The 72,089-nt window shown below is 38.9% G+C and overlaps 1 protein-coding gene across 2 annotated transcripts; it reads left to right on the top strand.

The window, feature by feature from the left end:
- The first annotated feature begins 19,873 nt into the window (after nucleotides 1-19,873).
- On the top strand, nucleotides 19,874-54,352 carry BCL2L11 (BCL2 like 11). 2 transcript variants are annotated; one of them, XM_081313336.1, is made up of 4 exons: nucleotides 19,874-20,046; nucleotides 21,465-21,894; nucleotides 37,923-38,035; nucleotides 47,426-54,352. In XM_081313336.1, exons 2-4 carry the CDS (start codon nucleotides 21,489-21,491, stop codon nucleotides 47,513-47,515), a joined length of 609 nt encoding a protein of 202 aa, XP_081169462.1. In that variant the 5' UTR covers nucleotides 19,874-20,046; nucleotides 21,465-21,488; the 3' UTR covers nucleotides 47,516-54,352. The 2 variants fall into 2 exon arrangements, with proteins under 2 accessions (XP_081169462.1, XP_081169463.1); XM_081313337.1 differs by lacking the exon at nucleotides 19,874-20,046 and adding an exon at nucleotides 20,330-20,555.
- The last annotated feature ends 17,737 nt before the right edge of the window (nucleotides 54,353-72,089 follow it).

Here is a 72,089-nt window from a genome sequence, read left to right as displayed (position 1 = left end):
CATGGGAAAATCTCCATGGCAATGAAAATTAAACTATGGTTAGGGTTAGGGTTAGGGTTAGGTCTCCTTGGAGTCAGCGCACAAAACTGATGTCAAGGATACACCCTGAGAGGTTTTGTAAGGAAAGTAAGGAGGACAACTTTTCGTTCAGACCTGTTTGAGGACTACAGTAGAATACATGGGAAAATCCTATTACTAATGAAAATTGGATAAGGATAAGAGTTAGAGTTAGGGTTAGGTCTCCTTGGAGTCTGTGCTGAATACTGATGTCAGGGAGAGATTCTTAGAGGTTTTCTAATGAAAGTAGATGTGGCAGCTTTTTGTTTGGACTTGCCAATGAAAATTAAACTAGGGTTAGTGTTAGGGTTAGGGCTAGATCTCCTTGTAATCTGGACTGAAAACTGACATCAGGGATATTTTTTTTGTTTGGACTTGTTAAGGTTAGGTCTCCTTGGAGTCCGGGCTGAAAGCAGGTGTCAGGGATAGATTCAAAGAGGTTCTCTAAGGAAAGTGAGGGTGAAATCCATGGGTTCAGACTTGTCTGTGAACCACAGTAAAATATATGGGAAAATCCCTTTGGCAATGAAAATTAAATTAGATTCGGGTTAGTGTTAGGATTACATCTCCTTGGAGTATGAGCTGAAAACTGTGTCAGGAATCAATTCTTAGAGGTTTTCTAAACAAAGTGAGGGTGAAATGTATTTCTTCAGACTTGTTTTTGGACCCCAGTAAAATACTTGTGAAAATCCAATTGTCAATGAAAATAAAACTAGGGTTGAGTTTAGGGTTAGGGTTACATCTCAGTCTCGATGGAGTACTGGCTGAAAACTGGTGTCAGGAAGAGATTCTTAGAGATTTTCTTAGGAAATTGAGGATGACAGCTCTCTAACTAGGTTTAGGGTTAGGTCTTCTTGGAGTCAGCACATTCAATACCAATGGGATTTTCCCATGTATTTACTCTGGTCCACAAACCCATCTCATTGAATAGCTATCATACTCACTTTCACAGGACCTTTAAGAGTGTATCCCTGACACAAGTTTGGGCACTGACTCCAAAGAGACCTAACCCAAACCTTGTGGTTCAGAAACAGATGCAAATGAAAAGCTGTCATCCTTACACATTCTTAGAGGGTCTGAGTAAGAAAGTGAGAATGACAGGTTTTTTGTTAGGTCTTGTTTTTTGATCACAGTAAAATACATGGGAAAATCCCCTTGGCAGCTTTTCTTTGGGACATGTTTGTGTATCATTGTAAAATACATGGGAAAATCCCATTAACAACAAAAAGTAAACTAGGATTAGGGTTAAGGTTAGGGTTAGGGTTAGGTCTCCTTGTAGTCAGCACCCTAAATTGTTATCAGGAGTATACTATTAGAGGCCCTGAAAAAAAAAGTAAAATATAGGGGGAAATTGCAGTGCCAAAAAAATTGAATTAGGGTTAAGGTTAGGTCACCTTGGAGTCTGGTCTGAAACCTGATATCAGTGATATATGCTTAGAGATTCTCCAAGGAAAATGTAGGTGACAATATTTCTTTTGGGCTTATATTTCAACTGCAGTTAAATACACAAGAGAATCCCATTGCCAATGAAAATTAAACCAGGGTTACAGTTAGAGTTAGGGTTAGGTATCCTTAAAGTCAGCACACAAAACTAATGTCAGGGATACACTCTTAAAGCTCCTGAAAGGAAAGAGAGGATGACAGATTTTCATTTGGGCTTCTTTGTGGACAACAGTATAATACATGGGAAAATCCAACTGGTAATGAAAATTAACATAGGGGTAGGATTACATCTCCTTGGAGTCCAGGAGGAAAACTGGTATTAGGAACCAATTCTTAAAAGTTCTCTAAACAAAGTGAGGTTGAAATCTATTCCTTATCCCTAACATAAGTTTTTGGCCATGACTCTAGATGGACCTAACCCTAACCTAACCCTAGATTCATTTTCATTGGCAATGGGATTTTTCCATGCATTTTACTCCAGTCTACAAGCAACACTGAATGAACAGCTGTCAATGTTTCTTTTCTTAGAAAACCACTAAGAATCTATCCCCAGCATTAGGTTTTAGCCATAACTCAAAGTAGATCTACCCTAACCCTAACCTTAACCCTAGATTCATTTTCATTGACAATGGGATTTTCCAATGTATTTCACTGGGGTCTACAGATAACTCAGAATGAAAAGCTGTCAAGGCCTCTTTGCTTAGAAAACTACTAAGAATCTATACCTAGCATTAGTTTTTGACCATAACTCCAAGTAGGCTTAACCCTAACCCTAACCTACTAACCCCATATTCATTTTCATTGGCATTAAATTTTTCCAATGTATATTACTATGTTCCACAAACAACTACAAATAAAAAGCTGTTGACGTTGCTTTCCTGTAAAAACAGCTAAAAATCTGTCCCTAGTGTTAGTTTTGGCCATGATTCCAAGTCACCCTAACCAAAACCCTAACCTTAACCCTAGATTCATTTTCATTGGCAATGGGATTTTCCAATGTATTTTACAGTCATCTGCAAAGGACTTTGAACCAAGAGATATCAATGTAACTTTCTTTAGAAAGCCTTTAATAATCTTTGCCAAGCATTAGTTTTTGGCTATGATTCCATGTAGACCTAACCCTAATCCTACACCTAACCCTAAATTCATTTTCATTTGCAATGGAATTTTCCAATGTATTTCACTGTGGTCCACACACTATTCTGAATGAAAAGCTGTCAATGTCTCTTTTCTTAGAAAACTGCTAAGAATCTATCCCTAGCATTAGTTTTTGACCATTCCAAGTAGACATGGGAAAATCCCATTGCCAATGAAAATTAAACTAGGTTAATTATATTAGGTCTCCTTGGAGTCAGGTCCAAAAATTGATGAAGGTGACAGATTCTTAGAGTTTCTTTCAAAATGTAGGTGACAGTTATTCTTTTTTACTTGTTTTTGGACCACAATGAAATATATGATAAAATCCCATTGACAATAAAAATTAAACTATAGATTGAGTTAGTGTGAGAGTAAGGTTCAGGGTTAGGTCTCTTTAGTGTCAGGGCTGAAAACTGATATCAGGGAAAGATAGCAAAGAAAGCAACAGTGAAATCCATTGCTTCAGACTTGTTTGTGAACCACAGCAAAATACATTGTAAAATCCCAATTGCCAATGAAAATTAAACTAGGGTTAGAGTTAGGGGTAGGTCTCCTTGGAATGATAGCCAAAAACTGATGTCAGGGACATATGCTAGGAAGTTCTCTAAGGAAAGCAGAGGTGACAGCTTTTTGTTTGGAATTGTTTTTGACTACAGTAAAATACATTAGGTTTAGCGTGTGACCTTAAAAGATATGGAGATAGAAGTAGAACAACTGTTGCAAAAGAAAGCAAAGACAGTACCTACAGTAATAGGCACTTTGGGTCCAGTTGGGTCTATTTTGGGTCAAGAAAGTCCAGTTGCCTCATGAAAAAGCACTTTTGGGATAACTTATGACCTGGATGACTGAGAATCTCCATAGACAGGCACTTTGAGTGCAATCCCAAAACTTCTGGAGCACCACTTGATCACCATGAGCATAGCTTTTCAACCAGTGGTACGGGTACAACCTGTGGTACATTGGCACCTGGCAGGTGGTACGCGACCATCCTAGAAAAGTGGTAGCAGGGGAGGGGAATGAGCTGAACGGGGGCAGCACCGCACAAGCCTGAGTGAGAGATGGCTGGAGGTGCAGGGCTGTCAGGGCTCAGCAAAAGCGCCAGGATCAGTGTTGCTTTCCAGCTGATTGGCACTTCTTTGGGGCTGTCAGGGCTCAGTGGAAGTGCCAGGATCAGCGCCAGGCTCCAGCTGGAGCTCAGTGCTGATCCTGTTGCTTCTGCTGAGCCTGAGGAAGCACCAATCAGCTGGAAAGCAGCACTGATCCTGGCACTTCTGCTGAGCCCAGAAGAAGCACCGATTAGCTGGAATGTTGCAGCATCTCCAGGGTCTTGTGATTTACATTCAGATGCTTGGCAACTGATTCATATTTATGACAGTCACAGTGTCCCAGAATCATGTGAAGTGACCAAAACCTGCTGCAACCACCCAGCAGATGGGGGGAATAAAAACCAAACATCCCCACCCCACCCCTGCTGCCAATCCTCAACTGAAATGCTCACAACAATGAAAACCTCGGACAGGGGGAAGAGCGCCACCGGGTGGGCAGGCAGGTGTCTTACTCGGCTGTGGCTTGGGGGGCACTTTTTTCAGTGCCATTATGACTTCTAACAGTCACTAAGTGAACTGTTGTAAGTCGAGGACTACCTGTACTTCATCACTTTTTTCCTTTTTTTTGTCATCAAGTTTTTGACACCTTGCTAGGCAACTGGTGGTACTCGGATGTTGCCATATCCTAAAAGTGGTACAATGGGTGAAAAGGTTGAAAAGCCCTGACCGTGAGCATTGACAAAATCATCGGTCAATTTCAAAAGGCAGCTTTACTTGGAACAGCTTACATCATGCAATAATATCTTTAATACCATCAAACAATATCTGCCTATCTCAGGTCCTTGGGAAGAAACTACATGTTTGTATCCTTATGCTCACTGGGGGTCAAACTTTACATGGAATCTTAAGGGCATACTAAACACGACACTTAACATGTTTAAGTACTAACAGCACTTTTTAAAATGCAAATAGTATCAGCAGCAAGAGGCCCCACACTGATAGAGCAGATCTAGAAAGAGAACTGAATTCTTTCCACCCCTGCTGTGCTCCTGAAAGGAATAGTATTGGCCTTGGTAGGAAATCCCCCATGGCACAAAAAGATTAGACAGGCATGGCCAGGAAAGGAATCTTCTCTGTGCCATGCACTAGAGAAATGAGAAGGCTTTAGTCCTTTCTTCCCAAGATGATCAAATTGAGAACAAAGTGTCCTTCTGAATGATTAAAGTGTTCTGTAGCAGCCTGCTACCGGCCCTGCAGAAAAGGCAGGGACAACCCCTTTTACAAGAAGGCAAGAGGCTGGAACTAAGCCTGCCAAATTTATGGATACAAAAGCAAACAGAACAAGACACGAACCATGAAACAGGAGCTATTCAAACGGTTGCCTTCAGCAAATCAGCCCTCCCACGCATTCCCCTTTTATACAGTTCAGGGTGTGGCTTCTCTCTGCCTCCTTCCGAGGTGCCCCATTGCCTTCCTCTGTTTACTCCTGATTGACTGCCTCCTGCGTTGGGCGTCCTTGAACAGGGCCAGCTGTGGGTCATCTTCATCCACGCTGTCAGGCTCACACAGCTGGGTCTGCATCGTGACCAGGTGGGAGGGGCCTGGCTGAGGGCTCTCATCAGCAATCTCTCCAACCCCCTCAGCAACCTCTCCAACACCCCCCTCCTCCTCCTCTGAGTCGTCCGACCCAAATGCCGAACCCACAGGCTGACCCTGAATCACAACATAAAGCTAGCTGGATAGGTGAATCAAACTTTCATTTGATTTGATATACATCTACTGTATATCTGAAAATACCATCTGAGATGGAACCTGGGTCCAAAGGGAAAACAAAAGCTTGGATTAATGTATGATCCGGATGGTTTCTCACACATATGCAAAAAACCTTAAGCTAGCAAGTATCCCTTAGCAGTTGTTATTACTTCTGTTGGCAATGGGCAAAGTTACATCCACAATCAATTTCATTTCACTATTACTTATGCCATGTCAAAGAGCAAACCATTTCACGTCACTATTACTTATGCCACAACTGACTTTTCCAGTTATGTTTTTTGGTTTTAATGGTTGAATACACCTAAATGACTGTTTCAATATAAGACCCTCAGATTAAACACTATGTTAAAAATGAAGCAGGTTCTTGCCAAATGTTTGCAACGCTTCGAATCAAGTTTGACTTCCTCCCTCCAGAAACAATCTTACATGGCATTAATCAGATTTATCAAGTAATTGAAGTGATATTTCTTCTCTCAGCACAGACGTAACTGGATTTTAAAGTTCCTGAAATGCAGAAATTGTTGCATTTTTAAGCCAGACCAGTTTCTAAAGAAAGGAAATAGCAGACTTGAATTTTGAGTTTTGAATTAAAAATATTACATTAGTATATTTCATTAGTTATGATGGTCCTCTGAACTGCCTTTTTAAAATTAAAACAAATGATTGTGCTAAGAGGATAAAATGTTTCTTTTCTGGATCATCATATGTATTCCACAAGACAAATTCTGTACATTAGAATTGTTGTGGAGAAGAAGAAATGCAGTTATATGTGATTTCATTGGCAAGTTTGTGTTTGTCTGGGGGAAGGAAATAATCAGCAGCTATATTACTATAAAGAAGGTTTTTATGACTTTAGAACTGTTTGCCAGTCCCAAATGAAGATTAAACAGAGGCCCTCCCCGACTTTAGAATTAACTCTGTTAATCTACAACAAACTTCCCACTATAGAAAACATTGCAATACAACTAACATTGTAGGCCACTCAGAGTCTGTTGGTTGAGTTGGGCTGCTATAGAAAATGAATGAATGAATGAATGAATGAATGAATGAATGAATGAATGAATGAATGAATGTTCCAGGAAAGAAACTACCACTCCTGCATAGGCATTGATGGCTTTACATAAAAAAAGATATAGATATCTTAAAGACAATAATATAGTTAACATGCTATTCTTGGCTTATCTTAAAAACAGTTTGTTGAATAAGACCTTCACATATCACACTAAATCATAAACCATGTTTCACACAATGGATTATGCCACAGTCCACATGATTGCATAGTCCCTATTTTGGCTTACAGTTTTCCTTGAAAAAGAAATGTTAATCTAACTTTCTCAGTCTTAGAGAAAATAACCTTTGACATAATATTGGTCAGGATATAGAGTAATTGTGGGGGATTATAATGGCAGGATGGTAGATAGAGCACTGTGATATGATGTGCACTTTCAAAGAACAGTGCCATCTTGTCTGTTTTGATATATATACCACCACAATTTGTTCTCAAAATTACAAATTTTCACTGGTACCAGTGGGATCTATGCTCCCTTAATCACACAGTTTCATAACCTTTGGGTGCCTTTGAAGTGATCTCTGTATCCTCAGCAGATAACTGGTAGTCAGTTATACATTTCTCTAGATCTATTTGGCCTCCAAATGACATGGGTGGTACATAAATCCGATAGATAGATAGATAGATAGATAGATAGATAGATAGATAGATAGATAGATAGATAGACAGACAGACAGACAGACAGACAGACAGACAGACAGACAGACAGACAGACAGACAGACTTAGCCTTGCCAGGATTTATCCATGTGACATCATAACTTTTGTTATCTATTTTATGTGGAACAACCACAGATCAGCTAAACTTCATTTCCAAGAATAGGCAATTTTGCTTCAACTTTTCTAGTTACTACAATATCTAATTGTGTCTGAAACACCACTGTTTCTTTATTCTGTTTTTCATTTATGCAAACTTAAGTTTATGCACTGTGAAGAATCTACTGGTTTCAGAGCTTACTCTCACCCTGAATATTAAACAAATACATAAATCATTGGAGAAGAGTGCATGATATATAATTCCATTACTTTTTTTAATAAATTCAAGGACTTGGAATTAACAGCTAGTGAAACATCATTTCAAAAGCCAAACTAAGTAGTCAGGTATTAGAAGGCACTACCTTAGGTTATATGATTAATATTCTTCCCACTGATCTGGATCTATAGTGCTTTTCAATTGGGCAAACATTACCAGACCACTTTTTAGAAATAAAGCATTAACAAAAATGTTCAACATCTGCATTTTTATTGGAATATTTGCCTATATTAGAGTCAGCGGTAGAGACAAAAAAGGAAGGGACAATAAGTCAGAATTGCCGTTGTATTTCATGCACCAGTCCACATGTACACAATATGGTGAACCTGCAAATATAGTGCTGAAAAGTAAGTTACTAGCCAGCGATAAGAATTCTACAAATAGTAGTCATCTTTTTTTATGGTTAGTTTTATTTCATAACCATTTATTTGAATTTCTGCAAAAAGGATAAAAACTGTGTAGCTGTATAATCAGTTTACTATATAGCAAGAAAAATAGCTTCTAATCAAAGATTCTGTAGTACCAGTATTTGATGAAACACAGTTTATATTACTAACTGTGATTATCAGATTATAAGTTGGATCTTATTATGGGTCCAATTAGTTAGAATTTGGCTCAAAATAATATTCTACATTCTGATATAGCAGAGAAACTGATAGTAATCAGGTATCTTGGAATTGTTCCTTACAGGTCACAAACCATGTGTTGTATACTGTCACCATCCATGACTTTTTAAGATTCTGAGAGATCAGCTAGGTCACATGCTCATTTGAGTCAGATCTAAGATGCAAAAACCTAGATAACAATTAAATGGGAGAAAAGAGACACAAAACATTCCACAGCATCTTTTTAGCGATGTAACTTTTTCCCCTAGTAGCTTCTCTATTGAAATCAATAACCTAGAAAATTAGGTAAAGAGAGAAGGGACAACAGCAAGGCTGATATCAATGTTAGTACTTTTAAATAAGTAGTCTTCAATTGAAATGTTTTCAGCTAGCTGATAATTGCAGATACTAAATCATGCTTTGGACCTGTCCCCATTTTTGTGGAGCCTAGAGCCTTGCTGCATCCCATTTACCATCTTTTATATTTGCATCTTCAATCTCTCTTTGAGATAAGCCTGCAATACTATTCTTTTCAGCCAACAGTTGTTATTTAATGCAGTGTTTTATAGCATGGTCTTTTTTTCTCTCCAGCTGACTATTCTAATTTATCTGTTAATTTGTACTCACTGGTAAGAAGCAACTCTTAAATCAGGGTGCACAACTTCTGTCTTCACAAGAACTATAGCAGGTATTGTGTGACATGTTAAAAGCTTTAGACATCTCTTTGTCCATTAATCTCCTCAAATCACCAGAAATGCACTCTAAAGAGTTTTGAGGCTACCAAAAAAAAAGCTAAGGTCTGCAGGTGGCCTACTCTCTATACTTTTTGCACTCTGCAGTCATAAAATACTTTTCTGTAAATAAAACAGAAGTCCGTGCAGCTTATTTTTGTATAAATCAGTCCAGTCCCTTTTTTAAATCTTTATGTTAATCAGCTTCACTCTTATTGTTGCATTGCCAATGACAATGCTTATTGCTATCTGTAGGATTAATCTCTAGCTAAAATAAAAGGTGATCGGTTTGTTTATTAGAACATTGATGTCATCCCAAAGGCCCCAAAGGAAAGCTGCAAATGGAGCAGAGTTTGTGTCTTGATATTTGGGGCCCAAATCTCTTGGTTAGTAAATTCCCAACTCTCTTGGGAGCAGAAAAGACAAAGCAGTATGGCTAACTCTGTGTGAATTTTCTCAGTGTACCTAGAATCCATTGCAGTCATGTGAGTTTTGTTCACTGCCCTCTTCTCTTTTCAGTTGACAGTATTAACACCAGAAGTGACTTTTGACTTCATGGGAACCAGGAGGAGAGCTGGTGAGTCATTGGTCTTTTGAGCCATGTAAGCTCTCTCTCTCTCTCATGGCAGGGCTTGAAAAGAAAACACACACACACAAATGGATCTATAGGGCCTCATCCCAGCCAGATACTGAACATCTTAACAGAGGAAGCTGACTATGCTTATTCTCACAGATATCAGCCAGCACTTGCCCTAGGCTTCATAATTCAAGCTCTGAGAAAAATATTCAACATATATTTTCTAAATCAGCAAAAATAAAATGAATTAATTCAACCTAGTAAGATACAACTTATTCAAGAACTACTACAGTATAGCATTAGGACAATATATTAGTACAACATTCAAAGTAGGTGTTTCGAATTGCAACATATAAGGGCATAGACAAAGCATGGGTGTTTTAGTTCATGATTTTTTGCAAAGCTCACACAGCTGCTTTGGGACATCTTTCTGGTGTGCAAAGAGGTGAAAGTAACTCATGAAGAAGCCATGTTAACTTGAAGAAAAAAAAAGGCAGAACAGCTTCTCATACATTGCAAATCACCTCCTTTGAATGTTTTGCCCAGCCCTAATTAATATTTTGTTAATAACATCATTAAATTATCCCTGGTCTAATTTCACTTCCACTGAATAGGAAACAGCATTAGGAGACAAGAGTTTTAAACTTTATCATTTTAGTATTTGGTTTGTTCACAAAAAACACTATTCTAAGAGTACTGTTATCATACTCTTTACCTTCCATCAAACCTATTGCAGAAGCTCAGCAATCAGCTGATAATGACAAACATTAAAAAGGGGGTTCCCACCTGATTATTCTTATTTAGGCACTTATAAGATTGAATTGTTCTCCATTCATGCTCCCCTAGTATCATGCTATGGATACTAGTTGATCATTATGTGTGGTAGAATCTACAAACAGTAGAAGAAAGATGCAGACAAAACATTGATCAAAATATTTTTTTTGTGCTGGCACTATTTTCTACTTCTATATAAGAATTACAATCTTGTTGACAATTATTTTGGAATAAATCTCATTAAAAACAGTTGGATTTACTTTTGAGGAAATGTGCATATTATTACAAGATACTTTGAAGAAAATAGTATGGTGTGATACTTATTTTGCTTCAAGCTAAAGTATTAAATATTCATATAGAATAGAAAGTTCCTTGGAAGAGAGAAATAAGAATGGTAATGGTAACATCAATGTTCTAATAAACAAACCGATCACCTTTTATTTTAGCTAGAGATTAATCCTACAGATAGCAATAAGCATTGTCATTGGCAATGCAACAATAAGAGTGAAGCTGATTAACAAAGATTTTAAAAAGGGACTGGACTGATTTATACAAAAATAAGCTGCACGGACTTCTGTTTTATTTACAGAAAAGTATTTTATGACTGCAGAGTGCAAAAAGTATAGACAATAGGAAGCTTAAAATCAAGTAATCCCTCATATATTTCATTGTTAGTCCTATTCTCCAAGAAACAAATGGTGACTAATAAGTTGTAACTTATTCCAAGAAACTGAATTATTTCCACCCTTTTACATTCTAGAAGTCCCTCAAACCTGATTGTTATCAGGCATAGGGCTCCAAGAAATCACAAATATACTTAGACAAGCCCATTGTTAAGGTACTCATTTTTATGCACTCTTTGCCTATGCTTGTATGTTTTTATAATATTTGTCTTTTAATGTGTGGATTTATATTTTTTATATTTGTTTTATTCAATTGTTGAATGCTGCCCAGAATTGCTTTATGTGAGATGGGCAGAAACACAGATTTGACATAGGGAAGAAAGGAAGGAATGAAGGAAGGAAAAGAAAGAAAGAAAGAAAGAAAGAAAGAAAGAAAGAAAGAAAGAAAGAAAGAAAGAAAGAAAGAGACAGACAGACAGACAGACAGACATAAACTCCCAGTTGTTGAGTGTTTGGAGATTCCAGAGGAAGAAGGCTTGAAGGAGATGACAGCTTTTTCATCTTGTTCATTTCTCTGTAGGATTGAATTATTTGGGTGTAGCAGGCTTTTTTGGTTCTCTTTTATACTTATTCCTCATTCCAGATATGCATGATTTATTTCCACTCACCCTCGCCTTAATGACATAAAATGAATAAGACCTATTCTTTAGTATTGTTCAAGATGAAAAATAGTTGCATTATATAGCAGACCATTGTTGTAGTTAACTACTAAAATAATGAATAAATCATTGAATCTGTGAAAAATAAAACTTTCATGACTTTGAATGCTTTTGTAAGAAGCTTCCCCAAAAGGCTTGCTTGCTTGCTTGTTCGTTTATTCCATTTCTATGGCCACACATCTCAGTCAATGACTGTGGGTGGCTTGCAGGTCAAAAATATATTACAATTAAAATACTAAAAACATTTTAAAACAAAACAGAAATATCCAAAATATACACAACAGCTGAAAAACCTGGCCAGTTAGCAATACAGCCAGAAAATGGGGCCCTTAACACATTAGCATCTCAAGCTTGGGAACATATCAAGTTTTTAGGTCCTTAACAGGGTTAGGGCCATTCTAATCTCAAAGGAAAGATGCTCCAAAGAACAGGGGCCACTATGGAAAAAAAACCATCTTCTAGTCCCTGCCAGCTGACACTCTTTGGCTGATGGGATCTGCAGCATGCCCATTTTGCTGGATTGAGTTGGATGGATAGAGACTCTTGGGAAAAAGCAATCCCTCGGGTATCCCAGTTCCAAGCCAAGTAGGGATTTTAGGGTAAGGTAATTGGTCTCCCAAGAGGTTCATTCAATAATTAAGACCCTACTCCTATTCTGAAGATGAACATTGATTTCCTTTCTTTTAGCATAGGGCCAATTTATCAGATGCTTTAAGATACCAACTAGGGGCTTTTCAAACTGGGCTACTCGCCCAAAGCTACTGGGGAATGAAAGAGAAATGGACTGATTTTGCCTGTTACATCACCTTATTTATTATTATTTATTTATTATTTTATTAATTTAATTTGTATACCGCCCTTCTCCCTAAGGACTCAGGGCGGTGAACAGGGCAATACATAATAAAAAACAAGATACAAAAATTAAAAAGTAATTAAACAGCAATGCCCGTAAATAAATTAGTACACATTAAAAAGTTAAAACCGATTTATAAAACCCAACCCCATCCCATCAGGCCAGGCCAGCTTGTTCAAAAAGGTAGGTTTTGAGATCGCGTCGGAAGGAGCGGAGATCAGGCGCCATCCGGAGCTCGACCGGAAGATGGTTCCATAAATCCGGCACGCCCACAGAGAATGCCCTCCCCCTGGGGGCCACCAGTCGGCATTCTTTGACCAGTGGCACCCTGAGGAGGCCCTCTCTGTTGGAACGTACTGGGCGGAGGGAAGTTGACATTGAACTTCAAAAAAACTTCCCAGAGCAACTAGGAACAAAAGTTCCTTTCAATGAGAAAATGGACTGCTCACAAGATATACTGAGCTTCACCACTATAGAAAGGAAGATCTGACTTATATTACCTTCAGGCTAGAAATGGGTTTCAGCTGACACTGAACTGCTTTTGAACCTATAGAATCCCAGTTACTCTTCCTGGAAGATTCTTGATTCTCTATTTCCATCAATATTCAAGACTAACACTATGCAACCTATCATATTCAGTCTTGGTTTCTCAATATGCATCCTTGGCAATTGGATGGAGATGGACAGTAGTGGGGAAGTGATGAAATAGATCTAGCAGAACCTTTTGCTTTAATGGCATTAGGAGTTATCTATATGGAATCATTATAGACTTCTATTAATGTTGCCTGAAATGTCCTTCTATTTTTAGCAGATATTTCACTGGTTTTCCTCCCAGAAACAAGTTTGAAGTTTCTGACGTATCTGACAAGCACACATACAGTTAGTCCTTGACTTACAACCATTTGTTTAGTGGTTATTTGAAGTTACAACAGCAATGAAAAAAATAACTTTTGACAGATTTTCATATTTGTGTCCATTGCAACATCCCCTTGGTCATGTGATCAAAATTTGGCTACTTGGCAATTGGCATCTATTGGCATCTATCTATCTATGACAGTTGCACTGTCCTGGGGTCATATAATTACCATTTGTGACATTCCCAAAATCAAAGGGGGAAGCCAGATTCACTGAATAACTGCATGACTGACTTAACAACTGTCGCAAAAATGATCATAAAATGAGGTGCAACTCACTTAACAACTGCCTTGCTTAGCAATAGAAATTTTGGGCTCAATTATGGCCATAAGTTGAGGACTACATGTAATTACTTGATAACAGCAAAACAGAAATATCTGCACGCACCAACTTACTATGAGAATATTTTTATAATATTATAACACTACAAAACCAGTTTTTAATTTCCTTTAAAAATGTACATATCTATACACACATTCATTGTTAGCATTTTTGTTTTATGTCTTTCAGTTCACTCAGCTACCGTGCAAGAATTTAAATTCATAACTTTAGAGATTGGAGAAATAAGAGCAAAGAAGGATCCAAAGGCAGTATTTCTACTTATGAGTTCACAGTGGTTATCCTTAAGAAGATTGGAGAACCATTTGTCTGAAATGGTGTAGCGTCTCTCCTGTTTGAGCAAGGGGTTGAGTTAGAAGACCTCCAAGAAGCCTTCCAAATGTGTTATTCTGTCATCCTCATCCCTAGAGAATGGGAAAAAAAGTTCTATGCTCTACGTTTGTGTGTGTGTGTGTGTCCGCACGTGCGTTTTTACACGCCAGTCCGTCCTTCCGTTAGGGCAAAGAAAGCTCCCCCTCAGGCAAGAGCTTTTCTTGTCCCTACGAAGCAACAATCTGCTAATTACTTAGCTCATTACACTTGCATTGTCCTCGTGAGATTCCTGTCTCAGGTGAGAGGAGCACCTTGACCGGGGGAGCGGGGGGAGGGTGGCTGCCGCTTATTAGGCAGCGGCAAGTCCTGGGCCGGACTTTTTGGCTCTCCAAACCAAAAGCCCGACCATGCGAGGGAGAAACTCTGGGCCGCCTGAAAGAAGGGCGACTTGTTCTGGCGAAAAACCAGTGGGGGGACAAGGCGAGGTAAGTCAAAAGAGGCGGAATTTTCGTGCTAACATCTCTTGTTATCCCCGCCGCAGACTCGGCTCATCCGCCCTCACTCTCTCCTCTCTCTACGGACGAGGCTGCTCGCTTCAAATGATTGGCTACCGAGGCCCGGGAGCCAGGCAGGCGGGCAAGTCTCGACCGCAGCATTTTGTTGTTGCTGTTGTTGTTTTGCGCGCGCGGCGCTGGCTGGGAACGGAGCCAAGCAAGCTCTCTGGTTGGAAGTCCCGGCGGCTTGGGAGCCAGGATCTTCCCCCTCTCAGTCCCAGAGCCCAAGCAGGATTCACCACATTGGGATTGGAAGCGAGCGGCGAGGAGATGGTCTGTCTCTCCCTTCCTCCCTTCCTCGCCGGCTACTGAGGCTCGCGGTGGCGACTTCCCTGCTAGGCGCAGTCGGCCTGAAACGGAGGAGGGTCAGGGGGCTTTCAAAGCGTGGCATTGCAACGGATGGGGGAGCCTTTCAGGAGGGTGCGGATGAACTGTAGCTCTCCAGATATTGCTAACGTACAGCGTTTGCCGTCCCGGCAGCAGGATCGATGCTGAGTGAGAGGCGCAGGCATTTCTCTGTGTCAGAATGTGGTGAATCCCCGATTGCCCAACTGGTTTTGTTAGCAAAGGGGTTAGTAAAGTTCGTTTAAACTTTAAGGGCACGTGTACTGTTCCTCCGATCTTCAACGCAGGAAAAACAAAATAAAAGTTGGAGAGAAAAGACCTTTCTTCAAAAGATTGTGTATGAGATAGAGGGAGGGAGGGAGGGAGGGAGGGGGTTGTTTACCTTCTCTGTGTTGCTTGTGTAGTAGCACTGTGGAAATGTTGGGGGTGGAAACCATTCCAGTTTACATGAACTTGTAGTTTTGTTGGCAACAATACAATTTGCCATTTCCATGTAGGCTTTTTAAAAAAAAATTCTTAGCCCAGTCTACACTCCTTGTATTTCCTGATAAGTTTCCCATCCAAATATTAATGAAGTTTGACCTTGCTTTGCTTTTTTTGTTTTTTGACAAGAACCAGGTACGTTTGTCCAGGTGCTGCCATCTGATGTGACACAAGATGTAATAATAGCCACTAATTTAAATTAATTCAAGAAGGGATTAAATTCATGAAAAAAGGATTCTACCAGTATATTCCAATTGCTGGAAAGCATCAGTTGAGGAGGCCTATTTGTGAACCAGCTACTGTAGATATATTGGATTGACTCTGTGAGAGAAAGAATGCTAAAGTACATTTTTTTTATTTTACATATCTTCCAAAGACCTTGTAAGAGTACAGCTGCATGTGGAAAGTTAGGCTGAGAAATATTTGAAGCCAACCCTCAAGTTTGTAGTTGAATGAGGGGGTTAACCTGAGTTTCTTATATTGAGAAATAGCACTTCTGAAATCCTATCTGGGTTACCTATCATGCAAAGCAAAATGAGGGTTTAGTGCAATGTGTGAATCAAGTCAAGAGAATTCATTTTAATTGTGTTGAGGCAAGGCATGTTTTTAGTAAGACTGGCACAGTGGATTTTGTGTGAAAACAGTGTGGAGTTCATGCTGGAGGAATTTACTGGAATATTGTTGTGAAATGATTGTGCTTTTAGTTGTGATGGGAATGAAATGCAAGACTGATGAAGAGGGTTTCTGATGTGGTAAAAGCAAAAGGGGATTGGAAGAAGGAAAGATGGCATGTCATGTCACAAGTCTTTGGGAAGCTTAAATTGGACAGGATGGGGGAAAAGGACACTTTTTGAAATCCTGTATGGCTGAATCAAGACAGTGTTAGCTATAGAGGAATGAATGAATGGATTATATAGATCAGTAAACCACTGTTCAGTTGACTATATGCTAATTTGTTATGTGAACCTAGCTACCATGTAGTATAGTCAATGTGCTAATTGCTGAGATCCTGTTTGGAGGTATGAGATGGCTGTTGATGCAAGTTGCTGGTGGATAATCAATGCCTGTACGGCCCAGTCATTTTACTTTTACAATTAATATAATTTATGGCTTACGTAATGTTAAAATCATATTAAAGCAGGGAATCATTAAGTTAAACATTTTAGAATGTAAATCAATATTAAAATATTTATAAATTTCCACATATAGAGAACCTTAAAACAAGTAATATAGGACAAGGATTTGCTAGGAGGAAAGCTGGATTTGCCCCCCCCCTTTTTTTTGATGGGAGTGTTTGCTGATTGATGGAGTGATGTAATCTTGGTGAGGATGTCATGTATTAAGATGAATGGAGCTGGGGAGGTTCAGAGAATATGTTAAGACACACAACAACAAAAGTGACAAATATATTGGGAGGGGGAAGAATTGGATTGGGCTAGATCATTCCAATCTAATTTAAAATTACCTCAGCTACTTTGCTAGATGATTTCTTCTGGGAAGAGGAAGAAGGAGTGTGGCCTTTTGATTGTTAGTTCTCAGTTATTTTTGAAAATATTAAATGTAGTATCCTCCAGGAGTGACTAAGTGAGAATTTGTAGCACTGTAATAAAGGGATTACAGTCTTTTCTGTCAGGCAGCTTTCAAAATAACAGCAGAACACTGTTGCTGAGCTTATGGCATTTAAGCTGCAGAGTACTGAGGGATCTGTCTGTTGGGAAAGTCAAAAGATTTAGGCCACAACACCATCAATATTCTGATGACTGACTTTTCCTCTGAATCAGATAAGACAGAGCAAATAAGATCTAGCAAATAAAATGAAATTCACTCCAACTGGACACTAACTGGGCTGGGCAGGCCGAAGTGCATGTGTTTCAATCTGGGAGTATGATCTGGGATGAGTTGCTGACTACTAAGGAAGTCCATAGGATTCTATGTGTTGTCTGCTTGGCCACCTGTTTACTGAATCCAGATCTCTCTAGGTCATAAAGATGGCCAGGCAAATGGCCTGCAATTGGGTCCATTCTGTGCTATTGCCCTGTTTGTAGGAGGGAGTGGTACCTCATGCCTTGAAAGCAATCTATTGATCACAGTTTCCTTTTGAACAAGTTCTGTGTGTTTCTCTTCCTTTCTCTGGAGCCAGCTTCAGTTGGTGTTGATTTGAGGGATGAGATCACTTCCTAAGCCCCTTGTGGGTAGGATGCGACAGGGTTTTACTCTTTGTCTCTCCTCCTTTTACATGAAATCATTAGGTGAGATCATCTGTTGGTTTGGAATCTTTCAACCATGGGTTGGCCAAATGAGGCTGTTACAGTTCTGTTCCAGTGCCTGGAGGCTGTGAGTTTTAGATGAGGAGGTAGTTCTCCAACTGAATCCTACCAAGGCCAAGTGGCTGTAGGTGTTTGGACCACCTAGATCTGGAGTTATTCCATTTGCACAATAGTTTGTGTTTTCCCATTTAAGAACAATGCAAAATCTAGGGATTGGCCTGAACTCATGTCTTCTGCACAATGAGCAGGTGGCTAGGAAGACCTTTATACAACTTAATCTGATGTATCAGTTGTACCATTTCCTAGATTGGGGACTTCTCAGATAGTCACTCTTGCTCTGGTCACCTCATGGCTTGATTACTGCAATGCATTCTGCATAAGGCTGCTCTTGAAAAACACTCAGAGGCTCCAACTAGTCCAGATCACAACAGCATATTGATATGCCCTATAACATCCCTGTTTTGTGAGACATAAAAGGTAAAGGTTCCCCCGCACATGCGTGCTAGTCGTTTCCGACTCTAGGGGCCGGTGCTCATCTCCATTTCAAAGCTGAAGAGCCAGCGCTTGTCCGAGGACGTCTCCGTGGTCATGTGGCCGGCATGACTAGACGCCAAAGGCGCATGGAACGCTGTTACCTTCCCACCGTAATGGTCCCTATTGTGAGACATACTGGTTGTCAATTTGTTTCTGAGTATGATTCAAGATGTTAGTCATAATTTTTGAAGTCCTACATTGCACAGGGCCTGGTTATTTGAGGGACCACTGTCTCCCATCATACTGCTGGCCAGTTCAGTTGTGTAGGATTGGCATGCTTCAATTTCCATTGATTAAGCAGTGTCATCTATAAGGACTTATTCTTACTAGCAATGCCTACCCTGTGAAATGAGGCTACCCTGAGATCCAGATTGCCCCCACTCTTCTGGTGTTTAGAAGGATTGTGAAGATCCTTTTTTTAACCCAGGGCTTTGGCAAGGGAGAGTGAGACCCTTTGCTTTGTTTCTGTTCAATCTGTTGTTCTTGCTTTCTTTTATCCTTCCCTCCTCTTCTTTTTAATTGGTTTTATTGTAATTTTCTTGTTTCAGTTGTTGTGAGCCTCCCAGAGTCATTGGCAGTCAGGCAGCATATAAATTTGATAAATACATACATACATATTCAGTCCAGCTTTGTTATGGGACACCTGGCCTGGGGGATTTAGATGATGTGCTGGTTGCAGCATTCCCTAGCAATCCATGTTTTAGAAGTTTATTCTGATATTGGAATTTTTCGAATTTTTTTTCTGATATATTCTGGGATAAAGGTCGTGGTATTGAGAGGTGTGGAGGGGACAAAAGTTCTGGTGCTGTGTTTATCTGATGCCAGGAGGCTGATGCCACCATTGCTGCTGAACATCTCTGCTGAACTCCTGCTTGGACCCTCAAGCATGACTTGTAGTTCATTTCAAAGTCTGCACCTCATTATGCAGATTATTATATTTCTGGCCTCTGATGACTATGCCTATTTTGCATTGTGCTTTTATTGTGACAAGCTATTCCCAATGTTTAGGTGATAGTCATCTAAATACAAATCATAATCATTGGTCATGTCTACTCTTCCACAAGGCTAGAATTCTCTCCCTGGACAGAATGAATCATCTTGGGGTGTGAAGCTTCTAAGCCAGGGAGGAGGTGGCGTCTAGTCTAGTGGTTTATTTTTTTTTAAAAGCTTGTTAGTGGGGGGTGGGGTGGGGAGTAACAGATATTGCGGGATGCGGCTACATCTCTGCTTTTGTCAAACGAAAATGTTTTTCTCTACGGAAGCGAGTTGCCAGTTGCTAGACTCTCGGATTCTTCTTCGTTGTTGCTGGCAGGTTTAAGCAAGAGAACTGGAAGTGGGCGTCCGTAGAGAAAGCACAGCAGAGCTCAGCGTGGCTGCTGCAAGTCAGCAGCCTTTCTCGATCACGGTTGCCGTCGTCACCGCGGCGGCTTCAGGAAGCTCCTGAGGACATAAGGAGGGAAGAAGGGCGGGCCGCGACGCAGCGCAGGGTTGTAGCAGGCCGCTTTTTTTGCTTTTGTGTGTGTGCGCGCGCGCGCGCGCGTGCGGGCGCCTCCCCCCCCCTCCCAGCATATAAATGTAAACAGTGCCCTCGCGCTGTGGGCGGAGCTGGACCGCCTCTAACGAGGCGGGATTGGCCTCGCTCCCTTATTTTTTATTGGCGACGGGGAGGGCTCTCTCCTCTTCGCCCGGAGAGGCAGTCAGAGTGCGGGGCTCTCGCCGTCGCCCGGTTGGCTGCTGTTTTGTCCGCGCGACCAGACGCCAGCCATCTCCGAAAGGTGCGCGAGCGTCTCGCTCCCAACCGCCCTCTGTGCCCGGGAAGGCTCCGGCTCGCTTCTGGGATGATTCAGGAACCTTAAGGCGTAAGTCCTGCCGGCTTGCGGGGTGGGGAGGGCGGGATTGGGGGCCGGGGTATCTTGGTGTGCGCTGGTGTCTCCACCCTCTCTTCTAGTTGTCCCCTCCCCCTTTGCGTGTCTCTCTCTCTGGCTCTGTTATTCTCCTGCCTTGCACTCGCGCTCCCTTTGTTGGGTTTTCGCTGGGAAGCGACCTGGCTCTCGCCGCCCCGACCGCAGCTCTTCCCCCGGTGTCGTTCAAGCAGCTGGGGAGAGGCCTTGCCGAGGCGAATTGGGGGTGACTTGGCCTCGTAATTGGGATTTCTTTTCAACTCTCGGCGCGGGGCTGTTTCGCCCCCCCCCACCCCCCCCGGGCCACTTCCCACACCATCACCTTTTTTGTTCCCTGCTTGTGATGGTTCCCCAACTCGGGGGTGGGTGCTTGGCTTGCGCTGGCTTTTTCTACAACCTGTTGTTGCTTGCGTGAGCGCCTAGTCCAGTCGCGGGACACACAGGCGTTTGAGCGAAAATAAATAAAGGTGAGTTAAGAGCGCGGTGGGCGGGTGGGAGGGAGGCAGCCTGCGATCCTTGCCTGGCGACTGGGGTGACCTGTCGGCGCTTCGTTTCTCACTCGTGCCTTTTTTTTTTCCCCTCGCGATTTCGCCGCCCGCTAAACAACTCATTAAAAGAGTGTGTGTTTTTTTTTCCTAAAGGTGCGAAGTGAGACGTTTTCCCCTGCGTGTAGTGTAGTGAAGGATTTGATCGTAGACGTAAAAGGATGAGGGGAGGTGGAGTGAACAGAGGAGCACTTTGCAGTGTACAAACTATTGTGACGCACTTTTACAACTGATTGCTCTTGCCAAACCTTCCAGACTTGCTGCGATCAGCATATTCGATAGAACAATGGAGCGAGAGAGCCTGGCCGACTTCCCCGTCCTGCACAATCACCGCATCTACTTCTAACATTTCAAAACTCTTATCTGACTCTCCTGTATAGAACTTGGAGGGTGCGGATCCTGAGCTTAAATATTTCATTCCCCCTTCTAATTAAAAGAAAGTCAGTCGGCTCCTTTGCCCTCTCCTCCAAAGATCAGACCTAGAATATTGCTTAGTTGCCCCCCCCCCGTTTTTTTTCTTACAAACTACTGTTACTGTTTTCTTTTCAACAAGCCTTTTTTTACCCTTTGAGATATGTTGTATTGAATATAGCAAAACACCTTTATCAATTACTGTATTTTATTTTTAAAGTTTGACACGCAGGGAATGAAGATTAATTAATAGCTTTGAAATCCAGTGGGGAATGTAAAATGTCATGGAATTTGCAATGCAAATATGTTGATACTGATTTCTATCTACTGCAAGTCATCACTGTTACCAAGTTTGAATGAACTTTATGTGTAATTTGAGATGTTTTTCTCTTCTCTCCCCCCCCCCAATATTTCTTCCAGGGCTTGGTGAAAAAGAAAGACCAAATGGCAAAACAATCTTCTGATTTAAATTCTGAGTGTGAGAGAGAAGGTGGACAATTGCAGCCTGCTGAAAGGCCAGCTCAGCCTCCTCACCTTCGACCTGGGGCCCCTACCTCCTTACAAACTGAATATCAAGGTAATCATTTGGGTGAACTGGACAGTTTATCACCCACTAGCCCTCAGGGACCACTGGTACCACCCTCCAGTCCCAGTCCATTTGCTACCAGATCCCCGTTGTTCATGTTTGTAAGAAGATCCCCACTGCTGTCCAGATCCTCCAGTGGGTATTTCTCTTTTGACATCGACAGGAGTTCTGCACCTATGAATTGTGACAAAGCTACACAGACTCCAAGTCCCCCGTGTCAAGCTATCAATCATTATCTAAGTGCAATGGGTAAGCAAGAGCATGGTAAGAAACTTTTAGCTCATTTTTGAAATACAATCAACACTTCCTACTCCCTTTTGAAGCCTGTGTGTGTGGTTTGGAGCTTTGGTCTAAGAAATAATTTGTCTTGTGTAGTAACAGAACTCCAGTTCAAGGCAAGCTATACTGATTAAAATGTTGGATAGAGGAGATACAGGTTCAAATCCCTACCCAGCCTTCAAGCTTACTGGGATCCTGATTTCATCATTTTCTTTCAGCTTAAGCTTACTTTATAGACATATACATAGGGGAAATAAAGACAATATGAAGCTTTTTGAAGGAAAGATAGGGTACCAATGTAATACATAAATCCTAGCATTTGAAAATTTTGCAGCTAACCCTCTCATAATGATGACTAGGATAAGAGTACTGGCCAATTTATGGAGCTCTTTGTAAAGGTCACCATGTAATAGGAAATGTTTTGACTCTTGCATAAATAAAATGAAAGTAATTAGAATGAAAGTAAAAAGATAAGTTTTCATAAGGATAACTTTTTGTAATAGAGAAAAACATGGGGAGAAAATCGAAATGAACCTGAAATTGTCTTATAGCTTGTTGAAAATATTGTGCCCTTTTGTTTGGAGAGTATTTTAATGTTTGTGGCTTTGGAAGAAGTAAAACCTAAATTGTATTACTGCATATAAATGTCATTTGCAGTGTGAATGTTTGAAAATGATGTAGTAGAATGGAGATGATTGTCAAGGATTAGGATTATAGTGAACCCAGGAATCGATTTTAAATATTCCTTTATTATGGTACAAGTGAAGATCACAGTCTCACATTTATTATCTCCAGGATGGGAGTTTCCATTGATGCCAAAAGCACTTCCATCTTGGGGCATATAGTGTTGAGTGTCAATGCTATTATTCAGAGTGGGCCTCCTGTTCCTATTCATTCCCTTAGTGAAAACTAGAAGAAATGGGAAGCAATGTGTTTATGATCCCTATAGTTTGGCCCTAGATTGTGACTATAACCAATGGATTTGTACTAGTTAAAATAAGAATTTATTTGGCTTCTGAATGAATAATTGGTTTTCAGAACATTTTTTTGCATAATTTGAGCAGAGATGTGTGGGGTAAGTGAGTTCTAAATTTTCTTTTACTATAATGGAGGGTTTTTTAAAGCATGCAGTGGTCAAGAGCTCTATCTTTATTTCTTTTTCCTGAAAAAAATAGTGGGTGGGTGCTTTCAGATAACTACAATATACAGTTTCTGTACAGGATACTGAACCATTGCTGCTTTAAGCTGCACCAGTCTTCCTCTCTTTTTGTAACAAATAAATTGGTTAAATTTTTTTTGAAAATGAAAATGTTTAATTTTGTTTGCTAAGTATCTTTACGTCATGTAATAGCAGCCTCCCATAAGGCACACAGACTCTTCTTGGAAAAAGAACATGTTTGTTATGGTCCAGTCCAAGATTCTTTTAAAAAGAGGCTTGTCTAATGAAAAAAGGTTAACACCAATTAGGTGTTTTGCAAATTGATTCAAGTATGTTCCTACAAGATTCCCATTTGGGATATGTATGCATGAGGTGTTATAGTGCATCCTGTTCCCAGTACTTCAGCATAGCTGATTTTCTGCTTTGAGTGCAGTGTTTATATAGCACTAAACTAGGAGTAAGAGAAGCTACTTTGCACAGATATGCACTTAAGCCAGTATACTCCCAAGAGCATATACCCTTTTTAAAGTGGCTTAGGCATCTTAACCTTATATTGCAGGCATGTTTACCTTCCACTCTTTACCATGGAAACTGAAAGTACTTCCTGAAAATTCCACCAATCAGAATGTAGAGAGGAAAAAAAAATCCCTTGGTTTTTAAAATAGATTCTGTTGGGGCTTAATTTGCCTGGCATAGCTGAAAGATTAGAATATTGAATACATCTCAGGAAATTGTACAGCCTATTGATTAGGTGGTAGATGGTGACAATATGTAAAGCATAAAATGAGTGTTTTTTTTTGTATTGCAGATAACATGTAATGCAAGCAATTGTTACCTTTAATCATAAAGGTTTTGTAGCATTTTTAAAATGCTGGTTTTTCTGGTGAGGAAGTGCAGTAATGGGGAAAATTACACTTGCTGAATCTCTGCCTACAGCCGTTAAAACAGAGGAGCTTTGTTTGGGAAAAGATGGCAACAGTAGCAAAGCAAAGAATGAAGTTAACAAGTAGAAAAGGGACCTTGCATGTTATTGGATGTCAAATATGTACATTACTGAGTATTTTCAGCATCCTGCTTGTGTTGGATTGGTTAAGCCAGTGGTTCTACTAGAAATGATTCAGCTCCTGTATTTGTTGCCTTGTTGCCTTTATATAATATATGAAAGTAACAAGAAAATTGAATGTATCATCTTAAATTATTTTATTAAATGAAATTATATGAAGTATTCGTGTAGAAGATAGATTTATCCGACCTCTTAAGGAGAAAAATCCAATTTTAGAGCAGCTATCAAAGATGATGTGTTATCGTTGTTGCTCAAATGATATAGTTATTCTTCAGTTTTGTTCAGGTACATAAAAAGGTACCAACCACGTAGAAGCTGGCCAGGAATTAATGTTCATTACCAAAGAAACTAGATCCAGAAATAATGGGCATAAATTGTAGATATTTAGCTTTATTTTAATATAAGGAAAAGCTTTCTGCTGGTGAAATCAGTATAGATGTGGAATAGTTACTTTGGAGAGCCAGTTTTGTCTGATGGTTAAGGAACGAGGCTAGAAATTAGGAAGCTGTGAGTTCTAGTTCCATTGTAGGTATGAAAGCTATTTATTTATTTATTTATTTAATTAGATTTGTATACCGCCCTTTCCCGAAGGACTCAGGGCGGTTTACAGGGTAATTAATTATCTGGGTGACTTTGGGTCAGTCTCTCCAATACACTATGTCTGCCTGTGGTGACAAGCAGGTCTTGTCAATTTCTTTCTCAGTTGATCAATCAGCACTCAGTTAATCTGAAAAAATGGACCCTGCCAGGAAGAAAGAAGTTTACTTTAGGTGTTGTGGGTTCTTCATCCCTGGGCGAACCACCTCATGGATGGTTTAATTCAGTGGTGTCAAACTCAATTGCATTGAGGGCCGCATCAGCATTGCGGTTGCCCTCAGGGGGCCGGGTGGGTATGGCCAGGGTGGGCGTGGCCTACTGGGTGGGCATGGCTAGAGTGGGTATGGCCTACAGGGTGGGCGTGGCCAGCTCTACATCATTCGCATCAAGGGTGCCTATGGGGGCCTGGGCAGGAGTGGGACAGATCTGAGGGTCTCTGGCAGAAGGAGGGTCTCTGGGCCAGGGCCAAGGCAGCGGGGGCCGTTCCCTCACTGTTTCCAGGATGGCTTCGCGGGCCACATGAAACCACTTTGCGGGCCGGATCTGGCCCCCGGGCCTTGTGTTTGACATGTCTGGTTTAATTGTTTTTCTACCACATGAGGGAGGGTTGAACTACATGATCTTTTTGAACTCTACAGTTCTATGATTGTACAGAGGTGATAATGAAAAATGCAATGCTAGGATTGTTGAATAGAATGTATGCCGTGGACAGTACACATAAGATTTTTAAGGATGTAAGAGTTTATTTTCTAAGTTGAAGAGTTTGGTATTCTTGATAAATCAAGTTACTCCTCTAGAACAGAACATAAACATAGTTTCAGAGAACTATTTGGGAGCTATAAGGACTTCTGTGATATCAAGCCCACCTTCTGCAGACTTTCTAGAAATAGTGTAGGAGAACAAAATTAGTGTTTGTTAAAGTTCAGCAGACCAGTAAAATGGCTTCTATCGATGTACAATTTATAGAGTATGTAAGACCCATGTAGTACGTAGTCTGGATGGAACCTGGTAGTCAACAATTATTCTTCAAATGGATGTTTTAGTTTACAAATTTCTTTAAAAATGAATATGGGCAAATGAGTTTTGAAAATATTAGCTGAAAAATAATTGCATCTTTATAAAATTCAAAAACTAAATAATTTCAAACCAATGATTACTATAAGCCGTGCAAACTCACTCAATTTGTGAAGATTGTCAAGTCTTGCAGTGTGGTTTTTACAAACCTCAAAGGAGATAGCTTGGAAGTACAAAATGACAGATGTTTGTTTTTGCTCTTGTTCTAGCTTTTATGTGTAGTTTTATTACTCTGAGCCAGTTCTTAGGGTTTCTTTTTTGCCTTTAAGTCTACAACTTGATTTTTTGTTGCTTTAATGTAAAGCTTTTTAAAAGTTATCTGTGCTAATTTTTTTGGAAGAAAATGGCCAACAAATGACTTGTGATACCTTAAATACTGTTTATTGTTTGTTACCTATGTATGAGAAATTATGCAGAATGAACCATTTTGAGTTAACTAGCCAAGTTAAGTGCACATCTTCTTTCAGTTACGTAACAGGGATTATGAATTTTAATCATGTTCATTTATGATGAGTTTAAATCAAGATTTTATTCTTGTGTCTTTTTCTTTTTAAAGTTCTGAATATCTTTTTCTTGCAGCTTCAGCAAAGTTTACATCTGAGTTTAAAATGATAAAGGGGGGGAGTTTTTCTGCATTGTGCTGTTTATATAATCCTTTCTTTATATTTCAGGTAAAACTGATCTTATGTTTGAATTGTTTTAAATATAAACACATTGCTTTCCTATTTTCAATAGGAAGTAGGGCTTCACAATGATGATACTAATTGAGATACGTAATATGAGCCAATAGAATATTGAAAAGTCATTTGAAATGATAACAGAATGAATAAGTAATGTAGACTAAAAAAACCTGCAGAATTATGCAGTTTTTTAAGTCAGAAAAAGGAGCTTGTTCTTTTTTTATATTGCTGCCCGGTTTGTCTGTTTTCTGAAACTATTGCAAGTCGTACAAGCTCACCAAAAAGAATGCCTGCTTTCACAGAAGGAGCAATCTTCACATCAAGATGACATACTGTTCGTGCCAAATTATATCCAACACTTTGTATGTGATGAACAAATTTTAAAAATGGCTATGAGATGCACACTACCCATTCTTTTTGTGTAGATTGCTTAAATGATTTCTGGTAAATACAGATTATATTAAAAAAAATTGAACTTTTTTATTTTACAAGTGCCAGGATAGACAAGTTTTAAAGAAGAGACTGGACAGCCATTTGTCTGAAATGGTATAGGATTTCCTGCCTGAGCAGGGGGTTGGACTAGATGACCTCCAAGGTCCCTTCCAACTTTACGATTATGATTATGATTATGATAGATACAATATTCTTTTATGTATTTATTCAGCATTCAGATCTGTGAAGTCCCTTGATCAATGGCCAAAATATTGGCATAGATTTTAAGTTGGTGAAAAAATTATACCTAAATGGTTTTTGCATTATATATAACCCCTTTGTAATATATGATTCTATTAAAAAACTGCTTCTGGTTTGAATGGGTTATGGCTTGCATGAGGAAAGTTGTGGCAGGGTTTTCCTTATTTTTCCCCAGTTGCTACACTTCCTGAAATTCACTAGAGGTCCTTCTGACTCCAATCCAGTCTCTGTTGACAATTGGAAGCACAAATTTACTTGCTTTGTGGGTAGTAGCTGAAGTACATCTGTGCCAACTCTCAGTTTCTTGAATTGTTTTGTAGAGGTAAAAAAAGAACCGATAAAAGAAAAAGTGGGTAATTTATTTTACCTGTTTATCTCAGCTGATCTACTTTGACTAATTGACTTGCAAAACAATGTAATTAGATTCTTACTAGGATTTTCATCCTGTAAAAAAGATGATGGTCCAATTTCTCAAGTTTTTGAAATGACTTGTATTGCATTTGATTTAGATGCTTAATAATGAACAAAAAGTAAATAGTCATATCTAGCATTTGTGCTTGATTATGGAAATCTATTCATAATTATGATTTGTACAATTTAATTTTCAAATTCAGTATAATAATTAGCTATTTGTTAACACCAACAGTGTTACATAGTAAAATATTTCAAACATTCAAGCCAACGTTCAAAATTTGTTTGAATAGTATAGTTGAAGAGTTTAATACACCTAGTGCTTTTATACGATTACTAGACAATCGTTCCAGAGATATTTCCTTACCAGATTCCTCAACGCCTTCAACAGTGGCAGAGCTTATAATGTATTTGAAAAATTCTGAAAAGTTTAGGAGGATATTTAGAGATATATCTGTCTTGAAAAATAGCCCATGTTGAATTGTATAGCACAGTCAAACGTCAGGAGTTGACTACAGGAAATATGTTATTTTTAATTAAGTCATAAAGTGTTTTATAAAATTTGCCAAATTTCTATCGCGTGGAAATTACGGGTCTTGGATTTTGGACACATTCTGTAAGTTAGCCCATTTGAGATACCTTTTTTCAAAATGTTTTGCCCTATGATGCACCGCTTCACCCAGTTAAAAGTTACATACATGAGAGTTTTAGTAGTATATAGATTAATGTGAAATGAAGTGCATGTGGCCATATCTATAATAAATCCTTGCAAAGAAACAAAAGATCCAAGTTTGAAAAAATAATACCTGGCTGGTTATAATTTTTGATCTCTTTATGTTTGTGATAAAGAATCTGCTTCAAATACAGTAGTGCTGTAGAGTGTTGAAGATGTTAATTCCCACTGCTCTGATCAGAAACCATGAGCTTTTAGTTGTACTTATTGGAGTTTCAAAATATTGTGTACATTTCCAGAATTAGTGTAACATTTATGAGGAGAATGTAAGCAAAAAAAAAAAAATTCAGAGCATTTGTAGGAGCATTTTGATTTCTTAAAACATTGATACATTCACGATATTGTTCAAATAGACCACTTTAATAATATATTCTAAGAATTTTATATCTTAATCCTCTGTGGTATAAAGAGCTTTCTACTATAGGCTAGTTTCATATTGATTCTGTGCTTTTCATACTATGTTTGAAATGAGTCAAATGTGTTTAAAATATTTTTTATATTTAGTTTCCTGTGTTTCTAAGTCATTCCACCGTATTTCTTGGCTCTTAGCAGTTGTGTGATTTAAACGCTTTTTGGTTGAATGAAAGAATCTCTGTTTCCTGACAGGAACTTTAAAGCAAAATTTACTAAAAATTTAAAGTATTTTGGGAATATTATAAAAACTGCTTTTAATGTCCCCTATATTTTGTTTGAAGTATATTTATGAGATGAAAGTGATGTAAATAACCTATAAGGGTTAGTAAAAGCATGTATGCAATTCATTCCCAAAGTATGAAGAGTTCGGCTCCATTTCTCAGATTACTGTGGCATCAAGTTCCAGCAGCTGTTCAGTGTGTTGCCAATTAATGTGACTGTTGCCCTTATGCATATAGCAATTCATTATGCTAAGAATGTTGAAAGATTCCTGTCTTCTGTTTTCTCCAAGTTTCATGCATACCTGCATCCGTTCTTTTTTGTTATGTGCTTAATCGGATTGAGAACTATATTTGTATTATTTGTTATGTTGAGAAATTGGTTATAATGGATAAAGCGTTGATTTTTTTGTAAGTTTAGTACAACTTAGGTTTTACTGCTTTCCTACTATGTTTTCTGAGCTTGTATTAGCAGCGCCTGGAGTATGTGGAATACCTGTGCTTCTCTGTAGCAGCAGCTTTGGGGGGGGGGGGGTTGGGGGGAAATGGGAGGAACAAAACACTTTTTTAAAAAGAAAAGATCTCATATGTGGGAATCTCATTTCTTTTCCACTATATTAATATCACTATTTCAATGAAATCCTAAGCTACTTTCAAAATAAAACATAAATGCTCACAAGTCTCCTAAATTGCTGACATAGGGTGTATGTTCCAATTTTAATATTTATCATGACTGTAGTTTTTAATAGTATGCAAGTGAGATGATTACATGCTATCTTCTGCATTTCTCTTGCGTGAGATTGGAAGTATTTCAGAAGTATTTCAAGGACCATTTCCTGATCTTTCCAGGAAATTCCTCATTTGACATAGGTTTATATATTATACAGTGCAAATGTTTTTAATCCAAGGTACCTTGCACAAAAGTGATTTAGAGATTGGCAGATCAGGAAGGGATTATTGCAATAGAGAAGATAAGCTAAGAATAACCCCTTTAAGTTAATTATGCTTGGCAGGATGTAATGTTAGATGTTTAAATATTGCCTATGTAATATTTATTCAAATTAGCCAGAATTTTACTGAAACATTTATTACAGTGACAATTTTTATGAGAGTGGTGATGTAGACATATTTCAAACTTTTTTTAAAATTGTGGTTATGCTGAGAACTAGCAAGAAGGGTATTGTATATAATAGAACAGATACATTGTAATGCACGATGGACATCTTTACAGTAATGATTGCATTTTTTTCAATGAGGTAGTGTGACATATCTTTTGTTTAAATATAGTTTCAGTATTTTGAATGGATATTATGACTAGAAAATTTATTTGTATTTTGCATAACTAAATGACTTGACAATCCTAATCTTTTTGATCTTGCAGCCCCACAAAAAGTCCTTTATGAAAATCTCAGATTGATTTCATGGTTAACCACATGAAACATTTATATTAATTTCTTGACTTACAGAAACAGTCATTTATAATCAATTAAGGCTTTTTTATACTTTTGTAGTCCCATAGGTCCCATTATATGTTTATATGATTTTGGTAGCTAGTTGAACACTTCTGTTTTTGTCTGCTTATGTGAAACTAACATCTTGTCAAGTGATATACAAAGCTTAAGCAGGTGGCTCTCAAACTCTGATCCTCCAGCTTCTTGGTATAGTTTGATTTTTGTGTAATATGCAAAACTCTCACTATATAATTGAGGACAGAGTAAGTTGTTGCCTTTTTTTCTAATGAAGAATTTCACTAATAGGTTTTTGCCCAAATCTAATGAAACAACCTACATTGTTCTTATATTTTGACACTGCATAGTATAACATTTTTTAATTTTTTAACAATTTTATTCTTTTTGAAAAGTCCTTTCTACTACTGAAATTAGGTGCTACATTATTAAATGCAAAGTGATATTACTTTCTTGGTCTAGTTAGTTTGATTTCATCCAGAAACCTCTGAGCTACTTATAAACAGATCATGAAGTGACATTTTTGAAGCTATACTTTATTTCTCAGACTGCTGAGGTACCTATTACCATACACATTCCCATTGGCAGAAATAGTAGTATTATTTTTGGCCATGGCTGCTCTAATTTCTGCTTTGCCAATTTTCTGCCTCAGGCACCAAAATATTTTGGCTGGCACTAGATGTCACGTACGTAACTTGAATACTACATTGGTGTTGGAACTTGCTTGAGTGGCATTTTATAGTTTGGGATTTTTTATACATAGCTCTGTACTACCAGGGGATATACTAGTAGTTCTGATATATTTGGGCTAGAGTTGGGAAAAACTGTTTTTATATGTTTCATTAATTCAAATGCAAGTTGAATAACAGAACAACAAATAAGATTATTTTTAATAAAGTAATCCTGTGATGGTTTCATTAAAACAGGAGGGGAAAAATAAAGTATATACTGAAATAAAATATTATTTAATGCTTTTCCCCATTATGCATAATCCATTGGCTTAATAAGCATCATAGTGGGTAATACAAGTTGTATATGTTGGTATATTTTAATTTAATTTAATTTAATAATTTGATTTCTATACCGCCCTTCTCCCGAAGGACTCAGGGCGGTGAACAGGGCAATACACAATAAAAATCAGATACAAAAATTAAAAAACCATTAAAAACCAATTAAACATCATGCCCATAAAATCAATACATATTAAGTTAAAACTAATTTTAAAAACCCAACCCCATCCCGTCAGACCAGGCCAGCTTGTTCGAAAAAGAATGTTTTAAGATCGCGCCGGAAGGAGCGAAGGTCGGGGGCCGTCCGGAGCTCAACCGGTAAGCTGTTCCAAAGGTCTGGCGCGCCCACAGAGAACGCTCTCCCCCTGGGGGTCACCAATCGGCATTCTTTGATCGGCGGCACCCTGAGGAGGCCCTCTCTGTGGGAGCGCACTGGACGGAGGGACGTTGACGCCGGTCGCAGGTGTTGCCGTAGGTAATCCGGACCCATGCCATGAAGGGCTTTGTATGTCATAACTAACACCTTGAACCTCACCCGGAGAGCAACCGGTAGCATTTTGTCAATGTCTGGAGTGTTTTTGTTTAAAGAAAATCTTTAAAAGTTTGCATAACATTCAGCCTGTTTCAATAACACTGGTTAGGTTATTTTGCATGCTGAAACAAAAGCTATTAAGATCTTCAGTGCCCTTTCACTTAAGTTCCTATTCTCTGTGCACTTTCATCTAAAAGTCTTCTAATGATGTTGTTTGTTTCAATGTAATCTTGAATAGCTCAGCTAACCTCTCTTCATTCATAAATAAGGTATTTGTTTGGCTAGTGCAACTGAATAGATTCAGAACTAGGAAGAGAATACTCTGAAGTAGTTCAAGGAATACAGGTATGCCACAGGTGTCCCACAGGAGACACAAAAACCGGATCAGACCAAAAAAAAAACCCCAACATTGTGGTGTTGTGATGCAACCTCACCCCTTTCTATAGTCCAAAGGGGCAGAGGTTGCAGCACTGAAGCTGGTTTTTTTCATTACATCAAAAGCAGCCAAATCCTGCAAACACTGCTAAATGCTACTTTGCTTTGTCCTTTCCATTCCTTCACTGTTGGAACATTTTGAGTATTGTTTTGATTTCTATGATGGTATTATTAGTATACAATTACCTGTACAGGTATGATGATCAAATTAGAATTAAGCAGTTTAAATTTAGGCAGGAAAAATGGCATTGTAATATAATTGTAGAAAAACTCCTCAGATATGATGAATTAAGCTAGTTATCCTTTAAAATGATTGAAAAATTGGGAATTGAGTCAACCAGTATTGGATGACTCAATTGAATGAATTGACTGTGGAATGAATTTCAGCTTAGTAAGCAACTCACTAATATTGAGCCTGATATAAACTCTTATTTTGAAATCTGATAATAGTCTTTCTCAATTATAATGTGAAAACAATACATTTGTAGGTCAATGAAATGTTAGTTTGGCTTTGAAATAAATTTTCCACCCAGTTTGCAGCCAGGCACATTTGCTTAACATCTTCAGTGCTCTGAGAGTGATTGTTGTGAGATTGAGAGTTATGGATATTCCCTTATGGTCCTTATAAAGATTTTAATGCCAAGTTTGTAGAATAATTTGTGTAAAAAGAGCTGTTGTATGTGCCTGTATTCTCTATTCATTTTTGTTGGCAGGAGAAGTTAGGCCAGAACTGAGTGATGCGGGGAGAAAATGACAAGATTATACAAATTATGAAATTGTATTCTTAGTGGGATTGCATTATGACACATGTAAACTTTTGACATCACTGAGATTCGTTATGGACACTGCAGCTTTATGATAATGTTATCAACACTCCTACATTAATACATGCAAGCAATTGCCAGGCAGTATTTTTTCCTCTTCATATCTAATAACAAATAATTAGATACCAAATAGTGTTTTTGTCCTAAGCAAAATATAAACCTTTATTTACCTATATCAAAAATAACCCAAGCGCTTGATGTGTGGAACTCTCCCTACAAATGATAAATGTGATAGAGTTAAAAGTTCATGCTTTCATTTGAAGAACCCCTTGCTGTTTTTCAGATGTCTAGTAAGAACATACACGCATCTCAAAACAATTAAGATTGCCTCTTGTACATCATAGGCTGTGTTCACATATGGTGTTCACCCTTGACTAGATTCATATATAGTACCCATAAAACATTTGGGGCAAACTCCAGGACACAGTGGAGGACAGGGAGGCCTGGTGTGCTGTGGTCCATGGGCTCACGAAGAATTGGACATAAAGACATAAGAATTGGACTAAACAATAACAACCACCCATAAAACCTAGTTTACAGATAATAGCAGCCAGATTCCTGTACAGATAATCCTCATTTAGGGACTGCTTTAGGCAGCAACCATTATCTTTGTGACCAGGGCCAGAATTCATAGGTTTTGCAGCATCTCTCAGTCACATCTTAGTACCTGTTGTCTTGTACCTGACCCCTTTTTTCCCTCTCACTCTTCACAGAGCTGAGAGATTACCTGAAGAAGCTATTTGTTCCTAAGTTGCTTTCCTCTGTGCTGCAGCACATCCCTAAAAAGTGCTAACCACAGGTTAAAAAGCTCAGCTCTGTGGCCTTAATTAGTTGATTACAACCTTCAGGCCAGTTGAGGCTGTGTCTGACACAAGACTCTTAATTAGTTTCATGCTAAAGGCTTTTGTTTGCCTCTTAAGAGGCTGGCGTTTTGCAGTCTCAAGAACGCTACCACATTCCTTTCAATGTCTATTCTGCATTGTATATTTGGTTACTCTCAGGTAATCTTTTCCAATGAATGTATACAAATATTAATTCTTTTGCTAATTATCCCAGCCCCAGGGTGAGCATTCCAAAGGGGAGGGGAAAGAGCTATAAGATTTCCCTTTTACCTGGCTTCCTCATGAGTGAAGGTTTGGAAACCTCCTCCATTTGGGCTTGCCCAGTTGTTTAGGGGTTGTACGTTTCCAACTCTGCAAAGCAAAAGAAAAATAAAGATCATGTGATTTTTCACTTAGTGACTGCTTTGCTTAATGATTGAGTCACTGGAACCAATTGCAGTGGTTGAACAAGGATAACTTGTATTGAGTCAAAAAAAAGGACCACATTTAGTGTGATGTATGCACCTAGGGCAGTGGTGGCGAACCTATGGCACAGGTGCCAGAGGCGGCACTCAGAGCCCTCCCTGTGGGCACCTGTGCCATGCCTCGGAGGTGGCAACTGTCCCTTTTCAACCAGCTGCCCCCCACAGGTGTCCCTTCCCATGAGCAATGTTGAGGTGACCACACCCACCTTGGCCACACCCACCCAATCTTCCATGACCACCACAGCCACACCCACCCAGCAGGCCACGCCCACCTGGCACCCAGTGATAAATAAGTGGGTTTTGGGTTGCAGTTTGGGCACTCGGTCTCTAAAAGGTTTGCCATCACTGACCTAGGGGCATCCTAATCCCAATACAGTTTTTAAATTACGTCAGTTTTTTTCTTCATCCACATTCTGCACACTGAGGAATTTGCAACACTATGTTATTGGGGTAATGGTGTTCCATGTTTCGCTGTACATTTTGTGCTGCAATGTGATGTCATGTGAGCCACATGACTGCAGAAACATCTTTAAACAGTCCTGGCTCAATGGCTTAAAGAAGCAGAAATGACCACCACAAGTAGCAGAGTAATACCTGCAGAGACTTCCTATATTATTAGAGAGAGGAAGGAGGGGGATAAAGCAGAATACATGAGAGAAATATGCATTATTTTGTTACGTATCTTGGCCTTGGTTAACAGCTAAGTTGTAACTGGGCATAGGAATCAGTGTATTGTGCCAACCACTCCAAGGAAAAGATTAGTTCTGATGAAGGATTTGTAAGGAATAAAACAAATCATGTATATGAGTTTTGATGGCTTGCTTCAGTGTCTGTTTGTGAATAAGTTATCTGAGCCTGCATGCTTAAAATAGATATTTTTTAACATGTCTTAAGAAAAAGTAATTGTCTCAAGTGGCACTTAGGGCTATACTGCCTCCTTTTTTGTTTTGAATACATGTATCCAGTGTATCTGTGAGTACAGATATGTATAATCCTTGATTTACAACCTCAATTGGGACTGGAATTCCCATTATTAAGTTGTTGTAGTTCTAACTTACTACATGATCAGACCCGTTTTTACGACCACTTTACTCCAGTTGAGAGAGGAATTATCAAAGTCCTAAGAGTAAATTCATCTTAACTAATGGTGGTTTTTTTTGTTAGAAATCGGCAAAAAACTTCCCAAATTGCAATCACATGACTAAGGGAGGCTGCAACTGTTATAAATGTAAGCTGGTTGCAAAGTGATCAGCCAATATGCCAATTGTGATCATATGACCATGGGGGCAGTTTTAAGTATGAATTTAGGTTGTAACTGACTTGGAGGCTATTATTACTTTGAATAGTGAAGTAACAGGTAACAGTGTTCATAAGTTAAGGACTATATACTGTTTCAGCTGAAATTGCTTGACATCTTTTACTTGAGAGCAGAAAGTAGCATACTCCTTGACCTTTGAAAAGCGTGCATTTAAACATAATTTGGAAGACAGCTTTAAACTTGGTTCCAAACATTTCATAATTTGCTAATAATAGGAAGCCATAATAAATTTAGTACATACTAGTATTTTGATTAATGTGATATGCAGTCCTTTAGCACATCTCTGCAATGCTAGGTTATATGAGAAACTGTTCCTCAGATTTTGCATGGTTACAGAGCCTAGAATAAATACCGTATTTTTCGGCCCATAAGATGCACTTTTTTTCCCCAAAAGGGGGGGGGGGGAAAACAAGGGTGCGTCTTATGGTCCGAAGGTGATCCGTATGGCCAGCTCCAACCTCCGCAATTGGAAAGCAAGGGAGATTGCCAGGAGCACGAATCGGCACGTGCTGAGAAACGCCAATCTCACGCTCCTGCACTCTCCCTCGCTCGGTTTCAGCTTCCCTTGCTACAAGAGAAAGCAGGCTGAAACGGAGTGAGGGAGATTGCCAGGAATGCGAATTGGCTGATCTCGCGCTGCTGCAATCTGCCTCGTTTCAGCCTGCTTTCTCTTGTAGCAAGGGAAGCTGAAACCGAGCGAGGGAGTTTGCAGGAGCGCGAGATCGGCCAATTCGCATTTCTGGCAGTCTCCCTCACTCTGTTTCAGCTTGCTTTCTGCAAGAGAAAGCCGGGCTGCAGGGCCGACTCCGCGGGTACTGCTCTAATGCAGAGAGGGAAGGACAAAGAGGGAGGGAAGGAAGGAAGGAAGGAAGGGACAATGGGAGAGGGAGGGAGAGAAAGAGAGAGAGAGGGAGAAAGAAATTTTTTTCTTGTTTTCCTGCTCTAAAAACTGGGTGCGTCTTATGGTCTGGTGTGTCTTATGGTCCGAAAAATACGGTATTTATTTTTGTAGCTGCCCATTTCAAACAAATGACCCCGGGACAGTGAAGAATCATAAACTTAATCATAATTCTCTAATGTTTAGTCCAGAGATAATGTTATTATGTGCTGTTTGGAAATCAGAGAAATGACAGGTAGAAATGCTACTGTTGATTGCTGACTTGTGAGGGAATTGGGATTTAAATAAGCTTGACATCAGAATATAAAGTTCTATGTTGTAGATTCATTTCATCATTTGGGGGAAATAATCCTCTGGGGTTTTTTTGTTCTGTTTAATTGTATGGGATTTTTTTTGTGATTCTTTATACAGGTACTCCTCAACTTGCAACAGCTCATTTAATAACTATTTAAAGTTACAATGGCACTGAAAAAGTGACTTATGACTGTTATCACACCTATGATTGTTGTAGCATCCCCAAGGTCACAGGATCAAAATTCACATGCTTGACAACTGACTAATTTATGACGGTTGCAGTGTCCTGGGGTCATGTGATCACCTTTTGCGACCTTCTGATAAGCAAAGTCAATGAGGAAGCCAGATTCACTTAACAACCATGTTACTAACTTAAAAAACTGGTGGTTCACTTAACAATTGTGGCAAGAAAGGTCATAAAATGAGGCAAAATTTACTTAACTGTCTTGTTTAGCAACCTAAATTTTGGGCTCAATTGTCCTAAGTCGAGGACTATTTGTATACTATTTTACTGGTGTTTTAGAGTTTGATTTCCCAGATAGCTATTGGAGCACTCTTGAATTGTTTGTAAAAGAGTCTGATCCTAGCTGAGTGGAAAGACATAGCTTTGCACAATTTACTACTACTATAGCTGAAAAAAATTACAGTTTAATAGATTCAGTTGATATAAAGAATAAAGGAATATAGAATTAGATAATATATCTTTAATATAAAATTAATTCTAGATATCACGATGACATCTTTAGTGTAAATTAGTTTTCTTCTATATTATCATTATAGCTTTAAGAGAAATAAGTAGTAAAATCATTGAATGCATGGGCACTGTGGGAAATGGATATGGAAAATCTTTTGGAAATGTAAAAAAAAAATTGTGTTGTTTCGATACAGCTTCCAGATGGCAGTCACGGCCAATACCTGAGGATATGCAGCCAGAAATATGGATTGCACAGGAATTACGACGTATTGGAGATGAATTTAATGCTTCCTACTGTCCAAGAAGGGTAACTTTCAATATTTTTATTGTTCTAAATTCTTTTGCTTATTTTAGTGATGTAGTTCTGTCTACTTAAACAAAGGTTAAAGGGAGTGTTATGTAAATATTTCAACATTTGCTAAACTACTGGAGTTGTCCTCAAATATATCTGATTTCAAACACGACACATTTGAATACTTTACCTTTTTATATTGAAAGCACACTTATTTATTTCTGGTGTATTTACAATTCAAGAAGCACACACATCTTACACATTAGGCCTGTGCTTTGGACCTCATGCATACACAGCACCTATCTACTACCAATTAAAGCATCTTTTTAGGCTTCAGTGGAGACCTGAAAAAAGACATTACTTTCAGGCTCATATGGATGCCTGAAAAAGAAAACGACTGTTTTATGATAGGCTCTGTATCAATCACTACAACAAAGATGGATGGATGGATTCTACACAATCTGTATGAACTAATTTTAATTACATTGTGTGATATATTAATTATATATATGCAAACCAGTAGTATATATAAAGGATATAACTTACTGAACTCTGAACTGATGAACCTTTTGAAACTGCATACTGCACAGTTCCTTTTAGAACAGTATAAGGATCTGCATCATTAGTATTTAATTTCATTTTCCTCCTCCAGTGTTCTTAGCTTGGCATTTACAAGTTGTCCTCGACTTACCATCATTTGTTTAATGACAATTTGAAGTTACAATGGCACCGAAAAAAGGTGATTTACGACCGATTTCCACATTTATGACTATTGCAGCCTTCCTGTAATCCCATACTCACGTGATCAAAATTTGGGGGCTTAGAACTGGCATGTGATTATGATAGTGGTACTGTCCCAGTTACAAATGGTGATCACCATTTGTAACTTTCCCAGCTGTCTTCCAGCAAGCAAAATCAATGGGGGAAGCCAGATACACTTAGCGCCTGCATGATTCACTTAATCACTGCACCGATTCACTTAACTGTGGCAAAAAAAAATGTAAAATGGGAAAAAACTCAATAGCTACCTTGCTTAGCAATGGAAATCTTGGGCTCAATTATGATCATAAGTCGAGGACTATTTGTACTCGTTGTAAAAACTCCTTTTAATGCCAGGAGCATACTGAGATTAGCTCAGCAATGGGCATCGACTTTAGTTCCTGCTGGGAATTGAAAGTTAAACCAAGTAGCACTGGATTTGGCAGGAGATCATATAGAAATCAGTTTAGGCTACTGAACTAAGGTAAGAGAAATTTATGGTTTAGAACCTAGGACCAAGCTTGGTTTCCTTAAACTGAATTTTGGGAACTGAGCAACTCTTCAGTCTGGAGAAAATGGAAGCAAATTTAAAATATTTTTTTTTAAAAAAATAAGTGGCATATCATCTTTTTGGATAGTGGGATAGTAGTGTTTTCGTTTTATCTGTTTTCTTGGATTTTTGAAATGTTACAATATAGATTCTTTTAAAAAAAGCACTGAAAACCTGACCTTATTTGAAGCAGTTACAGAAATTTGCAGATTGGACCAAACTAATTTAGAGAGGAGGATGTTGATGGGCTGCTTTTTTAGGGTCCCCTAGAAGATGTTTTTCCACTCATGAGGGAAAACCTATGAGGATTTTTTTTCCTCTTTTAGGTGGAAAGATTTCTAGGGAATCACACAACTTCTCTTTCTGTTGCAATGATCAAATTCATAGCCTGCCTTGGCAGCTTTTCCTAGGATTGGATGAACATGCTAATGGGCCTGATAGCCTTATCATCAATCAGTGCTCCTAATTTCTATTTTAAATCGGTGGTTGTCGTCATGTGTTGAATGCATGAACCTCACAATGTATTTCTGTTTTGTGCGATTGCTAATTATATATTGTATGAGATAGTTTGATATGCTTTGTAAGTCATTGGTATCTGTAGTGGAAGAGAGAAACAAGGAAAGCTTTTTATAAAAGAAAATATCAAAGGCTAATCAACTGTATTATCACATAAGTATTTATAAATTATGTTCAGCATCTGATGAATGAAATAAATTCCTATGATGGAAACTTGAAAGGGCATTAGGTTGGGATATATGTGGAAATATTGAGTATAGACAGGATTGTCTTGGGAACTGAAGAGATACAGATACAACAGAGCTGGAAGAGACCTTGGAGGTCTTGGTTATTTTAGATATAAATAGCTATTTTAAAATAGTTTAAATATTAACAGTAAAAGTAGTGCATTATATCTTGTTAGTCCCATTAGAGTCCAAAGAATTGAAGCCTTTGAACTATGGTGCTGGAGAAGACTCCTGCGAGTCCCTTGGACTGCAAGGCGATCAAACCGGTCAGTCCTAGAGGAGATCAACCCTGACTGCTCTTTAGAAGGCCAGATCCTGAAGCTAAAACTCAAATACTTTGGCCACCTAATGAGAAGGAAGGACTCACTGGAGAAGAGCCTAATGCTGGGAAAGATTGAGGGCACTAGAAGAAGGGGACGACAGAGAATGAGGTGGCTGGATGGAGTCACTGAAGCAGTAGGCGTGAGCTTAAATGGACTCCAGAAGATGGTAGAAGACAGGAAGGCCTGGAGGAACGTTGTCCATAGGGTGGCGATGGGTCGGACACGACTTCGCAACTAACAACAAGTCCCATTAAAAAAGAATTGTGTGATCATAATACAATTAATGTTATCAGTAATTGTAACATGAGAAACACTCTACATACAACAGGATAAACACTATCTGTTTCTGTTCTGGGGGTGGGGGCAAAAAGCATACTGAGAGTAATCTTCCATATGCTTGTGTAAGTGGCTGTGCTTAGTGTCACAGGAATCGAATAATGCATCTTCCTTCACCAAGGCGTTGCACCTTATTGCCAATTCAATTTGGTATGCACCCATTCTTCTGGTGCATACTGAATGTGCCAGAGGAAACCTCACAAGCAATGTAAAATAAATGTGTCTACTAACTTTCAGTTAAAATGGTAATATGTATTCTGAGATATAATACTCAGTTCACAGTTTTGAAATTGCATGTACCCATTCCCTTTTTTCTCCATAAAATTCTGAACAGGGTTCTATAGATGAAGAACAAGCAGGAAACAAATTGTTCTAGAACTTTCTGTTCACATGATGGTTGAGTTTTAGTATCCTTTAACTGGATTGGGGAAGGGGACAAGGGCATCAAAGGAAATATGAAATGGAAGATGCTTTTTTTCTTCTTCTTCCCAATATTCTAACAGCAGCCCTATATTAAGAAGTTAAAGTACAAAATGTTTTTCTGGTATGGAGGTAAAATGATAGTAAATGCCTGAGTTGTGAAATATTAGTAAGCCGGATTACAATTAAGGGAGAAAAATGGCAATTTTGACCAATAAAATGATAAATGCCTTTCAGAGACAAAACAGAGATAGCATCTTGACAATTGATGCATGTGTTGCATGTCACTTTAAGGTTCCTTATTGGTTCTTGGTGCGTTTTGTAAATGGAATAGCTTATGGATCATAATTTTGTGTAATTAAGAGTTTGTGGATGATTCTAATTGTTTTAAGAGTAATGAGAATCAAATAATATACCATAGTTCCATGCATTCTGCTACTGTATGGGAAATTTGTATTGTATGTGGCATCTTTGGATAGATGGAAGCTCTGTGTTGCTTTGGGTCATACATAAGTAGATCCTTTTTGGATTTCAATGTGTCCAATTTAATATTGCCCACTTACAAATAGCAGTTGAAGCTTGATTCCTTCTGCTGAAATTTTGTATGTGCAAGATATGTATGTCTTAAATGTACATATAAACTGCTTATCTTCCTCTATACTTAAATGTCTTTTCCATTTGTATGGCATTCATCCTGTCCTCTTACTGTCCTTGTATATGGTGTGGGTCTTTGGCTTTTAGGTTGACAGACCTAATACTCCTATTGAGAAGTTCACATATTGTTACCATAAACCGATTTGTGATAGCAGCATTGAATAGACTCCTCTTTGTTTTCCTACAGTGTCTGTGAAGCATTCATAGGTTGACTAGGGGGAAGAAGACATTTGCGTAGGAAAGGTGGTGGTGGGCTTGTGATGCTGAATCTTCACCATGAAGGACCACAACCAGTGGGCAGGGGGAAGTAAGTAAGAAAGGATTAAGCTTCCCACTACCATTTCTCTCCTTTTATTGCCCATGTTATTTGCATCACTGGTTAAATTTGCACCAATGATGTACCAATTTTTTCCAGGCTGCTGTTTTCAGCCTGAGAAATATTTCCTCAATACTGTTTTGCTTCCCATTAGATATTTGTTTTGGCTAAACCTCTTTGGCTATTTAGTATGTTTTATATTTAGCTCCTTCCGGTTTTTCACGCCTTTATTTTGGACTATGTAGCTTTCTTGTTCAGCTGGCAGAGCATCACACACCTGATTTGTCATACACGAAAATAACGTGCAGAAGGGTGTTCTGTAACGAAATGTTATGATGAGTCATATAGTTTATATGTGAATTGGATTTTAGACAGTTTCCTCATTCATATCTGGAAACCTGAGTAGAATGTGCAGCTAAATGTTATAACTGATAACAATAGTAAATTCACAGGAGACTTCAGAAAGAGCAAGTGGCTTTCAAGGTCTGTTTTTGTTTCCTATGCACCTGCTTCCCTGGATTGAACTTGCAGATTGTTTTGATTTGGATATTTCTTCATTCCACTGTTGTGCCGATGCAGACACTTGCATTACATCAAGCTTTATGGAAGTGACAAGTGTGCAGAAATTAACCCCTTAGAAACTGCTAAGTTGAGGAAACAAGTACATACTTGGAGTCTCCTAAAGCATCAATAAAGTTCATGTTGTGATGATCTTGGCAAAAGCAGCATGTTCTCAGGAGATACTGCAATAATACAAGAGACGTATAGTTAATGTCAGTGTTCTCAAAATATAGTTGTACAGTATGTCACACTTTCATGACAGACAGGTGTTTCCAGGACAGAAATCAGATTTCATTGACAGTTTCATTAGACTTTACACCTTGGTTTGTTGTTTCTGTTGTCATTTCCTTGTCTATCTTTCTTATTATAGTTGCTTATTTCACCTCAATTGCATATTTTGGCCCCTCTTTTTGCCATTTGCTTTTACTTCAGTTCAGCCCTTAATCCCATAGCTCTGTTATTTAAAACAATCCAAATATTTTAAAAGGTGTGGTTAGCTGGGGCCTTCTACTTAATTTGGACCAATGTTTGACACACACACACTAAGATGAATGGCCCTGTACATGTAAGTATTCAAACATAAAGATGTACTTGCTGTTTTGAATGAAATTGCCAAGTAGCTTAAAGTAACATCTGGACTCTGCCCTCTGTGTTGCTACGTTGTAGTTGCATAACAAATGTCAACTATACACTTTAGTGAAAGGAAGATGTTTGTCTAGACTTCTTAAACATTTGAATTCAGTCTTTCTTTAAAACTGAGCACTGTATTGTGGTAAATTAGCTTGTCTCTTTTTCTAGAGTTGATGGTCAATTATTTATAACAGACAAGATGATATCCTTTTATCTCCAATCTTAAACTTTGGCTTCTAAGATAAATTTATCTGAGGCCAGTTTCCTAGTTCTTCTACAGACTAAACAGCTTTGATTCTGTTATTTATATATAAAAGTTCTCTCCCACACATGTTTTCTTTTGTGGATATTTAGGGAAAACACGATGTGCTTTACTATATTTTAATATTTTTAGAACTCAGGCTATGGACACACTAAGGTGAGACTCCTTTTCATTAAACTGAAAAAAGCTACTACATGTAAAACACTCTCCTAGATCTGCTGAGCTTTAACAAGTCTCTCGCAGATGGGGAAAATAAAATATAGAAAATCAATCTCTTACACTGCAGTCATTTGACTTACCTTTGTTTTGTAAGTACTGTAGCTATAATTTCCACCACAGAATAATGTCTTGTCTTTTGTAGATTCCATAGAGAGAACATACCTTTTTTTGTGCATTTCAATATGCATCCCCATAAGCACACCCCAGAAATGTTTCTCTTGTATTCTTCTCTCTCCTTTGAAAAGTTACATCATAGGAACCAGAAGTCTATGCAAAGTACCAGTGCATATGTGGAATGGAGGAAGGGGCATGTCTGCTTCTGCCCTTTCACAGAGACTGCCTGTCATTTCACATCTATATTGGTTCTTGGGGGATTTTGTTGGAGTAGTATGGTTTTTGTATTCTTTATGAATTGATGTTTGTGCCAGGTTTTGGAGACATTGCCATCTTTTGTGGTTTCCCATCTGCTTAACCATAATTAGCAATGGAGAAAAACATAACCCCTGCAACCTATGCATTCTCTCTGTTATGATTGATACTGCAGTTAAGTTTGCCTTGAAAGGCAATATAGTAATTCCTTGAAACAACAAGCTAAAATAAGCATTATTTTGAAAGTAAATTTGTGAAAGGCTAATTTTGGAAGAATCCTGTACTTCCAAGGTAAAAATCACAAGCTGTTGTTAGAATGCTCTTAGAGGAATTGCAGGATGAACTGATTTCCTCTCATCTTATTATGTTGGGATGGAAGTGCCATAGCTTTGCCAGAATCCCATTATGTCAGGTGGATTGAGCAAAAGAGTTTGCTGCTGCTGCTGCTATCCTTCCCTTGCTTGGTTTTTAGAAATATCAACCAAATATCTTTGGTTGGCTTGAAAACTGAAGAAAGATGTAAACAATTCAAATTTAGGTTGAGCTGCACCATCTTGACTATTTCCAGCTAAACCAAAGGCAACTGCAGCGGTGCAAGAATCTGGTGGATAGGACAAAGAAATGACTATAAGCAGCAAACCAATCTTTTTTAACCTTAATCTGAATTAAGTGTAATTATAATTACTTTCCATGAATTTATTAACTTCCCAATTTTGTAATAGCTTTTAGGGGAACTCTTAAGTTGTGCATCTCTTACTATAAAATAATTTTTACCTTCTTGCTGGACTCAAGATCTTTGAAACAGATTTATGACTGCATTTGACCTAATAGGCTTTACTACAGGAAAGCTTATACCATAATAAATCTACTAGTCTGAGGTATTTCAAGATATTATATGTACTGTAGCTGATCTTCTGAAACTTTTTAGTGTTTGTTTGATGCAAATAAGTTAAAATATCTAACCCATATGCTAATTGTATTTAATTAGGTTAAAACAACCTTTTCTAAACAAAGTGTTGAAAGAGAAATAATTGGTTTGATTGTCCCCTGGATTATCTGCTTTATTTCCTCTCATCAAGGAGACTTGTGGAAGTTGTAGTCAGGCAGCACACAAATGTGTGTGCCTTCTTTTTCTTACATGACTGCATCTTTTCAACTGTATCTGCATGTATTTATACTCAAAAAAGCAGTGGGTGTTTATACAGGTGGAGTCACTTGAGAATAATTTGGAGGTTCACTAGTTCATTAGCTCTGGCACAGATTGCCAATAGCTGTATTTAGGTTCTTGGCATACATTACACCAAATCACTGGTTTCTCAGATAAATTATAGCTACCAGATTTCATCCTTTGGGAATCTCTGTAACATTTTCAAGAGTCAACAATTTAAACAATGACACAATTATGTTCTGAGAATACCATCTTGGTTTTGGCATCTCCTGTTTTTTCCCCTTTCTGTGTGCTCTACCAGATCTCATAAATTATATACCATTTGTTTCTGGTAACAAACCTCACATTAACCAGCACAGAACAAGATTAAATATAGTAACAGTTACTCCAAACACAGTGTTAAAGATACAATTCATTCACAAGACTTTCTTCTGCCTTTATTTCTAAGTCCACTGGAATCAGAGGATTTTGGAGTCTCTCTTCACATAAAAGGTGAAATGTCAAAAAATTGCCATTCATGAGGAAAATTAGGCTGTCTATAGATGTTTTTTTTACTTTGTTAATTTCTTGTCACAGGAGTTTTAGAGCATGTTAAATGGGCTTGTGTTCTATCCATTTGAATGAATACAGTGAGGGTGCAAGCATGATTGAGGCAGACAACGAGGACATCAATCAGTGACAGACAATGGACATAGGCAAAAAGAATTAGCTAGAAATACAAAATGCTATGAGTTAATCATTTTTTTCCATGGTTTGCTGAATGTCCCCAAGTTATTTTGCATCATATTAACATAGCAGTAGCATTAGCACTTAGACTTATATACCACTCTGTAGAGGTTTACAGCACTCTCTGGGCAGTTTACAATGTCAGCATATTGCCCCATCCTTGGAAGGATGGAAGGCTGAGTTAACCTTGAGCCCCATCAGGATCAAACTCCAAACTGCGGGCAGAGTTTGCCTGAAATACTGCATTCTAAACTGTGCCACTATGACTCTTACTCTATATGAACCTTAAATAAAAAATAAAATAATAAAATACACGTCTCAGAAAGAATGACTTTAGAATTGAGGTATAACATTGTTATTTACACTTTATAAGGCCAAAAGCAAATATATTCAGTTGAATATGACATGCATACGATTTAGGCTAGGGATTAATAATCCTTTCCAACATACTTGAAACTCATTCATAAATAGCAACCATGCTGTATTTGATTTGCAGCCAATAAATAACAATAGTCCCTCTCTGTCTTAACACCAGCTCAGTCAGGTTATTTGCCCATCCAGTCCCTTTTTGGCTTACAGAGGCTCTAGAGCAGCTTAAGCAACTACAACAACTGGATCTTTCTAGAAGCAAGATCCTGCCATTATGTTCTGATCTCTTCCTTTCAGAATTTTGATTTACACAAATTTATACTGTGCTATCAGCTAGCAATTCTGTGCTTAAATTTAAAACATGAGGACTGCCTGCTAAGAAAAAGAAAAATTGAAGCATGAAAAAGGATATTTTCTTGTTTATATCATTTATTAAAAACAAATGATAGACAGTATCCATTTATTAATGGTTTAGTGTTCATGCAAAACCTACTCATATAGTAATCTGACTAAAGCTTTGTCATACATGCACATTATTCTCTTTGAGATGTAAGGATAAAAATATAGTCCATATGATTGCAATAGAAAAACCTCAAAAATCAATTAAGATATCCTGCTTTGTTAAAATCCTACCTGTACCCTAATACGGGGGTCCCCAACCCCTGGTCTGTGGACTAGTACTGGGCTGCAGCATGCCAGCAACCAGTCCGCACAAACAAGCAAAGCCCCATCTGCGAGATGCAGACAGCATACAAAACCATGCACCCTCCAGTCTGTGGAAAAACCTCTCTCCACGGAACTGGTCCCTGGTGCCCAAAAGGTTGGGGACCTCTGCCCTAATAGTTGTCTTATTGGCCAGCTTAACACTTTATCATTCAAAGTTATTCAAAGTACTTGATGTGTTAGTACTGCAATTCCTAAGTTGGCCTATACATTTGATAATTTTTACTGCCTCATATTAAAGGTCCTTGTTTTAAAATAACTTTATTTCTTCTTTCAGGGTTTATTGGATTACCAAGGAGTAAATCATCAGATCATAATTTTGCGCCTCTTGCATTACATCGTCCGCTTCATATGGAGAATGCAGTGACTAGGATTTCAAGAGGCCATGAAGATTGTTTACTTGGTTCTAGCAACAAAGCCCATGAACAATCTCTTTGGATGCAGCTAATAGCCCTTCGTGACTTGGGACATCCAGTAAATTCAAGGAGCAGCAGGACTCCATATTGGGGAATTAACAAATTATGATGGATTTTTGGAAATGGGTCAACATTTTTTAGAAAAGATTTCATATGACAGAGTTGACACCATGTTTTGGTGATGAAACTTTTTTTAAAAAAACTTTGCTATATAAAGCTTTTAAGGAAACCATTGAATCATGTTGGGTTCACATTAGGAAATGTGTAGGCTGCTCCTCTACCTTACAATGGAATTGACTGAGCCAGCTACTTTGTAAAGCTGCCTTAGTTTTTATATTAAAGACATATTGTACAGCTTTTTAAAGAACAAATCTTCCCAAGCAGTGAGAGGCCAAACTCTAGTATATTAGGTCCTCCATTCATTCCAGATGACTTCCATGCAGAAGAGCTCATGATCATTAAATGAAGTAGGTGGAGACAGGATGGAAAGATTGGAATTGATACTTCCAGTTACTTCTCCCCAAATTTCTGCCATTAAAGTCAGCTGCCTTTGTGCATCTACACCAGAAGGAATTTACACAGAACATGTATCCATCTGCTGTGCAAGTACCCGATTGGATCTTTCCTTGTGCAGAGCTTTTGCTTCTTGCAGTCCAGAGGAAGAAATCTTGATTTGAAAGTTGAAATTAAACTGTGAAAGTTTAAATGGTCCAAATAATGACACCAGGTTGCCTTTTATAATTTTCTTCCTTTATTTGTATAGAACTTGTATATTCTATAGCATAAAGCGATGGGAGGGAGGGGGCAATGTAGCAATAAGTTTTTGCATGTGGGTGAAAGCAGTTCCTACACCGGTGCAATATTGCCCCAAGTTGTTAAAACAGGGTCCTACTGCATGATTCCTGGCACTGTTTTGATCCTCATTATGGTATTTTACTGTTGTTTAAATCCAGTTTGGGTGTCTGTGGGTTTTTTAAAATAAGCACTCTGGATTTAGTTATTGCTGCATTTATTCTTAAAATAAATTATCTGGAGGGATGAGTTAGTAACCATAATGTGGAATGTACAAGGACTACTGACTCAATGCATAGGTTTGGGGTCGATAGCAGCACAGTATTCATATTGATTCTGAGGGTAAAAATTCCAAAAGATGGAAACAAGGTTTTTTTTTCTTTTATAGGTTTTAATAGCAGAATTTCTGGAATCTTTCCCTCCCAAGTTCAGCCTCATATCCTTATGTGAGAAAGTACTGTGTTCCCGCGAAAGTAAGACTTACCCCGAAAATAAGCCCTAGTTTGATTGTTGGGGGTGGGCCTAATATATGCCCTACCCAAAAAATAAGCCCTAGTTTTGGGGCGAGGCACACCTGAAAATCAAGCTAGGGTGGGGGTGTGGAGCTGCCCCACATGCCCCGCACACACTTATCTTGCAGCCTGGCCTCTCTTTGCCTGCCCACGTCTTCTGCGGTGTTCCCAGGCCTGCATTTCACAGTCAGAGACCTTTCTGGAAGTCCAGTGCAGCCAAGAAGCGAGCTATGGATTCTGGAAAGGACTTTGGCTGCGAAATGCAGGCCGGAGCTCCATTCTCAGCTGCAGAATGAAGCTGCTCATTTGGCTGCAGAAGAAGTGGGCTGGCGGGGCAGGGCTGTCAGTGTCGGAGGTGAGTGGAAAGGGAACACACACACACACCCCTGAAAATAAGACCTGGTGCCTCTTGGAGGCAAAAAAAAAGGCTGAGTCTTATTTTTGTGGAAACATTGTAGCTGCGTTTACCTACTATGTTGGTGAGGACTACTTGTAGTATACTTAGAAAAAAAATATCTTGAACCGAGGATAACGAATTCCAAAAAGCTGAGTTGTGCAACCTTAATAACTGAAACAAAGCAAATTGTTTCTCTGAGCCATAGATAGTGGTAAAGACAGTGATTCCCAAACTGTAGACTGAAGGTCTGTCATATGCCATGGGAGAGACGAAGTGTGTCTGCAAAAAGAAACTGCCATATTTGATGTTGCGTCATCCCCTTTCTGTGCCTAGAGATGGAAATAAATATCCTTCTCAAGATAAGGGCTCTCTAGGGTTCCTGGTTCAGGTTCTCTTGCATTTGCAAGGTACAGAAGCCTTCATAAGCATAGGAAGCTGTCTCATTTTGAATCAAAGTACTGGTCTGTTTAGGCTAGTGGTTATTGGCTGGGTCTTTGCCAGCCCTTCGCAGAGATACATAGCTCCTATATTAGTATGCAAAGTATATGCTGGACCACTTAATGATTACCATTCTGTCCCAAAGCCTGATTAACGTAAGAGAAGGCATGACGGCAGCAGGTCCAGTTCAAGGTGGTATTTTCTGTAGTTGAAAGGAAGATAACTCTTCGTTACATTAGCACGGATTGGAAACTAAACATTTATGAACTGGACCTAGTAAAGACAGAGCACGTTGCTCCAGAGAGCAACCTTTGAAACAATTTAGAAGTTTAAACAGACCATTAAGGGGCCTAATGGAAATCATCTTTAGCATTCCTTTGCCTTTGGTGTTTACGGGAGAGATGATTAAACCTTTCTATTTTTTTTTATTGAGAGGGGAGTCAGTTGCTTCCAAAAGGATTAAAATTTTGCTTTAAAACAATAAAGTTCAGAATATTGAATTTATAAAATAGTAAATTATGGCATGCACATAAGCTCAACCTTGAATCAAAATATAGCAAGTAAATTTCTAATGTAACTGGTGGTTAGCAGGTGTGCATGCTGACTTATTTTTAAAAAGGCTTTTTGCATCTGAGAAATATTTTGTCACCCATCATAGTTTATTAAATATAAAATGTTTGACTCTTCAAATGTCAAAGGCGATAGTAAAGTGTAAAATAATAGATCTAGCTTGGGAAAATTCAAAACTGAAAGTAACAGTGATTAAATAAAAATTAAACGAGCAGTAAAGCTGTGCTGCACATTATGGTCAGGTAGTTCATATGTCATTTTTATTTGGCCACGTGAGGCAACTGGAAATGAATATCTGCATGGAAGATTCCCTCCCTTTTGCTCTTTGCCATAAAATTTTATCTGGTCCTTGATTAGCTATATATACCGGTACAGACTATAAACATGATTCCAAATACTGTGCCACATCTGATTTCATCAGCACCACTGAAAATGTGTAACTACCTTCAAAAAGTTAAATAGGCTTTGACTTCTCTCGAAGCCATCTAAAGTGCATTTGTAGAATCTAGACTCTATGATTCTTTGTATTATCAACACCTCTGTGGTTTCTCTGTATTGTTTCATAAACGTTTAACTCCTGTGCCTGCCTGGGATGTGTGGAATGTTAGCCCGCCTAGTGGAGATTCATCTGTTCCCTGTATGCATTAATTTAACCCCTTGTTTCAGAAGCCCAGTGAAATTAAAACACACCCAAGATCTCCCAACAAGCAAAATACACATGCAGGTGAAAGTTGTCCACAGAATTGCTTGGTGAAACTGTTACCCATCTCTTGGAAATGGGGATATTAAGGGTGTATTATATTAAAGTTCCTTACCCATCTCAACAGGCCAATGTCTTTCCAAACTGACAGGGTTGATCAGCTGGTGCTGTATGCAGTGCTCTCAATTTTAAGAACAATCTGAACAACTTCATGCCATCCTCTTTTTGTCCATCTTTTATAGGGCTATGTGCAGCACTTCAGATTCAATTTCAAAAGTGCTTGAGAATGCATAGGGGAGAGGAACATTGCCCTTGACTACAACTCCTTAAAGCAGCTGTTGCCTGTATCGTAGAACAGAGGTGTGATGTCTTGAAAAAGATGCAGATGCCTTCACGAGTGCTAAGGTGCATTCTCCCGTGCATTCTGTAGCACATTTTTTAGGAAGAAAGCCATGTTAGTCTATGGTAACAAAAACTCAGGAGAGCCCTAATAGAAACTTTTCAGTATCACATGTTATTAAAAGACACTGGCTTTTGTGAGCTGCAGCTTACTTAATCTGATGCGCATACAATGGCTAGATTGATACAGGATTTAAATCGTGGGGAGGTGGTGGAAAAAAACAGGTTATGCAGAAGCAGCTTTATCTCACATGTAACTTGTGCATCTGATGAAGTGAGCTGCAACTCACAAGAGCATATGACTTAATAAAACGTGTTACTCAGAAAAGGTGCTACTGGAGTCCTTCTGATTTTTTTTTTTGAAGCACCATTTGGAATTGTATTTGAAGCACTGCTGACATCCAGAAACAGGTTTAGCCAGGGAGGCACATGCTTTACATGCTTCGCTTTTGCTGAATCAAGCATTTCTTTGGTAGCTGTATAAGAGGGAGATTCCTTATCTGATAATGTCAGTCCATAACTTTCCTAATTTGATTTGTTATTTTAATTTCAAATAGAAATGACAATGCTGTTAATAGAAATTTGATCTGTATATTTGCATGTTGCCTGCAAAATCTGATTTATTGAAAGAGGAAAGGAAATGGATTTAACAGCTACCGGTAGCATTATGCTGCTCAGATTGATACTGTGCAAAATGCCAGAAATTTAATTCTGTTCCAACTACAGTGATGCCAATATGCAACAATGGACACAAACTTTCTGATTAAGGGTTTGCTATTATTCAGTGTGTCATAAGATCCTGTATTTAAATTTGACCATATTTTAAATGGGAATAATTACCAGAAGTATCTTTCAGCACAAACTGGCTTATGTTGGCTGCCAACATGGACCCAGAATAATGTGCCTAGACATCATCTTTCTTTACTCACCAAAGCACGAATGAAACTTTGCTCCTGCTTCTGAACCTGGAGCACTCCAGTGTTAAAATTAAATCCTTCTGTAGACTTCAACCATGGTTGGGAGTTCCATGCATGCACCTTATGTTGGAAGACTCCTTTGTTCCTTGGATTGGAGCAGATGTTGCTCCTTAGGATACCCTAATTTGAGGAGTGGCTTTCTCTTAGGGATGGGTATATGGAAATAGGGAGCTGCTGTAGGAAAGGGGGGCTTTGAAAAGTCCAGTGCATGAGCAGTGGTGTCTGTGCTGCCTTTTTGCATCCCTGGTTCTCCCCCCCCTCCGCCCCAATTTCTTTAAAGGCTTGGCTGGCCCAGTGCCTTGAGTTATGTACACATCCATATGTGTTAACTGATAGCATGGACGCGCAATGAGCTTGCTGCCATGGCTTAAGGCAAGCATTATAAACCTAATACATATTTTTAAAATTCTGTGAATTATAACGTAAACAGTAAATGACACAATATTGGCACTGTGTGGCCCAAACCCAAGCTTTCTTTTTTCCGCAGACTTTTATCTATATAGATAACTATATCTAAAAAACTAAATCAAATAATTCCCATTTGGTTTTCCAGTTCACTGCAGGTTTTGTGCCTTGACAACCCCACTGTGAACTTAGTGAGACTTGTGGGTTTTTAAAATCTTGATGTAATTTAACATATATAACCTTTTTGTCTATTAGAGGATTTTAAAAAAATAAAATTCCCTTTTAAATGGCCTGCCAAAACATTTTTATGAAGAATTTCCTTTGGTTGTGGAGAAACCAGATATAAATTTCTTCCCAGAGAATTACTAAGACTTTCGATGCTTTTTATTTTCTTTCAATGATTGTAAATATTTGAATATTTATTAGATTAGAGCAGTTCTTCTCATCTGAGCCAAATGTTACCTGTGTGCAATGTTTCCTCTTTTCTTACTATTTCATGTAAGATTTTTTTTGTATAGTAGCAGAAATTTCTTTAAACTTCTTTTTGTAAAATTGAACTTGTTAAATACTGTAGGTTCCCCTTTTCTTTGTAATTAATGCACTCTACTGTTTCATAATGCTGTAACTTGTAGAAATGTTGTATATTTATTTTCTGCTTATTTAAGTTCTTGTAAAGTCTTTTTTTCTTTAAATTTTACTTAGCATATATGAAAATAGTGATTGATCAGTTTAGAGCACTGTCTACTAGTTTGAGATAGTTGGCGCTATTTTAGATATTAACCCACTTATTTTCTCTCATTTCTCTTACTTCTTTCTCTGTCTTGTTACAGCGTTCAAGTATACAGTGTATACAGTGCAAGCAGAGAGTACAATTCCATTGTGTCATTAGGAAAGCCCCATACTCAAGCTTTGAATTTTTTTTATAACTTTTTGTGGGGACTGATGGTGGTTTTCAAAGAATTTTTACTAAAGCAACATGCAGTGCTCTGAATTAGTCTTCAAAAATGATAAGACATGATCCAGAGACTTGCATGGGCATGTTGTCTTCAGTCAGAATTCAGCTGACCCCAGCAACCCACCACAAAAATCAGTGTCTCTGGAAAATGCATGAAATACCAGATGACAACCTTGGTGCTTCCTGTTTCTTTCTTGAATTGTGCTAATATTAAGGGCTGTTAATACTGCATCCCTTGACCTCAGTTTGTGTAGCACAGGATATATGGCTGTTACCTCATGATCAAGAAGTACCTACAATTTATTCAAGAACTACTAAATTTTTAGGAGAAGAATGAAATTTTGCACCCCAGTTTAAAGACCACTAGTTATTGTATGAAAGACCTCGTCATCAGGTACAAACATCAATGTAGCACTGATCTTGTACTGATTAATCACTAATTTGTTTCATAGAACCCAGCATATGTAGCATTTTTATTGCAGTTTCCCTGGCTTACTTGTGTTTTGCACTGATGAAAATTTGACAGGGTAATTGCCACTTTACTTGTGCAATACTGCTGTAAATAACTGCAGATCTTTTTTTTAAGATGCAATCCTTTATGTTCTTAATAATGAATTTTATATGAATAAAACTTTTCAACTACTATTGTGTACTTTTTAAATTTATCAGGAGTTTTCTACAGAAATTTGCTTATGTTTATAGTCGCACTACATAAATCTGCATGCAGTTTGATTTAAACAGCTCAACACCATACAACATAACTCATGAGGCTGGAGGTAGACCAGTCTGGCTAAAGTAAGACTAGTAATATTATTTTTAAAATATATAGTATCTAGCTACTGCTAAAGTAGAGGAGGCAGCAAAATGAACATGGGAGTTAAAACAAAAGTCTCTCAATCTGAAAAAGATATGTTTTTTTAAAGCAGAGGTAGGCAAAAGTGAATTAAAAACATAAGAGTGTAATATATTTGCTTTTTCTACCAGATCTTGAGGAAAGATTTTCTAAAATCCAGAAATATCTTCCTTTTGGGCAAATAGGTAAAAACAAGTTAGTACAAATTAGTTAATCCAAGTGATATTTCTTTATAAAAGGAATATTTTAGCAAACCGCTACAGGGAATATTGTTTTGCGCCCCACCTTTAGAAGCTTACATTTCTCCCTGTTTTCTCCACATTTTAACCTCAATGACTACATGGAACATGTATATTTAGAATGTTTTTGATCAGTAGATGATAGACACAAGTAGTAGGGGTGGCTAGTATGGGCTACCTGGAGGGAGATATGCATCACAGAGCCAATTTTGGAAACAAAATAATCAACAATGAAAATCTTCGGGAAGATCAGCAATTGCTTCTAATATCTTTAATAAGATTCACATGTTGGCATATTTGTTAATTTTAAATTTAATATATTCTTAAATTGTCCTTTCTAATGCAAAGGGTTGAATCTGTTCAGTAATTCATTGCTCTATCGTTTTTTGGAATTGGGTCCTGAGGTAAGAATTGTCCTATCCTTGCTGCCATTTAAGAAGGATCTTTTAAAGATGGTTCTCCTTTTGGATCTTAATTTTTACAGTAATTTTGTCACTATATTTTGCAGTGTGGGTCCATTAATTTTTATTTTTTCATTGTATTGTAGTTTTAGGCTTTTAAACATTTTTATTAGGCTTCAACTGGTGCAGAATTCAGCCGCGCGAGTTTTGATGGGAGCTTCCCGATACTCCCATGTAACACCTCTTCTCCGTGAGCTGCATTGGCTTCCGGTTGCCCTCCGGGTGAGATTCAAGGTGCTGGTAATGACCTATAAAGCCCTAAATGGCTTGGGTCCGGAATATCTAAGGGAACACCTGCTGCCGGCATCATCTTCCCATCGTCCTGTGCGCCCCCACAGGGAGGGCCTTCTCAGGGTACCGCCGGTTAATGAATGCCGGCGGGTTATTCCCAGGGGAAGGGCGTTCTCTGTGGGTGCGCCTGCCCTATGGAACCAACTACCCACAGAACTTAGGACTGCCCCCGACCTTCGCTCATTTCGCCGGGACCTGAAAACCTGGCTCTTCAATCTATTTGGTCCAGACTGTGGGGTTAATTTAACTGGGTTTTAGATTTACTCTTGGGGCTTGAATTTAATTTGTTTTAATTGTTTTTATTTTTGTATTCATGGTTTTAACTGCCCTGTAAACCGCCCTGAGTCCTATGGGAATAGGGCGGTATACAAATCCAATAAAATAAATAAATAAATAAATAAATATTAATAAGGCTTGCAGAGTTGTGGCATGGGGTGAATAGAAATAGTATAAAATGAATTATTAAAGATATGCAGGGAGGGTAAAAGTAATTTATGCAAATTTTTGTTACAGAAGACTCTTGAGACGTGCCTTCCAAGTATTTCAGAGTTCAGCTTAAAATATTCTAATGCAATTCTAAAAGGACTTCAAAATTAAGAGAAATGGTTACATCCATAATAAATATAAGTTTAAAGAGTGGGATCATTGGCCTCTCAGTCCAGTGGTAGCCATACTTTCTGCTATAATGGAAGAATGAACTGTGATTCAGTTGGCATGCTGTTGTATTGGCATGGTAAGAATAGAAGGCAGCATATACCTAATTACAGAGTAATGCAAATTTCTCCATTTGGATTGCTTCCTGTACATTTTTCTTTGAAGAACTTTCTGTGTCTGCTGTTTCAGACACTCCAAATAGTATCTAGACCAGTGATGGCGAACCTTTTAGAGACCAAGTGCCCAAACTGCAACCCAAAACCCACTTATTTATCACTGGGCGCCAGGTGGGCACGGCCTACTGGGTGGGTGTGGCTATGGTGGTCATGGAAGATTGGGTGGGTGTGGCCAAGGTGGGTGTGGTCACCTCAATGTCGCTCGTGGGAAGGGACACCTGTGTGGGGCAGCTGGTTGAAGAGGGACAGTTGCCACCTCCGAGGCATGGCGCGGGTGCCCACAGGGAGGGCTCTGAGTGCCGCCTCTGGCACCTGTGCCATAGGTTCGCCACCACTGATCTAGACCAAAGTAAAAAGTCACTATTTTTCACCTGCTCTTTGGTAAGTAAGATCAAACTGTTTCAGAGATGGGCCAGAGTATATTAATAATAATTTCCACTCTTTTTTAAAAAAAAATTAGAACATTTTATTAAATGTACAATTAAAAACAAAAGTGGACTTCCCTGGCTACAACACTACTATTAGTATTACCTTATGTTACAGAAAGAAATAACAAAAACTTAAAATACATTCTATGACAGGACAGTATAACAAACTGTACATATAACACCTGTAAATTTTTTGGTAAACTGTCGTCAGCGTTATATTTACATATCTTTCAGTTGTGTCCTGATATAGGTGCTCATAAGAAATCCTTACATTATCAACTAATCAAACAATAGTCTAGCCAATCGTACAAATTTTGCCAAATTTCATAATACTCTGTTTCAGTCTTATTTTGATCTCTAGGGGTTAACCTGTCCCTTTTGGCGCAGGATAAAATTTTATCTATTATTTCTTCTTCAGTGGGTGTTTCCTTTCTTTTCCATTTTTGGGCATATGCCAATCTTGTTGCAGTTAAAATATGCAATAATAAGTAGAAAGATGCTTTGCTGAGTTTATCATTAATAATCCCTAATAAGAAAGTTTCTGGTTTTAAATCAATTTTTTGTAGTCATATTTCTTCCAACCAATTTTTTATCCACTGCCAAAAATTTTGCGCTTTTGAACATTCCCACCACATATGATAGTAAGTCCTTGGAAGCCTTCTGCATTTCCAGTACGTCGGTGAGATTTTTTTTATCTATTTTTGCTAACTTTGTAGGGGGAAGGTGCCATCTATAAAACATCTTGTACAGATTCTCTTTATAGGAGGTGGCTAGCGTTAACCTCCTATTTCTATCTCATAAGGTAAAGGTAAAGGTTCCCCCGCACGTGTGTGCTAGTCGTTTCCGACTCTAGGGGCCGGTGCTCATCTCCGTTTCAAAGCCGAAGAGCCAGCGCTTCTCCGAGGACGTCTCCGTGGTCATGTGGCCGGCATGACTAGACGCCAAAGGCGCACGGAACGCTGTTACCTTCCCACCGTAGTGGTCCCTATTTTTCTACTTGCATTTTGACGTGCTTTCGAACTGCTAGGTTGGCAGAAGCTGGGATGAGTAACAGGCGCTCACTCTGCTACGCGGCACTCGGGATTCGACCCACCAAACTGCCAACCTTCTGATCGACAAGCTCAGTGTCCTAACCCACTGAGCCACCGCGTCTATCCCATAGTGATTGCCAATTATCTAGGTCAATACTGTAACCAAAATTTTTACTCCAGATTAACATTTCCACTCTTACTGAATCTGTGGAATGATGGCAACTACTTGTAATACTCCAGGTTCTTAAGAAAAGAGATACTGGAAGAATCAATTAGTATAAATTGTTAATACCCAGCCAAATATTTTCTGGATAAAATCATTTGCTGTCAGTTGGAAACTGATTGACAAAATATACTGAGATGGCAGGGATCCTATCTTATGTTATCTTAGAGATTTTCTAAGCCTGTAGATGTCAGGGAAATTATCAGTTTCCTCTGTTATTTCCATTGGATCTCTACCTGACCTAGCTGGTAAAAGGGGCCAAGGCTGTAATCAATGTTTCTTTGTGGGAATTGGAGACTCCAGCATCATTGAAAGACCTGCTGATCTCTCTGCTTCTCAACAAATCAAGCCTGAATCCAATGGAAATGAGCAAATGTTCTATCTTCAGTCTTTCCCCCTTGCAGAAAGTTGTAGGAACATTATCATGGTATAGTTATAGGGAGCTTTGGAGGAGATTATTTGGACCTGGAAGTCTGGATTCTCATTGTTAAGCCTTTACCTCCACATCAAGGAAGCAAAATTCAGAGACTTCAGTTTTAATACCAAGAATTAGGAGTAATGTTTTGAGATTTGAGTTAGGAACCCTCCAACCCTCCTTTATTAATTCATTAGGACAGGGTTTCTTTGAAGCATTGGAATTTTTTCCCCAGATTGTTTGCATGACAAACTAAGAGATTGTTATTAGATAAATCTGTAACAGGACACACACCCCAAATTTGCTATTTCTTTCTTGACTTCAACCTCTTACAAATGACCATTGGAGAGACTTGTACTGAAGGAGGACAATTATTCTTGCTCTAGATCTTTTGAGTGGCTTTTGATGCTTTTCATCACAGTATTCTTCTGTACTGCCCACAAAGATTGGGAGTTGGTGGCACTATTCTAATGTTTCTGCTATAGCCTAAGTGGCTAAAGGAACTATTCTTAGACACAGGTCTATTATGGGATACTACAGGGTTTGGTCTTCTCTAACATATCTAAATTGGCATGGAGAGGAAATCCATTTCTTTCGGATGGGACATCAATATACTGTTGTTTAGCTCTTCTTCAGGTCAGATAGGAGATGCAATAAAAGTTCTAACCTCGTTTATAAGCTAGATGAGGAAAAAATAGGTTCAGATTCCAGCTGAACAATGCAAAATGGTTTTAATGTTAACTCAGAAGCCAACCTGATTCCAAGACTATACTATTTTAGAATCTGAATGGGATTGTGGTTCCTCAGAGCAACCAGGCTTGCAATCTAGGAATTCTCAGAGCTCAGAGCTTTTACTAGAGGAGGTGGTAAAGGACATGACCAGGAGGGCCTTTCCCCAGATTTGTCTAGTGTGCAAGCTCTGGTCTTATCTAAAAGAGGATATGCTAAGTAGTAGTTTATGACTTTTGCTTAATGTCTATGGAGATTCTCAGTCATCCCAGTCATGGTTGTCCCAAAGGTGCGTTTTCAAGAGGCAACTGGACTTTCTTGTTTTTCTTTGAAGATGTTTTGCTTCTCACCACTTTCAAAAATCCTGGAGCACCGGGGAAGTACCTGATTGGAAAAAGGCTGATGTTCCCATCTTCAAGAAAGGGGAAAAAAACAGACCCAGGAAACTACAGACCAATCAGTTTAGCTTTTGTTTAGCTTTTCTTCAGGTCAGATAGGAGATGCAATAAGATCCTAGAAAAGATAATTTTAAAAAAAAGATCTACGAACAACTAGAAGCAAAGTAAGTAAGTTATAACTAGCAGCCAGCATGGGTTTGTTTAAAAACAGATCATGCCAAACCAATGTTATTCCATTCTTCAACAAAGTGACTAAACTAATAGACCAGTGAAATACTGTGGATGCAGTATACTTAGACTTCAGTAAGGCATTTGATAAAGTAGACCACAACCTACTCTTTGGTAATCTAGAATAAGGTGGAATAGACAACATCAATACCAAATGGATCTGTAGCTGGCTGGCAAGCTGTACTCAATGAGTAGTCCTCAATGGCACTACATCCAGATGGAGAGAAGTAAGCAGTGGGGTACCACAAGGTTCTGTCTTAGGCCCAGTGGTCTTCAATATCTTCATCAATGACTTAGATGAGGGAATTGAAGGGGAAAATTTGCAGATGACACCAAACTGACAGGAGTAGCCAACACCCCAGAAGACAAACTCAGCATCCAAAAAGATCTTGACAAACTTGAACAATGAGCCCTATCCAACAAAATGAGTTTCAATGTGGAGAAAAGCAAAGTTTTACATTTAGGCAGGAAAAATCAAAGGTACAAGTACAAATTGGGCAAGACCTGGCTTAAAAACAGTAACTGTGAGAGGGACCTTGGAGTCCTAGTGGACGATCACTTAACCATGAGCCAGCAGTGTGCAGCAGCAGCCAAAAAAGCTAATACAATCCTGGGTTGTATAAACAGAGGCATAGAATCAAGATCATGTGAGGTGTTGGTACCATTTTATAAAACCCTAGTTAGGCAACACCTGAAATACTGCAGCCATTTTTGGTCACCATATTACAAAAAAGATGTTGAGAGTTTGGAAAAAAATTCAGAGAAGAGCAACTAAGATGATCAAAGGCCTGGAGACTAAAACATACAAAGAATGGCTGCAGGACTTGGGTTTGGCTAGTCTAAAGAAAAGAAGAAATAGGGGACAAATGATAGCAGTATTCCAGTATTTGAGGGGCTGCCACAAAGAAGAGGGGATCACATAATTCACCAAAGCAACAGAGGACAGGACAAGAAACAATGGTTGGAAACTGACCAAAGAGAGAAGCAACCTAGAATTAAGGAGAAACTTCCTGACAGTGAGGACAATTAACCAGTGGAATAGCTTGCCCCCAGAAATTGTGGGTGCTCCATTACTGGAGAGTTTTAAAAAGAGGCTAGATAGTCACTTGTCTGAGATGGTATAGGTTCTCCTGCTTCAGCAGGGGGCTGGACTAGAAGACCTCCAAGGTCCCTTCCAGCTCTATTCTACTCATCCAAGAAGTTTCTGCAGCTCTGACTGGATGGTGGGGAATGGAAGAGTTTATATTCCTTGCAGACAACTGGTCATTTGCATTCTTTTAGAGAGTCTTTGAGACCACTTGGAGGTTTATCTGTGTCCTCAGGGTCACCTGAGTAGTGCAAATGGCTGTGGAGCATTCTTGGAACTGCTGATATTTGAAGCTGGATCCCTCCCCCTCTGTTGAGAAGACAGCAAAGTCCACATTTTGGACAAAGGACCACTAGTTTGAAAGGGGTCAAACAGCCATCTATGTCAAAATTGAATGGCCCTCTCTCAACTGAGGGGCAGGGATATGACATCGACTATCTCCAGTCTACAACACAGTCTTTTCAGCAGTTCAAAGAAGGCTCCACACCCATTTGCAATACTCAGGTGACCCTGAGGACACAGATAAACATGCAATGACTCTCTAAAAGAATGCGAATGACCAATTGTCTGCAAGGAATATCATTCCTTACATTCTTCACCATCCAGTCAGAGCTGAAGAAGCTTCTTGGAGGAGAAGTGAAACATCTTCAAGGAAAAACAAGGAACTTCAGTTGCCTCTTGAAAAAGCATCTTTGGGATCTCTTGCTTAAATGATTCTAATTCGCTCTTCAGTTTATAACGGAATCCTTGAAGATTTGGAAACTTCAACTTTATCTTTATCTTTATTAGACTTATATACCACCCTTCTCCCGTAGGACTCAGGGCAGTTCACAAGGTTTTTAAAATAACAATACAACAATTAGAAAAATAAAGAACAGTTAAAATGATTACATTTAGACCTTGAATAAATATAAACCCCAATTAAAATCCAATTAAAACCCCAATTAATACTCTCAGTCCAGGCCAGAAAGCTCAAAGAGCCAAGTCTTCAGGTCCCGGCGGAATGAGCGAAGGTCAGGGGCAGTCCTAAGGTCTACGGGGAGCTGGTTCCAAAGGTCAGGCACACCCACAGAGAAGGCCCTCCCCCTGGGTATTATCCGCCGGCAATCTTTTACCGGCGGTACCCTGAGAAGACCCTCCCTGTGGGAGCGCACAGGATGAAGGGAGCTTGATGCTGGCAGCAGGTGTTCCCTCAGATATCCCGGACCCAAGCCATTTAGGGCTTTATAGGTCATCACCAGCACCTTGAATCTCACCTGGAGGGCAACCGGAAGCCAATGCAGCTTGCGGAGCAGAGGTGTTACATGGGAGTATCGGGAAACCCCCATCACAACCCGCGTGGCTGCATTCTGCACCAGCTGAAGCCTCCAAGTGGTCCTCAAGGGCAGCCCCATATAGAGAGCGTTGCAGTAGTCCAATTGGGAGGTCACGAGCGCATGAGTGACTGTGCGCAGAGCATCTCGGTCCAGGTAGGGCCGCAACTGGCGCACCAGGCGAACCTGGGCAAAGGGCCCCCTGGTCACGGCTCCTATATGGTCTTCAAACCTGAGCCGCTAATCCAGGAGGACGCCCAAGTTGCGAGCCCTATCGACGAGGGGTAACACCTCACCCCCCATCATTAAAGGTGGAATGAACTGGTTAGTCCGAGATGCCGGTATGCACAGCCACTCAGTCTTGGTGGGATTGAGACGAAGCCTGTTTCTCCCCATCCAGACCCGGACTGCCTCCAGGCAACGGGACATCATGGCGAGGGCATCACTGGGTTCCAAAGTGCAACAGCCTGTATGCTTACTGGCCAGTTTTGATATTGCCGTATTATACCATTGTTGTAGGAGCAAGGTCAACACATATATTGCGTAATCTGAGTGACAAAAAATGAACGGAGTTCTATAAATCTATAAACCAACTTGGACACAAGGAAAGATGTTATCACTCCATCCTCTAAAATTAAAAGAACAGTATCCAAAGACTGCTGCCCTAAAAAGTCTAGTTAATCCAGTCACTGCTTGAAGGCAAATATGTGCTGCTGCTGAATTTCTAGATGTGGACACGCTGATAAATAGTCTGCCTTTCCAAGCAGCTGCATTTTGATGGAGAAACAGAAAGTGATACGGTTTCAGTCAGCTTCTGAATGCTGTGCTGAATCAGCAGGCTGCTTGAATTCTGGCACTATGCCTTCACTGAAGGGCCTCCATGACACCCTTACCCCCTTGTGCAACCTGCCAGGCAACCCTGCTTCAGACCCCAAGGGTTAAAATATGGCCAGGTGAAAGCATGAGCCGGGATATTATAAGTCAAAAGGATAATTTATAATGATACCAAGTTATTTTAATCTTAATCTAAAGGGAAAAATGGGTATTTCTCCATAGAATTCATAACCAAACCCAAAATGTGCTTGGTATTGAGCATGCACTCTGGGCCAACTATCTAATTATAAGTAAATGGGGTCTGTTTGCATAGGATACTCTTACAGGTAATGTGATATACAAGTATGGCGACAATATCCCATTTAACAGGAACAGTCTTGGGGAAAAATTCCATTGGGACATTTGAGTTGAGAAGTTCTTCTTTTAAGACATTTAAAATTAAGGCTCCTAGACCTAAGATAATCTCAGAGGAATTGGGGCTGGAGCCAACTTGGAGTTCTGTGTTCTAGCACCACAGTGACACTGATGGAAAAGGAGACGGTATCTGATCTAGTCATGGAACTCATCTTCTCAATAACCATGTTGACAGGGCACCAAAAAGCCTCCTTCCAATGGTCTCTCCATCCCTGTATTAGCTTTAATTTTTGCATGGGTTGCTTAAAGTTGTACAGGGTATTGAGGAACATGCTACCATTCACGCTATAAAGAGGGTCAGGCCAGCCTGGCCAATTTAGGATTAATCCAGTGTTCCCTGTAATCATTTGATCAATTTTAGATGTTAGCTAAATTAACACATTTTTCCTGATTAATTCCAAACTGGATACAAGAAGAGGAAGGATGATCATTACCAATCTATCTTGTAAATTACATACCCTGATTCAATTCTCCTTTCCTATAGGCTTTACACATAGTGAGAAGCAGACAGAAGGAATCCTACTCAGAGTGGATTAATTTAACCTTTCTCACTTAAAAAAGGGGGAAACTATGCAAAACCATCTTAGCATACTCGAATTTCAGAGGAAAGCTTGGTTATAAAGCTGTGCTATGTTTCATCTAAACTGCTGTGGCTCCTTAAAAAGTATTGTGTAATCATAAAACACTTCAGCTGAGGTGCAATGTAATAGGGCAGCCCCCCCCTGATGTGGGCCATATATACAGCCATCTATTCTTTGGACAGTTGTAATAACAGCATTTGTATTCCATTAAGTCCTGTCAAGAGTGATTTCATGACCCAGCACTGCTACAGTTAGCTGCAACAGTCACAACAGCTGTGGTGCAGAGTGGAGATGTCTTTCCAAGCCCAGAGCAACTCATATCCCACAGGTGCTAAGGAAACAGCAGCAGTAACTGTTTATACAATCCAGGAGCTCTCCTTACATTTCAGATGCTATGGTACCAATAAATAGACCTCTCTCTACTGTGCAGGCAAAGAACAATTTCAACCAGTGTTTCTCAAACTTGGCAACTTTAAGATATGTAGACTTCAATTCCAGCTAAAAGCAAGATCCTGAATGTGAGATTTGCAGATCCTGAAACTTGATACACAAAGGAGAGTCTGCTGACATGTAGATACTTCTAACTACAGATATCTACTAAAGGACCAACTTAGCTTGATGCCAGTCTACAACATTTAACAAAGCATTTTTGGTTGTGGATTCATATTTATACAACAGTAATAGCTTTGGAGGCAGAATGATTATTATTTTTTGAGAAAAAGGTAACTATTTATTTCATGTTACAGAGTTCATTGAAGCTGCTGTACTCGTTAGTGTGATTAGAGATTTGTGGATTCCACTATTGAATTACTAGAATTAAGTTGAACTACATTTAGTCATACTTAAAATAACCTAGACCTAATTTAGCACTTAATTCATTAAGGCTTAGGTGCAAATTACTTATACTGACCTTGGCCCAGTCATTTCCTTGAGTCTACATAAGTAAGCTTAAATTTGGAACTAGCATAAAGTGTTTAAAGTTTAAATTTCTACCCACACTATTGTTTTCCATCACAATGCTTCTCGACTGAAAAGCAAATTATAATTTTCAAATAAATAAAATTAGAAATGTGAGTAGATATAAATTGTGGAAACAGAACTGGTCTCTTTTCAGCATCCACCCAAAACCTCAAAATGTGTCTCTCCTAAAATTCTCGAGTGGAGACAGTATTTAAGTTTGCCATACGGAATAATTATTGGCTACCACTTCATCACAGGAACAACTGATTTAAGCCACATGATTTCCAGGAAAGTTATGAATTATATGAACTCTTCACAAGCTCCTAGGCTGGGGTCCTTCATAATTTTTGCTGTAGGATCAATTTAAGGATCAAGTCAGTGCACAGCCCAAGGATCCACAACAGCAACCTGAAAAGAGTACACACCCTCTCCAAGAATTACCAAGTGAAAATACTTTGGTGTAAAGGAGAAGCAAAAGAAAAGTTGTAACACAGGGATTTCAAAACTGATGGGATCTTGTTACTCTATTAAAGAGCTTCTTAGAATTACATATGGGTTGCATGAACCATCAGCCACTGTCTTAACATCCCTGAATTGCGCACTAAATTATGTACTAGGGCTAGATATTGATTTTTTTAAAAAAATCATGACCAGACTTTCCTAAAAGATTATAACAAAAAGTTACTACTCTTATCCTAGATTAAATTTCTTGCTCCAGCTAAATGGCAGCATTTCACTGCCCTTGGCTGAAGTTAAACAAGGACAGTTTAAATAGGAAGGCAATAGCAACCAGTTTGATATTGTTCCAAGAAAACAACAGAGATCAGCTACCAGAAGTCAAAGTTGACTTGAAGAGGATTTTCTTAAAATTGTTTTGGAGGCATAACTAATAATTGCTATATAATTTAACACATTTGTTATCCAAATGTGGAATGTTCAAGATAACCCACTTTACTGTCATGGAAGCCTTGATATAGAAGTATAATGATCTAAGAACAATTAAGCAGAATGCCTGCCTTTTTTTTCTTCTTCTTCTTCTTGCTGTGTTCTCTTTTTATGCTAATCAGATGCATTTTTATACACAAAAACACATGTTCTATTTTGTTTTAATCTATATTGTGAGGGACTACTGCCTTATACAGTGCAGTTCACTGTAGCGTCTGTGCAGCTGCAGAAAGTGCAGGTTCAGATCGTCAAGGGAAAGCATGACTGAAGTTTAGAAGTAGAACTTCTAAACTTCTCAAGAGGAAAACAACTTTTCAGCACAGTGTGCCCAAGACAAAGCTCCTTTCCACCAAGAGAGGCCCCTGCCATCCCTCCCTCCCACCCCGCCTGAATGAGCCTGGCTGCGGGCAGCCCCCCCCCACACTCCAAGAGAGGTCAGGAGGGGAAGGGTAGCTCGCCCTTGCGTTTGTCCCTATTATAAAGCTATATTTAAACCAGTGAGAGAAATTTTTCTGGATTTGTTAACAGCAGGAGCAACTCTGTTCTAGTTTTAAGACCCTGGAATTGCTAATCTGTTCTCCAGGTTTATCATAAAGAGATACTGCTAGCCTTTAAAACCCTCCTTCCTTAACACAGAAATGCTAAGTTGTCTGCAGATTCAGCTACTTTTCATTTATTCTGTATAAATGTATTTCTATAATAAAATGGATATTTATGGGTGGCTATTTTATATTGTTTGCCCCTATATTTGAAGCTATTACTGCACACCAATATGCACTATATAACAAGAAGTTAAAAACAATATAAAAGCCATGTATTTGTGCAGAAGGACTGGAGGATTTCATATTAATTCAATAAAGCGTTCTAAATAATTATTTTAAACAATACCGGTAGTCCTCGACTTAACAACCACAACTGGGACCAGAACTTCCATAGCTAAGCAAGATAGTTGTTAAGTAAGTCATGCCCAATTATACAACCTTTTTTGCCACGATTGTTAAGCAAATCACTTTAGTTGTTAAGGGAATCGTTAAGAAAATATTAAGTTGGAAAAGTTGCAAATGGTGATCCTGGGATGATACAATAGTCATAAGTTTGAGGATTGGTCACAAATCACTTATTTTCAGCCACTGTAACTTCAAAAGGTCACTAACTCACATGGCTGTAAATCAGGGACTACCTGTATATGCATCCATTCTGGATAATATGAACCTCACTGATGTTTAATTAGTGCTGAAAAAGCCAACCATCTATTTGCAGAAACACAATGCCAAATTTACCCCATGAGTAATTCGTTTATTAAGAGGTCACCGTGTTTTATGCAGTGCTTTTGAATTGTCCACAAACATCATAATGCTTCTCGTGCCACTAGCTGGCACTTATTGCACTCCAGTGTTTAAAAACAAATTCTCAAAACTTATTTAAAAATAATTACAGCTCATCCTCGACTTATGACCACAACTGAGCCCAAAATTTATGTTGTAAAGTGAGACATTTACCAAATGAGTTTTGCCCCATTTTACAACCTTTCTTGCCACGATTGTTAACTGATTCACTGCAGGTGTTAAATCAATAACACGATTGTTAAGTGAATCTGGCTTCCCCATTGACTTTGCTTGTCAGGAGGTTGCAAAAGGGGATCACATGACCCCAGGACACTGCAAGCATCATAAATATGAGTCAGTTGTCAAGCATCCAAATTTTGATCACATGACCATGGGGGAAGCTGCAATGGTCATAAGTGTGAAAAATGGTCATAAGTCACTTTTTTCAATGCCGTTGTAACTTCAAACGGTCATTAAATGATCTGTTGTAAATCAAGGACTTCCTATATTCTGTATTGGCCACAGCTTTTGTACAGCTCTTTAAATTAATCAAAATGTGAGACTTCCACGGTGTAAGAAAACTAGTGGGCAGACCGTATATTTATTTACTTATTTAATACATTTATTGGCTGTCCATGTTACCACAGGCTAAGTCTGGGTGGCTTACAATGGTTAAAAAGAATAAAACAACACAAAACCTATATATAATAGAAATGGAATATTATAAAAATACAAATTCTCAACCCTAACTAAAAGATGGGGAGGGAGGGAGTAGGAGGGGTGGGGTGGGATCTATTATTAATCTATCAATGTGAAGCTCCCCTATTGGTGCCCCAAGCCAACTGGCAGAGCAAAGTCTTTAAGCTCTTGTGGAAGAGTAGGAGGACAGGAGTAGACAAGACTCTTCTCCTGGATCCTGTCAGCCGGAATATCCTGGCTAATGAGGCCCGCAGCATGCTGCCTCAGCCAGCATGAATGGGCCGATCCCATTGTGATGAGACAGTCCCTCAAGTAATCTGGACCCGTGCCATGAAGTGCTCTAAAGGTGATTATCAACACCTTGAATTGCACCTAGAAGCAAAACGGCAGCCTGTAAAGCTCGCAGAGCAGCAGTATTACATGGGCCACTCTTGGGGCCTCAAAAGTTGCCCACACCACTGCAATTGCACCAGCTGTACTTTCTGAATACTCTTCAAGGGTAGCCCCATATAGAATGCGATGCAATAGTCCAAATGCAAGATGACTAGGGCTTGAATGACTAAGCCCAGGGACTACTGATCTAGGAAAGGCCACAACTTTCTGTCATCATTGGTAGACAGTAGTTGTTGTATTGGGGTTGAATGTTCCAGTTATCACTTAGATATTTTTAATTAATTGATTTCCTTTTTGAAAATTAACAAGCATTTTGCAGAGTTTTAATTTTAAATAAGTTCATAGCATTCTTGATGTTCCCTCTCATTGGACCCTGGCATTGACAACCAGAGAGAACACTATGACCAAAATTTGTTTCCTTTTGCCCATAGTAATAGTGTACTGACATTGTTAAATCAAGGGGGTGTTGGTAAATCAGCATGGAAAGCATTTCTGTATATTTGCATACAAGCTATTAAGATGATAAAAATGCTACCCAGATCTGTTTGAATCACCCTCTCCTCATTTAACCCCTTCAAATTCCAGCTTGCCATGAGCAGTTCCATTCTTTCCTTCACGAAGAAGAAAACTATTTTGTTCACTCCTGTGTTTCATGTTTACTTTGAGGTGAAGGCTTAAACTCTCCAGTTCATTTCTTGTCTAATAGTAAAAAAAATAATCAGTCCTTGAATGCTAATTAAGGGGAAGCTAAATTCATATTTGTTTCTGGTGTGCAGCAATTGGCTGCCATAATACAGTTCCCTACAGGCAAATCCAAATAATACTTGGCACTGAATTTAGAGTGGTTGAGCAAGAGGATCCAATATATGGTAGCCACCTGTCACAAAAGGGAAGCAAATAATGGCTCTCAAGTGCCAGACAGGATGGGCAGAGGAATGCGGCTGGCACCAGTAGAAAGCAACCAAATTCTTGGGTAGGACAGGAAATCATCAGTGTTTGGCTGTGCATAGTTATTTGAAACAGAGAAACGTTAACCATTTTCACATGAGAGCACAATCATATTCCAAAAGGAAAATTATAAAAAGTCTGGTAGTATTTCTCACATGTGCATAAAAGGACACGTCCACAATTGATTTAACTTGAATTAAGGAAAAGGGGATCTCTCTCTCTGCTTGAATCCTGAATAAGCATGTGTGATTTGGCGCTGAGCAAAAAAGATATATTTTGGACTAAATGAAACATGAAATTTAATTAGGATTGTATTGCAGCATCAGGTAATAGGATATTTCTGAGGCAACATTATATATTCTTCAACAAGAACAAGTCTTGTCTTCCTCTTACAGTAACTAAAAATGGTCACTGCTCAATAAATATTTATTCTATATCTTAGGCTATTGTCTAATTTACCTACATATATTATACAGAATTGTTTGATATATCTATGCATATATTGCCAGAATAAGAAAGACTCTTGGTGATTTTCAACTTTAAAAAACATACAAAAAGAATTCAGACAAAAAGCACAAAACAATAGAAAATATTTATAATAATTGTTAATAATATCATCCAGCATAAGATGACATCAACTTTCAAAAGCTTTAACAAAATAACAGAATTGGAATGGAGCTTGGAGGTCTTCTAGTCCAACCCCTTGCTCAGGCAGGAAGCCCTATACCATTTCAGACAAATGGTTGTCCAATCTCTTCTTAAAAACCTCCAGTGATGGAGCACCCATAACTTCTGGAGGCAAGTCATTTCACTGATTAATTGTTCTGTCAGGAAATTTCTCCTTAGTTCTAGCTTGCTTCTCTCCTTGATTAGTTTCCATTCATTGCTTCTTGTCCTGCTTTCAGGTGCTTTGGACAATAGGTTGACACACACACCCTTCTTTATGGCAGCCCCTTAGATATTGGAACACTTATATCATGTGACCTCAGTACTTCTTTTCATTAAACTAAACATACCCGATTCCTGCAACTGTTTTTCACATGTTTTAACCTCTAAAAGGTAAAGGTTCCCCCGCACATGCGAGCTAGTCGTTTCCAACTCTAGGGGCCAGTGCTCATCGCCGTTTCAAAGCCGAAGAGCCAGCGCTTGTCCGAGGATGTCTCCGTGGTCATGTGGCCGGCATGACTAGATGCCAAAGGCGCACAGAACGCTGTTACCTTCCCACCGTAGTGGTCCCTATTTTTCTACTTGCATTTTTACGTGCTTTCGAACTGCTAGGTTGGCAGAAGCTGGGACGAGTAACAGGCGCTCACTCTGTTATGCGGCACTTGGGATTCGACCCACCAAACTACAGACCATCTGATCGACAAGCTCAGCTTCCTAACCCACTGAGCCACTGCGTCCCTTTTAACCTCTAGTTCCCCAATAATCTTTGTTGCTCTTCTTTGTACTCTTTCTAGTCTCAACATCTTTTTTATATCATGGCAACCATGATATAAAATTACTGGATGCAGTATTCCAAGTGTAGTTTTACCAAGGCATTATAAAGTGGTATCCTTTTGTTAATGTAGCCTAGGACTGTGTTTGCCTTTTTGGCAGCTGCAGTACACTACTGGCTCATATTTAAGTCCAAGATCCCTCTTGCACTTACTATTATAGAGCCAGATACTGTATCTGTGCATTTGGTTTTTCTTGCCTAAATGTAGAACCTTACCTTGTTGAAGGCGTTTTGGCAATTGTTGTAAATATCCCCAATCTGACTTAAATGGAAGGCTATTCCATACAGCAGGGGCCATCATTGAAAACAATGTCACTCAGCTGCCATTGGACTTATTCCACATGGACCGGGAAGAGGTCACAACCCCATCTGAGCTGAGCAGACTGGATGGGTCACTTGTACCTGAAGAAGGGAGTCCCTCAGATGCCAATGGTTCAAGCTATTAAGGGATTTAAACATCTAAAACAACATTTGGAATTGTTTCAAAAGCATTTAGATAGCAAATAAAACATCTACACCTCTTACAGTAGCTTTCACCCATCAGCACACAGACATCCATAAATTGTAACAAGAGTTACAGCTTCTGAGGAGCCTCAAAAGTACATACTACCAAAGTAGCCTATTTTGGGGTTGGGGATGCTGATGAGGACATGAATTATAGAGGGAAAACGTATGCAGGAATCATAGCAATATACTCCAATCCACATCCATTTTTAAAATTATTTGCTGCTGTTATGATATGCAGCTTTCCTCATAAAACATTAATAAAACTCCTTAAAACATTAGCTTTATTTTATCAGCGCTTATTAAGGCAAGGTGGCACAACAGCTAGCCTTTTGAATTAGGACTGGGGTGACTGCTTAGACTTAAATCCCCACTGGGGCTAACTATATAATCCAAAAAATACGCATTGTTCCACTGCCCTTCTGGCTTTTATGTTTCCCCATTCTGTCCTACAAATACACAATGGCCTGATCCAAATCAGGGCCACTTCAAAGGAAAGCACCCTCTTTCCCGCCAGCCTCTTTGTTTATAAACATTCCAACAGCATCCTGGCACAGGCCAGGAATGATTTTTAAAAAAGCAAGAAAATCCGCTTGTGCCAGTAATAGTTTAGAAAAAGAGCTGAGCTCATGTAGGTGACCCTGAGGGCAGTGGAAATTTTATAAGCAAGCTTGCTGGGAGCTCCTAATCTAGAAAGATGTACTTACATTAGAGCAGTGTTCCTCCACCTTGGCCAATTTAAGATATGTGGAC

The sequence above is a fragment of the Vipera berus genome (assembly GCF_964194415.1).
Source record: "Vipera berus genome assembly, chromosome: 1".
Classification (NCBI taxonomy): Eukaryota; Metazoa; Chordata; class Lepidosauria; order Squamata; family Viperidae; genus Vipera; species Vipera berus.
This window is presented reverse-complemented; position numbering and strand designations above follow the sequence as displayed.

Coding starts and splice junctions, on each gene's coding strand:
- BCL2L11 (XM_081313336.1), top strand. CDS start 21,489: ATGGCAAAACAATCTTCTGATTTAAATTCTGAGTGTGAGAGAGAAGGT. Junction 21,895..37,922: donor AATGGGTAAGCAAGAGCATG/GTAAGAAACTTT, acceptor GTTTCGATACAG/CTTCCAGATGGCAGTCACGG. Junction 38,036..47,425: donor CTTCCTACTGTCCAAGAAGG/GTAACTTTCAAT, acceptor TTCTTCTTTCAG/GGTTTATTGGATTACCAAGG.